At 42.5% G+C, this 72,089-nt stretch overlaps 5 protein-coding genes and 1 long non-coding RNA gene across 6 annotated transcripts in view; 3 read left to right on the top strand and 3 right to left on the bottom strand.

The window, feature by feature from the left end:
- The first annotated feature begins 25,228 nt into the window (after positions 1 to 25,228).
- On the top strand, positions 25,229 to 27,942 carry LOC134461544 (butyrophilin subfamily 3 member A2-like). Its single transcript, XM_063214436.1, has 3 exons — positions 25,229 to 25,284; positions 27,262 to 27,588; positions 27,880 to 27,942. Exons 1-3 carry the CDS (start codon positions 25,251 to 25,253, stop codon positions 27,912 to 27,914), a joined length of 396 nt encoding a protein of 131 aa, XP_063070506.1. The 5' UTR covers positions 25,229 to 25,250; the 3' UTR covers positions 27,915 to 27,942.
- A 2,134-nt stretch (positions 27,943 to 30,076) lies between these two features.
- Positions 30,077 to 32,798, top strand: LOC134460454 (uncharacterized). Its single transcript, XM_063212844.1, has 5 exons — positions 30,077 to 30,133; positions 30,932 to 31,279; positions 31,500 to 31,547; positions 31,750 to 31,779; positions 32,776 to 32,798. The coding sequence occupies exons 1-5, from the start codon at positions 30,109 to 30,111 to the stop codon at positions 32,796 to 32,798; spliced, it is 474 nt and encodes a 157-aa protein (XP_063068914.1). The 5' UTR covers positions 30,077 to 30,108.
- Positions 32,674 to 34,606, top strand: LOC134461546 (GTPase IMAP family member 4-like). The gene is made up of 2 exons (XM_063214437.1): positions 32,674 to 32,851; positions 33,009 to 34,606. Exons 1-2 carry the CDS (start codon positions 32,833 to 32,835, stop codon positions 34,268 to 34,270), a joined length of 1,281 nt encoding a protein of 426 aa, XP_063070507.1. The 5' UTR covers positions 32,674 to 32,832; the 3' UTR covers positions 34,271 to 34,606.
- A 3,633-nt stretch (positions 34,607 to 38,239) lies between these two features.
- LOC134461547 (uncharacterized) lies at positions 38,240 to 39,303 on the bottom strand. Its single transcript, XR_010037329.1, has 3 exons — positions 39,275 to 39,303; positions 38,937 to 38,981; positions 38,240 to 38,704 (listed from the first exon to the last, which is right to left on the bottom strand). It is a non-coding gene; the product is annotated as an uncharacterized LOC134461547 (long non-coding RNA).
- A 6,950-nt stretch (positions 39,304 to 46,253) lies between these two features.
- LOC134460455 (SLAM family member 8-like) lies at positions 46,254 to 51,783 on the bottom strand. The gene is made up of 5 exons (XM_063212845.1): positions 51,701 to 51,783; positions 49,288 to 49,575; positions 47,802 to 48,038; positions 47,664 to 47,710; positions 46,254 to 46,262 (listed from the first exon to the last, which is right to left on the bottom strand). Exons 1-5 carry the CDS (start codon positions 51,747 to 51,749, stop codon positions 46,254 to 46,256), a joined length of 630 nt encoding a protein of 209 aa, XP_063068915.1. The 5' UTR covers positions 51,750 to 51,783.
- Positions 51,784 to 63,257: 11,474 nt separating this feature from the next.
- Positions 63,258 to 72,089, bottom strand: part of LOC134460671 (hyccin 2-like) — a 114,848-nt gene continuing 106,016 nt past the window's right edge. Inside the window, exons 12-13 of the mRNA XM_063213040.1 lie at positions 64,821 to 65,854; positions 63,258 to 64,340 (exon numbers count right to left, since the gene is read on the bottom strand). Of these exons, the coding sequence (XP_063069110.1) occupies positions 64,278 to 64,340; positions 64,821 to 65,854 (1,097 nt within the window). The 3' untranslated portion in view covers positions 63,258 to 64,277. The remainder of the gene's footprint in view (positions 64,341 to 64,820; positions 65,855 to 72,089) is intronic.

Here is a 72,089-nt window from a genome sequence, read left to right on the forward strand (position 1 = left end):
GAAAAATGGTGCATAAAGTGAAACATAGTAGGGATACAGCTCTTATGAGGAGCTGCATACATGCAGAGCAAAGCAGAGGCCTTTTATCATTGATTAAATCATGAAGTTAAAAATGTATTGCTCTACAAATAGCGAATATGTCACCAGCTCTCATTGATCTTCATTGTTTTTGATTGTGTTGCTTTCCATGATTACAATGACCCTAAACATACACCTAAGGCCACAGTTGATTTTTTTAAAGAGGTGAGAGTGATTCAGTGATTAAGTATGACACCCGATCTGCGTATTTGAAGTGTTTTGAAGTGACTTATCTGCTAATTTTCACATTATGTTCGATAGGCGACAAAACTTTTGTCTTGTGAAAATCTGCCCTGTCTGTGTTCATTAAAGGGTCAATCTTTCTTTGGTGCATGAAATTTATTTTTGTACATATATTTTCATTCGGGAAGGTTGTAGCTTTCATTTGAGTGACTTCTGAAGCCAAGTGATTAATTGAAAGTCAGGTTATTAGCTGTTATTCCAAACAGATGGATAAGCGACAACAATGTTGGAGACGGCTGTAGGTTTGAATCCCACCCCAGACCAGGGTCTCCCTGCACCTTCAACCATAGCAGAAGTGCCCTTGAGCAAGGCACCTAACCCTACATTGCCCCGGTAAGTGTAAGCAGTAGGCTTCCTTTTACCTTTAAGAAGTCTCTGCACAGCAAAAATGCCAGTGTGAAACACCCAGAGGGTTAAATTTCACACTGCTTTGGAGTATATATGTGACAATAATTTTTGGGTGTTAAATTAACACTTTTAAGAGTGTTAAAATATCAACACTCAGTTTTGATTTTACACCATATGTTGTTGTTAGAAAGTTCCTTAATCAAAACTACTCTGACCATGGCACTGTCCCGCCCCCACCATCCACCTCCACAACAGAGATATCTTTGCCCATGGAGTCTTCCCACCCCCTATTCTCCACCATGACTGAGGCAGCTGTAGCATGCTATAAGACCCATGGTAGCCAAGATAATGTCTGCATACCACCAAGAATTTTCTGAAAGGGATCTTTGGGTGCTAACCCGGACTGTATTCGAAAAACATAAAACCACAGCTGTCCAAATCACGGTAGAATTAAATGTGCACCTCAACTCTCTTGTTTCCACTATAACGGTCCATCGAGAGCTCCACAGGGTCAATAGACACGGCCGGTCACCCAAATATCCCTTTCAGACAGCTTCCTCTTTCGTCCACAGTTAATCCTGCTGGATGTGGTTCATCCTTATTTGCGGCATGCAGATATTACCTTAGATACCGTGGCTCTTGATACATCTCTAAGAAGACTTGCTGTCTCGGTCAAAGATGCAACAGTTACACACTCACCAAGAATTTATCATTTTTGAACTCTGATATGTAGTAATAGAGTAGTGTCAGGGACAGGGCATAACGGCATTTTCCCGGTGGGCCCTGCACCCTCGTCGGTCCCTATTCCAGGTACTCAAAAACGACACGGCTTCTGCCCATTGTCAATGAACACAGTGGAAGCTAGACCATTTTAAGCATTCAGAGAAGGCAGGGTTGAAAGGATAAGCTCAGGAAAGGAATTGTTTAAATGAGGAATGTATGCCGAGCACTGGAGAGGTGAAACGGAACTTCCTGCATCCTCATGGACCATCTCCATCCTTCACATATTCCGATAGACATACTGTCATGTGATATTACTATGGTAAGTTATCACCATATTATTACTAGGTGATTTGTATGATGCCATATTTTTGAGTCTCATTGTCTCTGAAATAAATAAAGAACCAAACACCAGCATTTCAGGTGTTGTTCATGACATTGCAGGCTATGTTTAGACAAGGAACTGGCCATTTTAAAATATAAGTTTTTTTGATATTCAATTTTTAATTCTTCAATTTATGATCATTCATATTCTGAGGGTTGTTGTGTTCCATGCTGTTTGTGTGATGTGTAGAGCCAGAAAAGAGCTTTCAAATAACACCACGGACATATTGTTGTTACTTACACTGACTGATATAATCAAGGCTGAATGCATAGTGTCCTACCCTCATATGTAAACCTTCGCTAGTCTGTTAGTCTTTGTCAGTTTCACACAAATGCAGTTCTGGGGTGCTACCTTGCTACTAAACAGGCACAGCAAGTATGATTGAAATCCGTGTCAGTCGGGTCCCAAAGTGTCTGATTTCACGTGAAACGACCCAAAAGGGTAGTTCTACCTTGCATGCACTCTCATCTGGACTAGGATACATCTACTAGCACTAATACATACAATATTAATGCCTGTGTAAGTAACTTGTAAGGCATGTACTAAGCAAAATCAGACAGTTGTTAAGCATGTATTCACAAATGTCTTGTTCATGCACAATTAAGGATGTATTACTATTATAACCTTAGTAAGGACCAGTAAGCCTATGTATAAGCTCCCGACACACTGTGTGAACAAACCCTGAACAGTGTGAAAACAGATGTGGAATAAGGGTCCATATTCTAAAGTGATGCATTGCTCAGCCCAGATGGCTTAGGGCCCCTGCACTACCTAGGTCCCCTTCATCACCTAGGGCCCCCACACCACCCAGGCCCCCACTACCTAGCCCCACTAACCAGCAAAGTGTAAGGGTATATTACATAGTTAATTCATATAATTCTGAGACTATCAATTTTCTCTTGCTCATATCAATGTTAGAAAGGTAACAGGAGCCATTATATAGCACGGATTGAACGTACACTTGTCAATGACAGTGGGTTGGTGAGATGTAATTTTTTTCATGTACCACTGAGTTTTAATTTTTAAAAACCCAAAATGCAGAACATTAGAATAACCGTTTTGAAGCGAAACTAAGCTATTCTTTTCTGATAATTAAGTTAATGTTTGAGAACATAAGCTTGAAGAAGTGCAGTGCATGATGGGTACGCAATCTAGGCCTACAGACAACCTACCCGGCTCTGAGCCTACCTACGTCTTTAGCTCCTCCCCTCACTCTTGCAATTTAGTTGTTATCCAAACAATTTGCCAGGTACGTACCAACAGAAATATTATCATTGCTGCATTGGCCATGCACTGCATTTCTAACTAAGGGCGTACCCATCATGCACTGCACTTCTTGGAGCTAGGTTTCTCAAACATTAAGCTTAACTTATTTATCACAAAGGAATAGCTTAGTTTCGCTTCCAAACTATTACTCATTTTTTATATTCTGCATTTATTGTAGGGTTTTACAATCAAAAATAATTGTATGAAAAAATGACATCTCACCACCCCTCCGTCATTAGGAAGTTTACGTCCAATCCTTGCTATATAATGCTTCCTGTTACCCATTAATACACTGAGTGGAAAAAGCTAGATCTGTATATCTGTTAAAGCTGATGCAGGATCAATAAAGTTCTTACACTTTGCTTCCCAAGGGGGGGTAGAGTAGGGGCCCTAGGTAGTGGGCCCTAGGTAGTGTGGGGGCCCTTAGCCATCTGGGCTGAGCAACGCCTCACTTTAGAATAGGGACCCTTATTCCACATCTGTTTTCGTACTGTTCAGGGTTTGTTCACACAGTGTACCAGGAGCTTATACACATTGTATTCTGGTCCTTACTGCTTACTCATAAATAGAAATCTAGGTCTACTAGATCCTTACTAAGGTTATATTGGTAATCGATCCCTTATTGTGCATGAACAAGACATTTGCGAATAAATGTCTAACAACTGTCTGATTTTGCTTAGTAGCCTACACACCTTACAAGTTACTTACACAGACATTAATATTGTATGTATTAGTGCTAATAGATGTATCCCTAAAATAAAGTGTTACCAAGTTAAGATATTGTTTTTTTTACAGCAGGGTATGAACAGTTAATTTAGTGGTGCTCCCATGAGTTAAAGAAATGAAAGGTGTAGTACCTTGATGGATACATTAGGGTAACCACTTGTGTAACCGTGCGTTTCTGAGCGGTACAACTTCACAATATTAAACCAGGAGTCAGCTACCCCCTTCAAAGTATCCCAGTCCGCAGGTCAAACACACTACGAATCCGGAAGGCCCACCTGTCATAGTTGTGAGACTTATGTAGACCTCCTTGTTGTGAGAGCTATGTAGGCTAAATAAAGAGGTGTAAACTGTAAACATCACCATGAGCTTTTCATTACGCCGCATATCATCTTTGACAGAGACAATTGCATTATATAACTACACTGTCCGACTCAACACTACTTGGTCACAGAATGGTAATTGCTGAGTATTGTGCCCCCAAGTCGCGATTTGAACATTCCAACAGGCGGGTTGCAGTGCATTTCAGTTAGCCTACTAGGTCTGGTCATAGCCACATCCTCTCCCACCGTTGGGGCGCCGTAAGTAGGCCTTGTCGTCGACTCCCTTCCGATTTCCGTCGGCTTCTTTATCACTTTCTGTGATAGGCCTAACAATAGGTTCTTATTTTAACATTATTATATCAGAGGTCAGACAATATTAGAACTAAGGCTTTTTGATAGACTATTAAATATAATAACACCCTAGAGCGATTTTGAACACAACCCAACTTTATGAGGCCTACACGTATAGCCTATTCTGTTGAGTCTAAGCAGCACAAGTAGCTTTCCTTTCCTTACACAATAGCCTATAGTGCAAGGCACATTACTCTTCGAGTTACTCATAAGGTTGTGGCGTGTCGTTTGTGAAAACGCCGGCAGATTAATGCATTCTGGGCCTCCACTTAGCTTCACTCACACTTAGCTTAGGCTACAGGGCGGGGTAGCCTATGCCTACACTCAGAACAACAAAGCGAAGTTGAATCGCACATTATGACCATACATTTTAACAATCCTTACCGGAACACTGAGGAACGTTAATAATATCAGCCAAGAGGTTGACCTTGAAAATCCATTTGGGTCAAAGCTATGAGAAAAGACGTAGACTAGGCTACATGTGAAGAACACAGGCACAGCTTCCTGTGACTGAACCGAAACCGAAACTAAACTTGATCTTCTGCACTGCCCCTTTTTGTTGATCCCCTCTCTCTCTCGTCCTCCCTCCTCACTCGAGTTCACTTCGTGCGCCATCTGGCGGCTGTGCTGAGTAATTTAAAGACAAAGACTGGATTACTGTGCGGGCCTACAGTGTCCAGGCGCAGGGGACCTTGAAGCCCAAGCCACCTCGGTACCAAACACCCCCACGTCATTATTGGTCTATGCGTTCTCATTTCTACTTTGTTTTGGGAACAAACAGGTGGGGTTGTCTTTTCCAAGGCCCAGGAATGACTAGGGCCCAGAACTGGGTCCATGAAGTTGTGATTATTGTTCCATTTCATTTCAAAATAATTTGGTAGGGAGGGAGGAATGTGCTATATTTGCACTCTTTAAATTACATTTAGCAGACACTTTTGAGCAATGCGACTTCCAAAAAGAAAATTCAAGGAAGAACAGAGTGTGCGGTCAGTGCAGAGTACAGTTCATTTTATTTTACATGTAGCCTATTCCTTCAGCAAGAAAGCTTGTGGGAAACATGGGAAAGCTTGTAAAAGATACATTTCAAAGATGATGGGGACAAATGGAAATAATTTTGTTAGTGTTTACAGTTGCTCATAACTGTTATAAAAACAAATAATAAGATAAGAATAAATACGCTTTTTTAACATAATCTGCTTTATGCACATAGCACATTCTGCAGACAAATGTTTCAGAAGATTTGATGGTTTCTTCTGTGAGTTCACCAATGCCCAGATTATTCAGTAATGCTGAAAAGAACTTTCAAAAGGATTTTTTTTTGTCCAGTGGGGCAAAGGGAGTGCTCTAGCTCCCTTTTCCCTACTGGACAAAAATGCCTAGCACCAACTAAAGTCAATCTGCGCATGCCTATCCCAGAGCATCTGGATTTGAGTATCGAAGGGGCAACTCTACTCCCCTTCGCTACAAATGGTGGCAGAAGTGGAACAACCATGCACAGAGATCATCGGAGGCAGCACACTGCTGTGTTAGCCATATGAGGGACCCCAGGATGGATTACCCATATCCACATGTGAGGGACCCCAGCATGGACTGTGGAGCATCCTAGAATGGGGGAATTATGCTGGGTAGGAGGGACACCAAGAGGGTGTGAAGCATACGGGTCTGCTTTCTGAAGGGAAAGGCAGTGTTATAGAGTGGCCATCACTAGGTTGTGGGTGTGCTCTGACTGTCACACTAATGAGCGGTCAGAGCCCCAGTTTAGTACCCCAGAAGGTCCAGCGTTTGAGTCCCGGTGCAACTTTGTGCAGCAAACATCTTAGACATGCCATATCTAGATTATTTCGAGTTTACGTTGGAGTTGTGCGGTAAAGTGCTGGAAAATTGTAACATTTGGCTTGTTAAGGACCTTTCTGGGGGTGGGCATCCTCAAGTGTGCCTGGCATTAACATCATTCGCAAGCGCTACCAGGAGTTGTTTGGGCAGTGCGGGGCTAACTTGTTTAATTCGCCATCTCTTTCAGATGCCCCAGATTCAATATTTCAAGCGTTCCAACAAGGCAAGGTAAGTTTTCTATAGCACATTTCATACGCAGGTGCAGCTCAATGTTCTTCACAAAAAACAATTGCAAAAAGAAAGGAAACAAGAAAGAAAGAAAGAAATTAGAGGCAAAAAAAATAAACATAAGAGAAAACATACAACAGTGTCACCGGGCCATGTTCCAGCCAACCCCTGAGGAGGGCAACACTGTGAGTGTCCAATGGATTGAGACCATGCCGTGTCCCAGGAAGTACAGTGAAAATGGTGACGGCCACCTTTCCTGAACAATATTCTGGCCACACTGTTTGAGTAAATGGGTTATTGTTATCACCAGCTCTGGTGCAGGTATTCAGTGGCTAATAATGTGTATCTCCATTCATGTGAATTTGGCCATAGGAGACTCAGCTCTCCATACTAGGGGTGGCCGATGTGATAACGATTTTTTTTTGTCATCACCCTTGGCCTATACCTGATTTCCGATATTTGGGGCCGATATGGGTTTAAAAAAAGGTTAAAAAATGACAAATATTCCAGGTCTCAAGTTAAAAATAAACATTCCTTAAACATTATCTAGACCTAATTGAGGTAGAACTTGTAACATTTAATTAAAGTAACATTTAAATAAAGTGTCTTGGTGCTTTTAAAAAACCCAGAATGACATAAAATAATAAATATTGCGTATCGGCCAAAACCTCGCGTGTATCGGCCAATACCGATGCAAATATCGGCCAGATATCGAACCGATATATATATCGGTTTATCCTTACTCCGTACGCAATTGTGGTGTGTGGACATGGCCTCAATTGTAAGCCTACCAAATAAAATTGAAACGGAAATTGGTCAATTGCAGCCTCCCCTGTTGGGCCTTCGTCAGCAGGAATGACTATAGATGAAAACTACATCTAAAACAAAATCTACAGTTTCGACCTGTCTGCACTGTGGAATACGGTTTATCCGTACCCTACACAATCTGTTGAGGACTCTGCTGGCTTCTCGGAAATGAGATTGGGCTGCATGCTTAGCCCAGGTGGACTTCCTGTAATTCCTTCTTCGACTTCCTGTTGTCCCAGACCCTGTAGAGAAACGTGTGTGAGACTGTTGCTGTGTTCCATTACCCGTACTTACCGCCCTTTCCGCATTGTGTTTGGGTACGCAGGGTGTTCCATTTCTAATCGCGACGGTAAAGTGTACTGTAAATTACCCGGATAACGCCCCCAAAACGGCCATTTTTCGAAGTGTGGTGTTACTGTACACTTTTCGCACTCAACGGCCGCCATGTTTGTGACGTAGTTGAGTGCCAGATCTGTCAAACGGTTGAATCTCCGTGATAACAGCATAGTTTTGATTCCAAAGACAATCGCCATGTGTATTAGAGGCAGGGGTAACTTTAAAAAGTGTTAGCATAAGGAACAGTGCCTTCCGTGTTGAATTGCATATTGGCGGTTGGTAAACTCGGATGTCACGCGACCAACCGTCATTTCCGTTAAGTGTATCAGGCAGAACGGGAATCGGAATGTACTCGCCTCGTGAATTACGGAGGGTGGAAAGGGTACTTCACTGCACTCAAACAAGGTACACAGTACAGAGGGTGAATAATGGAACACAGCAAGGGTACAAGAGGATAGAACAGGATGAGCGGCATTCAAACCCGCACAGGTTACCCAGACTGAGGGATAATCGATATGTAGACATGCTGACATAATTTTCTAGGTTGTCTTTTTTTTCTTTTCTTCAAAAAATAAGAAAAAGGAGGAAACTGTGGCACTCTGGTTTTGTTGGGTTTTTTACTTTCCTTACTTACTTTTCAAAAGACTGCCCGAAGCGTTTCGACCATGCACGTCTTTGTACAGCAGCATAAATGTAGCATTAATTTTAATGGTTACATCAAAACGTAATCCAGATCACCAAAGAGGAGGTTTATGTAAATAATATGCGTTTATAAAGCACAAATAATAAGACACAATACTGGTGTGGATAACAGATGAATTTAATGTGGAGTTTAAAATAGTAAGCAACAATATTTACAACAGTACAGCAATTACTACTACAAACAAATGTAATTATTGAATATACAATAAAGTAATATAAGCCCTATAGTATAGTATACTGTATATAGTAGGCCTATATACATAGTAAAGCAATCGTGATAATCCCAAAAGGCAAAAGAGTGAATAAATAAATAAATAATGGCCTAAATGATAGCTTTTTGAAAAGAAAAATAATTTTGGTGTCTTCAGCAAGCATAAAATGCCGTTGATTTCTGTGGCTCAAGTATAGCACCAGAACCTGTATAATAGTTTATGACAGGCTTACTTATGAGGAGCCAGATGCATCACTTGAAGGGAAATGCAGGCGCTAGGTAGCAAGACCACACCCTCCTAGTCGATGATAATCAGGATAGGCGCTAGGAACTGCAAATCTGACTTTGCTTTTGGACCTGAAGAGCCTGTGCGGTGAGCACAGGCTAAATAAAAAGACACAATCCATCTATTTTGTAACTTTACCACTCCCACTGAAGTCCAGTGTAAACGTTATTGCTTTACACTTGTGTTATTATAAGCACAATACCAACTGCTACCCCGGTTTGAAGCCGAGCAGGGAAACTCATCCCCCCCTTCTCTTCAACAGTACTTTTATTGCCTTCCATCAAATCTGTTCTAGTTTACAGCATTATGCTTTGACTATCACTGTTCTTCCCATCGTTAAAAGCATGTTAACCCTTTGCGTGGAACTTCTGTTACTACCTTGTTGTCACCAAAATAGTCACCGAAAATGAGTCTTCATCTGTAATTTAAGGCCCCCAGTAACGTCATAGCAATGTTGTAGTTTAGTCAATCCAGCAAAAAGTGAACTGGCCCACCTACAGGCACCCATCTGCGCAAAGAGGTACAGCTCTGAACACTGCCTTTGTCTTGCATGGCAACATAGTTCATGCTGTCTCTTTTAAGGACTTATGTCATGGGAACACAATCATTATTTCTCCAGTTTCCAATGACTTACTGTTACAACATAACGCAGTCAAAGTTTTCTCTTTTTTTCAAAGACTTACAGCATGGTAACAATATTGTTCCTGTTTCCGGCCCTGCCGTGACCAACTGGTAGGGCACTCTTCTGCCATGCGTCCGACCTGGGTTCGGTTCCCGGCCCGGGTCATTTGCCGACCCCTCCCCATATCTCTCCCCATTCGCATCCTGTTTACTTCTCAAACTGGCCTGTCATCAATAAAGTGGTAAAAGACCACAAAAAACATCTTTAAAAATCTGTACCTGTTTCCAAGAAGGAAATAACACAATCAATGATGTTCGCCTTTACAAGGTCCTCTAGCATGTCTTAGCATGACTAAGCTTATACACAATCAATGACAATCTTGTTCATCTTCACAGGAGCTTACAGCATGGTAACACAGTCAGTGTTGTTGCTGGTTCCATGATGTGCCTGTTTTGTAACGTTGTTCCTCTTTCCATGGTTTCTCCATGGTTCTTCTCGCCCTAGACTGTAACACTGTCAGTGTTGTTATTGTTTCCGTAGTCCTCCTGGATTGTACGACAGTTGATATTGTTCTCGAGTCCTTGTCTCTTCTGTTCCAGAGTGATGACGGGTCTTTCTGGTTTCCTGCTTTTCATATGACGCTAATGCACAAGAAAAGTGTGAATGCCTCAGTCAATCTATTTTTTGTTAAAGGTAACTAAAATATTAAGTTATTACTGAACATGATTTACACAATCCCTGTCAAGTCACCCTGAAGAAGATACAAAGACAGTAAAAATAATAACTAAGTAATAATTATTAAAATAATAACTGAGTGATAATGATTGTAATGGTATAGTAACTTTATTTATCCCTGTGGGGAAATTAATATACCTTGTCAATCAAAATAGGCCTATGAAATGTAACAGCCTATAGGCTATAGGCTATATTTCAAACACAATGAAATGTAAACACAAAGACCATTGACCATACCTTCCAGCATGTGTAAACAAGAAGAAATGCGGTCAGCAGTCCCAGTGTGCCAAATGACACTCCAACCATAACGTGTGACCTGGGCCCGGCTTCTATAATAGAAATGAAAGGAAGAAATAAGCTGAAGGCCGTTCCATCACACACACATGCACACACACACAGATGAAGTAAAACGTTTATACAATCATACCACCAATGTTTAAGAACTTCTACATTTGACCACTGTAACAGATAGACAGGGGGAAAGCCGGACTTCACTCACCGTGCACTACAATCTGGTAACTGATTTTGTCCATGTCATTTATCTCCACCTCATACAAGCCACTGCAGTTTTTCTGCAGATCTGATATGGTTAATGACAACGTGATTACATCCAGTGCCAGGTTTGGATAATGATAACTCGGTAGCTCTCCTTGTTTCCAAAGTACGATGACTGTTTTGTTATGAGTCCACTGCACAGAGGACGCATCCGGGTACGGGGCTCCTGTCTGTAGAGTGACAGACTGTCCTCCCAGCACAGTCAGAAGACCTGTAGAATTGGAATAACAGTCAGAAAGTAGAATGGCCAACACATACAAGTCAGTCACTTTGGCAGTCATGGGTGAGTGGTTAGGGCGTTAGACTTGCATCCCAGAGGTTGCCGGTTCGACTCCCGACCCGCCAGGTTGGTGGGGGGAGTAATCAACCAGTGCTCTCCCCCATCCTCCTTCATGACTGAGGTACCCTGAGCATGGTACCGTCCCACCGCACTGCTCCCCATGGGGTGCCACTGAGGGCTGCCCCCTTGCACGGGTGAGGCATAAAATGCAATTTCGTTGTGTGCAGTGTGCAGTGTTCACTTGTGTGCTGTGGAGTGCTGTGTCACAATGACAATGGGAGTTGGAGTTTCCCAATGGCTTTCACTTTCACCCTCAGCCTCCTATGGTATAGGCTACATTCACAATTCACGCAAGAATGCATTAATGCTATAACTAGGCTACCTATGATAGTGTCATGTTTGTCTGAGACAAAACGAGGGGCAGGGTATGGTAGGGTAGGACATGGCAAATCTCAAACAAGATGAATAGAAGACATGGCCAAAGGATAGACCGTGTGCACCCTCGTGTGGTATTTCTGCTAATTACAGCCTAATCGCAGTAGGCCTATCCGTCAGTACATCTCCCCAGGTCATTTCTTCAGGTCTCCACATCATGTGAAAAGATTCTCAACGACAATATAGAATAATACAAAAATGTTGGGAAAAAAATAATACAAAAATGTTACCCTCAGATGCCACGGTAGCCATCAGGAAAAAAAGAATCCCAGCTCCACATGTTAGGAAGTCCATCGCTGGAAATGTGCCGGCACTGCAATAAAAAGTAGAGACGCCGTGAGATAAGAGGTGAATCAGTATAATAGAGACAGGCAAAAAATATGGCATAGGCCTATCCTAGAGTAGAGTAGAATATCATGTATTGATCCCAGGGGAAAGGTGTCAAGTAGCATACATACATAGATACAAAAAGACATTACCCTCGAGAGATTACACACATCCTTACAAATAAATTAGCAGTATATAGCTCACTCTTACATACATTTAGCCAATCTCTCTCTCACTCTCTGTCTCTCTCCCTCACATACACACACACACACACGCACACACACACACACACACACACACACACACACACACACACACACACACACACAGAGAGAGAGACAGAGAGAGAGAGACTTACAGCCTAAGCCTATATAGCCTACTGTACATTATAGTCCTATCACAATGGAAAGTGCAGTTACTGCCGAGATCTCGCAGTCTCACTCTCTTCCAACTTCCGTGCGATTATGGTCTGCCATTTCCAAACTATTCAGTACAATATACTCATGTAGGCCTATTTATTTTAGGCTACGAGCCTACTGTAGATCTACAACCATATCCAAATGTAAGGTTCCTTTTCAAATTATTTGAACCATGGACAGAGATGTAGCCTATGTTTATGACATGAACGCTGCGAAAACCACAGGGTAGCGGTAGCCACTGTAAATCAAATGGGAAAGGACCAAAGGAGATGGCAAGGCTGCACCACGGAAAACGGAAACGAATAAATGAGACTGTAATAGCCTAACGTTGTAGAAAAAGTAGCCAATGCCCTTCATATATTGGCAGCTTTTACACAGATGTGTGTGGATGTCAATAATCAGAGTCAGAGATTATTGACGAATAAAACATCACCACCATAATAGATATTCAACCATATACTGTATAGTAACTTACATTCCAAACTTGGGATTTCGAGTCGCTCTCGGGAGTCGGGACACCGCTCTCGCATGCTGCTTCCGCAGTTGCGTCACATTTTATTAAAGGGATATCAACCTGTGTTGTGTTGTGTAGCTGCCAAAACGTGTAGGCCTAGATGTAGGTGAGATTATGTATGCATTTTTTAAATTCAAATCTTAAAAAAAAAAACTTGTCAGTTTAAAATTTAAAATGTATTCCATTGGTGCACTGTGCGTGTGTGTGTGCGCGCGCCTGTGTGTCTATGCGTGCACATACTCAGCTTGAGAGCAGATGAGCAAAGAGAGAGAGAGGGGGGTGGGGGTGATGTGTATGCCAGCTGTGTTTTATGAGAAAGAGGTAGAACAAGAGCGGTCTCTCAATAACTGTGGGTGTGATGAGAGAGAGATGCCGGAAGAGCGAGTGTGGGGTTATCTGTAGCCCTTGAGTGTGAGATTGTAGGTTGAGAAAGTTTCAGAAAGATGGCTCTCTCTCTTTGTGTGTGTGTGTGTGTGTGTGTGTGTGTGTGTGTGTGTGTGTGTGTGTGTGTGTGTGTGCGTGCGTGCGTGCGTGCGTGTGCGTGTGCGTGCGTGTGTGTGTGCACTTGTGTGTTTGAGTGTTAGTGTGTGTCACTGAGTGAAAGCCCACCAGGGAAACTCCCATTGTCATTGTCACTCCACTCCACACAGCAGTACACTAAACACAAAGAAATTGCATTTATGCCTCATCTATGTCTAACCGAGGTCATTCTGCGCATCCTGCAGCCATCTAAACCTGTCTCGCATCCGGGTCTATGGCACCAGTGTCACTGAGGTCTCTAACTCGCAACCTCCCAGATGGAATGCCCTCCCCATCGAGATTCGATCAGCCAGCTCCGTCGACTCCTTCAAGAAGCAGCTGAAGACCCACCTTTTCACCCTTGCCAACTCCTAGCTGCCAAGGTGTCCCAGCGTCCCAGCTGCCGCAGCGTCCTTACTGTTCACAACCAGCCCTGGCAGGGGGCTGCCCAGGTGGCCGCTGGTCTCTGCCTGAGGTTTTTTCTCAGACCTCATTGAGCCCTGATGCCAGCAGGGGCCACATATGAGTGCCCAAATTCAGTGTGACTATCTATGACTTATACTGGTCCCAGCCACTATGGACCTTACACCTCTAAGAATCCTGGCCCCAACCTACGTGGACCTTATGACTCTACGATCTCTATCTATCTCTTCTTCCTCTGCCTTCCTGCTGTTTCTGCCTCTCCTATCTACCTCTCATTTTAAATCCATCGTTAACAATGATATTTTTTCAATCATTGCTGCTCAGCCCTACTGTATCTGTGTGATGCTTCAGTGGGGAGGTTTACTAATGTCGTACCACCGCCAAACTCTGCTGGTTGGCGTCGATTACATATTAAAAGCTGCACTCCTAATCAGTGCCTCCAGGGTGTGTGTGTGTGTGTGTGTGTGTGTGTGTGTGTGTGTGTGTGTGTGTGTGTGTGTGTGTGTGTGTGTGTGTGTGTGTGTGTGTGTTTGTGTGTGTGTGTGTGTCTTCTGCTAAGAAAACACCACTGCACCTTGTTTAGACACTTAAAATGCCTTGATTTACAAAATGCAAGTTGTTGTACTGATAATGAGTGACATGATTATAATTCACTCATAATTTTACGCGCTATCCTGTGGTGTCACCAGACAGTCCATACATCCACACCAGGCAGCAAGTGAACCCAAGTCCTTACCTGAGTCCTTGTTTACTGAAGGCAGCAGCACTCTGATGCTCAATCACAGAACAGCCTCTTATATCCCTTGGTTCTGGAAATCCCCAGCCCTTGCACAATGTACTTTCCCTATGATGTCATTCCTTTAGCTTCACTGCCATATTTGTACATCCTTCCTGTTTTATGCCTTAATGAGATCACTCTATTTCCTCCAATGACCATATTTGTTCTTCCTTCCTCTTTTCTAAGCCACAATGATATCATGTTGTAATGACGTTCATAGGTGTTCATATGTGTGGGCGCGTGTGTGTGGTTAGTTACCTGCGAATTGTACATTACTTGTATGCTTACTGTTGCACTTTTGTTTCACTTTTGTATTACCTTCTCACAATGTGATAATGTGGAAAGAGGCAAATAAAACCCTTCACAATATACTGTAAACAGAAAATAAAACAGTTTATACATCATCAAAAGCAACCTACATGATAGAATACAACAAGTAGCCTAATTGTAGTGGCAATACTGTTAAAATTGGGATTAGATCAGACAAGAATAATTCAGTAATAGAGCATAACTTTGATCTTTCATGGCCCTTTTGTTCAAGTCACCACAGTTGTGCATATTCATGCTCTATAGAGTTAGAAGTCTTATACCAGCAGATAAAAGAGAAAGTAAGAACAGATATTTGAAAAACAATAGGTGTGTCCCTACATTATTTTGTTCAATGACTGAAGAAGTTGATTGACGGGTTGAAAGTCTCATTCTTTCCATCATCACTGGTACACCAACATGAAACGCTAGAGTTCAGTGCCACAAAAACACCAAGAATGCATTGATTTACGCCACTAGAACCAATTTAGAAATGCAGTAAGATTAAACAAGATGCTCATATAGGCCTACTCATACATTTACATTCTTGAGAAATAAAAATATTTCACTTTAAAAAGTCCTCCACCGAAAAAGGTAGAAAAGGGGTGAAAAGACTCTATTCTAGTGTTTATAAATTACATTACATTACATTACAATAAATTACATTTAGCTGACACTTTTATCCAAAGTGACTTTCATTTACTTACATACAGGAGGTTGGTTTCATTCCCTGAGCAATGTGGGCTAAGTGCCTTCAGCCATGGAAGGAGGGAGAGGTAAGGCTGACATTCAATAGCAACCCTCTAATCTTAAGACCACCTCTCTTACCATTAGGCCATGGCTGCCTTTGTGTTTCCCAATGGGGGCTCCACAGCCTTTAAAGCACACCTTCATGTAAGCAAATATGTACAAACAGCATAAATGAAAAAAACTGTTGTTTATTAATCTTGCTTGATTAATCTTATTGATTATTCCATGCTAATTGAAAAAAACCCTCAATACACTTGCTTCTCAAAATACTCTGAAAATATTATTGGGCGTTCCTTATCCGAAAGGATTGAATTATCCTTTTAAGTGACATGGTATCCTTTCCAAGTTACAGGCCTTTATGTGTCGATTTAATTCAGCCATTGTTTTTCCACAAAGTTCTGAAGGTCATAGGGTAACAGTTGTGCAATACAGAAGGCTTATTGCACATTTTGGTACGCTGGTACTTGTATAGATCAGGGGTGAATTTCTCGAAACCAAAGTTGCTTACTACATTAGTTGCTTTCAATGCATTTTCCCATTGGCAACTACCGAAGTTGCTAACAGGCTAACAACTTCCCTTTTGAGAAACTCACCCCAGGTGTAGTCTGCAGCAAAATGTTCATGTTGACTCTAGGTGTTCCCACATCTCCACAGAAGTCCCTCTAAATGGATGAACAGTTTATTGCAGTGTTGAGGCCTTCAGAAGATATCATTGGATAAATGTAGATGCTGTTGTATCCTCCAGAGGTCACCCACCTTCGTTTTTGTTTTGATGACGTTGAGCCACAAGCTGTTGCACAAACACCATCATGTTGACAAAGCTGCCACATAAGCCCAGTAAACAAACAGACTCATCTCCATTGGTGATGCAGCCAATGATCATGGCCAAAGCAAAGTTGCAATTCTGCTAGACGTCTCTGGTTTTCAGTTACACTTCTTCAAAAAGCTTGGAATATGTCCAGGTGCACCTGAGTTCCTTCTAAACAACCTGTTGAGATGATCGCCTCTGACTTTGTTCATTTTGGGGTCTGAACCCACGTCTGTGAAAATGAAACAGTAATTATTTGATCTGAGTCTTGTTAAGTTACTTAATAATAACCTGCATGGACGTTTAACATGACATTAGGTATTAATTGCATTTGGCTGATCTTGCATATTGTCCATCATGTGTGTAGACTGACATAATTATGGCTGTTAGCCATCATGTTGCACCACTGAGTGACGGTAAAACAGTTAATGCAATATAGACTTTGCATAGAACCACAAAAGAACAATTTGAAACAAGCACTTTTATCCCTGTATTTCGATTCCCTCCTGTTATTGACAAATCCAATAGGCCTATGTTGAGTAAATGACCTGACAAGATGTGAAATGGGTGAGTAGATGAAAAGGTTTCATACCAGAATTAAGGTCCAAATTATGAACAAAGGTCTTCCTTAATGAAATAAAGAACTTGACTAACTGCCTAGATGACTGCCAACATGAAAACAGTGCACTCTTTTCTGTCTTTTGTCCAGATTGCAAATGAGACCATGACCTTTGAACTGTGTTATTACAAAATGTTGAAGCTAAAAATTCTATCATCAATGAGACCTTGCCTCTCATGACGAGGCCACAAGCACTGTGAGGATGGGGGTTAAAATGGGGGATAAAAAATGGGAACATGGCTTCGCTCTGTTACACCAAAGTTAGAAAACTAATTCTGCACACCTTCTTCTTGGGAAACTTTGGTTTGTGTTTCAATAGTTTGCCCTTCATTGATTGGTATGTGTGGCATGTGGTAGCTGGCCTCTGTCTTAGCAGAGAACATGTGGGATGCGATCTGCTCACACCTCCTATGTGTATGGAGGAATTGCAGCTTGGTTTTCTAGTGAAATGGAGGAGTAGAGGAGGGAAGCCATCGCTCTAGACCGAAAGCAGAAGGAATGATTAAATCTCTGTGTTTCTGTGGTATATAGGCCTTTTAATGAATGTTGATGTTAACATCAGACTGTAACACAAGGGAGAGGCAAGGGATTATTTCAAGTGTGTGTGTGTATGTTTGTTTGTTTTACTGACCTTTGAAGACAGCGGAAGTAAAGGCAGCTAATGGAAAGGACAGTGGCACCGACGGACAACCCACCATCAATCACACCAACAAAGGAAGCTAAAAAAAACATTTGGTGGAAGTAAATACAAATGTTGCAGTATTTGTGGTCTGACCTGTATCAGTCCTTTCAGACTCAGCTACAAGAACACATTTTTTTCTGATAAGGAATGCTGAAACATTCAATAATACAGCTGTGTGCATGTGTTGTCTGACCTTGATCTGTCATTTTAGGCTCAGCTACAAAAAAAAAAAGAAAAAAAAAAAAAAACGTTCTGATAAGCAAGGCTCAAAATATTGTGAAAAGTAAATACAACTCTGTGCATATGTATGGTCTGACCTGGAGCAGGCCTCTGGCGCTCAGAAACACTCTGTCTCCTAGAGCTCACTGGATTACTGACTTCACAAGTGTAAGACACTTTTGGGTGTCCACTCTCCACAACCAACACAGGGTCCGTCCTCTCAGTATCTATTCCCATCCAGCTGTATTTCAAGGGGCCATCACCTTTCCCCTCACAGGTAAGGGTGCATAATTTGTCTTCAAAATTGCAGTCTATTCGGAGATCAACATCTTCAACAGCCCCTGCTCCACATAGAGAATGTTGTCCAAAAAAGTAAAGTGAAACAGACATTATGTTCTCATCTCTGTTTCCAGATGACTGCATTTCCCACTAAAAAAATCCTTTACAACGTAACACAGAAACCCACATACAGGTGCACAGTGGCACAGTTTTATATGAGTAATATTACTTGCCTGGCGAAAACACAATATATTCTGAGTTAGACACCAATTGTACAGACTTGTGATTGCTTAACCTGCCAAACAGTTTAATAATAATAATAATAATTGTATTTGTATAGCACTGTGTCATACAAGGCATGTAACTCAAAGTGCTTAACAAATGGGAAAAAACATTGTTAGAGATAGATTTAAAAGGAGAGGTATAGAGGAGAGGCAGAAAAAGCAGGAAGGCAGAGGAAGAAGAGATAGACAGAGAATGTAGAGTCATAAGGTCAACGTAGGTTAGGACCAGGATTCTTAGATAAGTGAGGTCCATAGTGGCTGGGCCTATCATAAGTCATAGATAGTCACACAGAGATTGGGCGCTCAGGTGCGGCCCCTGGTGGCATCAGGGGTGAGGAAAAACTCCCTTTCGCTTGAATCATAGTTTGTGAGGGGGAAAAAAAAGCTCAGTGAGGTCTGAGAAAAAAGACCCCCTGTAGTCAGGAAGAAACCTCAGGCAGAGACCAGCGGCCACCTAGGGGAGCCCCCTGCCAGGGCTGGATTGCGAGTAGTAAGGGCGCTGCGGCGGCTGGGACACTATGACGCCTTGGCAGCTAGGAGTTGGCAAGGATGAAGAGGTGGGTCTTCAGCTGCTTCTTAAAGGAGTCGACGGAGGTGGCTGATCGGATCTCGATGGGGAGGGCGTTCCATCTCTTGGGCGCATAGCAGGCAAACGCGGCGTCGCCGATCTTCTTCTGCGGGGGGGTGGGGGTCCTTAGCAGCTTGGCATCAGTGGACCTGAGAGCTCGAGCAGGGGCATAAAAAGAAAGCATGTCTGAGATATAGCTAGGGGCAAGTCCATTTAATGCTTTAAATACTGTGAGCAGAATCTTAAAGTCGATTCTGTATGAGACAGGTAACCAGTGCAGGTCTGCCAAGACAGGAGAGATGTGCTCTCTCATTCTGGTTCTTGTTAGGATTCTTGCCGCAGAATTTTGAATGAGTTGCAATTTGTCAATTAATTTTTTTGGGAGACCAGAGAAGAGAGCATTGCAGTAGTCTATCCTACTGGTGACAAAGGCATGAATAAGTTTCTCAGCGTCTTGTCGGGGGGCCAAGCCGCGCACTTTGTTGACATTTCTAAGATGGAAAAAAGCAGATTTTGTTATCTTGTTGATGTGAGGCTCAAAGCTCAAATCCGAGTCTATGACCACACCTAGGCTAGTAACCTTATCTTTAATGTGTATGCTTAGGTCACCTAGGCTTGAGTGGAGTTTTGCACGTTTTTTCTTAGGCCCAATGAGCAACACTTCAGTTTTATCTTCATTTAATTTTAGGAAGTTACTGTTCATCCAATCTGTAATGGCAGACATGCATTTAGTCAAGGCATGAATGGCAGTGGTTTGGCTAGGCTCGACAGAGATATATAGTTGAGTGTCATCGGCATAGCTATGAAAATCAACATTGTGCTCTCTGATGATGGAGCCCAGGGGCAACATATAGAGAGAGAAGAGGAGAGGGCCCAAGCAACTACCCTGAGCAACTCCAAAAGGCACATCATACTTGTTGGAGACGTATTCTCCGATGGTGACAAAAAACTGTCTTCCTGTAATATATGTTTTGATATAAATGATAGTTTACTGTGAGCTGACTGAAAGAAAGATAAACTACATCCAAAAAAAGTATTAACCAAAAACTTACCAATTACAGTTAAGGTCACTGTATTAGTTGCATCCCTGTTATTCACTTCAGCTGAATACTGTCCATTAAAATATGACTGCAAATTTGAGATTGTCAGTTCCCATGTGTCCATGTCCAATTTAGATGTGTCATTGAATATCCCGTAGTAAGATGGCTGCTCATCTCCCTCAAACCACTCAGCTGCTTTGTCTTCACCATGCTTCCAGATTATTGAGGTGACTTGTTTTATTTCAGGTGAAAGGTCCACTGATAACTTAGTAGAGCCACCTTTGAGGCCGTATAGAGATTTGTCAACTGGGGAGAGAGGATATTAAGGCTGACGAGTGACCAAGGCATACAGTGTGTACTATGCACTATATAGGCTATGTGTCCTTGGACAATTTGCACTATGTATGTTTGTCTGAAATACACTAGTCAAGACCATCCTTAAATATAGCGAGACAAGCCCATGTTATAAATGTGACCATATGAATTCATTAAACAAAAAATATAGAATTCACCTGAACTTGATGTTATGACAACAGGTAACAGTATACACATTATCAAAATGTGTTCCATGACGATACATTTTACACAGTCCCGTACTGTAAAATGAGCAAAATCATATTTGTCATTGTGGTTAATTATTATTCATCTTTTGGCTAGGCTAGGACTATTTTACTGTAGCATACAATAACTTAACTCAATATCTTTAAAAAGAAAGAAACACTACCACATGTGCACAATTGCTTCAGAAACAAGTTTGACTTACTCTGGGTCAGTCCGAAAAACTCATGTAGGCGTATGATATGGAGTCTTAGCCTACTACTTTGGCCTACTTTGGTTGATTACAATTTAGCCCACGGAAAACAGGTAATACATATCTGTGCCATACCAGAGTCATATCCAGATAAGGTTACGTCAAATGACAAATGTAGACTGCCGATATACCAACTTCTACATAACCGTGAACACTCTCCAACCAAGCTCTGATGGTACAGGCACACTCTTGGTGTTCTGAATATCCGATAGGCCTACTCCTTTGTGCGACTGTACACAATAATGAAAGCTCAAAGGTTGGTTTTATGACTATGCCAGTTGTGTGTGTGTGTGTGTGTGTGTGTGTGTGTGTGTGTGTGTGTGTGTGTGTGTGTGTGTGTGTGTGTGTGTGTGTGTGTGTGTGTGTGTGTGTGTGTGTGTGTGTGTGTGTGTGCGCGCGCGCATGTGATTTAGATTAGATTTTTTATTGTCCCACATGGATATTTGTTTTCTCATCAGACAAGTCAATTTCATCAGGTTCAACATTAGTTAGCCTAGATCTGTTGTGACTCAGTTCAGAGGGCAGTCAGGGCTAGGTGTGTGATGGCTTTGTCATTTGCGTCAGTGAGGCTGGGGGTGGGGAGGTGTATCATCTTCTATCTAATGCTAAGTTGGAGATTTTGATGAGCTTATTCTTGCTGGTGTGTCATTCTTCGTCTATGAGTGATTCTACGATTCAACTGCGCTTTTGGCAAAAGCAAAATGTCAATTATCAGTATTTTTTTCCAACTAAATGACCTAGATGTTTACATAGTGTATATATTTAAGTTTCCAAACAAATTGCCAAGCTTAATCTTAAATCATTTGATAAATACTCTAATGAAAGCGAACATTTGCTTGATTATTTTGTCAACAGTGTTATGGATAAATACTTTGTCATCTCAAACATATATAAAAATACAGAGTTGAAACAGCATACGTTTGAAAGTGCTTATGTCCCTTAACAATAATGTTGTCATTAATCTGTGCAACTGATATAGAAAATGTGATTGTTGAGCTTCATAAGTAGGATTTTATGATTCACTGTGATACAGACTGACACATTTTTAGATGCGTCCAGCATCTCTATAACAGGGTCTGTCTGTCTGTCCGTCCGTCCGTCCGTCTGAAACGCTTTCTTGTCTGAAACGCTTTCTTTAAATTGTTCCCTCCTGTGTCCACAAGGCGGCACTTGCGGCACTTGACTTGGCCTGGAGCACTTGCGCACTTGCGGCACTTCACTTGGCCTGGAGCTAATGCGTGGAAACCAAAACAGCAGTACGACACGGAAAACAAAACAGCAGTACGACACGGAAACCAAAACAGCAGTACGACACGGAAAACAAAACAGCAGTACGACACGACGGGAGCTAATGCGTGGAAACCAAAACAGCAGTACGACACGGAAAACAAAACAGCAGTACGACACGACGGGAGCTAATGCGTGGAAACCAAAACAGCAGTACGACACGACGGGCAGCCATGGAGCCGACTGGCCTCGTTTAAATTTGAAATCGCATGGTAATACGGGCCAGCGAAACACAACCTGGATAGGTGTGACAGAAACAGAAAGGTCTGCTAAACATCATTTCTGCCAGATGACTACCTAGTGTCAAAACGTATACGATATGTTACCAAACCGGCAAGGCTAAGCTGATTGCATTGTGAGACAACTGAGGGGGGCATTCAATTTTCTGCATCGTTTTGCGTTTGGACAGTGGTAGGCAACTTCGTTCCTTCTCCACAGCACACCAACACCACTGTGAGTGTCACTTCATGTTCACAGTCTTGTGATAGGCCTACACTTCGGCTGATAGTGTCGCGTTGTGCTCAGCTATTTCGGTTCATCAGAATGGAAATGAACGATTTTGAAGTCGGCAGGCAGTATTTCACACAGATATTTGTGCTCAGATAGAGGGGCGTTTGCATTGCATAACGCTCCACGACATGGAACCGGAATAAGTTGACAGGCGACCAGCAGCGCTACAGCTCGTCCTCTAAACGTGAGTTTGCAAACATTCTGCCAGTACGTTTCAGTGAGTAGTTAGTGTTCTCGAACTACAAGTAGACAGATGGGCCATTTGCATTTCACATACGCTGTGTTACTGATGTTCTCGGACATATTGCAAGGGAGATACGTTTTCTGCCGGCGGGCGCGTGGACCCCACAGGTGCTTTCCCTTGCGCTCAGAGAGAGCACGGGACAGAACGCGTCTTTTGATTCGTAATTGGTTTGCAGTCGTATGAATTTGGTAAACTCTGCCACTGAAGCTCACTGCTTTGTGCCTTGACGGTGAAAAGCTGGCATTGAAAATGAAGCGCATAATTCATCCAAACCCATGTTTTCATTGAACCCATAAGCGCATGATTTATCCAAACGGTTTTATTTATTTATTAGGCTATTTGGCGATGTTTAGTTTCTTTCCCACATGCACATGATGCTGAAATGGCGTGATAGCCTACTAAAGGTTGATAAATAACCTACTAATAATATCTGGTAATTTGTAATGTAGCCACTTGATCTATGTGAAATTTGAAATTAGATGCTTCTTTTCCAAATCCAAGCATGATGGGCTTATTATAGCCTAAACTGCAAAATATAAAGCCTTGTCTCGTCATTTCGCTGCCTGCCACATTATTTGGAGTTTCCATGGGCAATAGGCTATGACCAATAAACAAAAAGCACATCCTAAGAGGGTGGGGGCGTTGACAGGTTAGGAGGAGGCCAGTGGGGCGTTTTGGGGGGGAAAAAAGGTTGGAACTAGAGGGACGCATCTGTTGTCCGCCTGTCGGCCTTGTTCATTATAAATCCCTGTAACGTCTGATTTGAATTTAGTCACCCTCCTTACACAAGACTTCCTTCTCCAGAGATAATCCCTAGTGTCTGTTCATAGGATTTTTCCAACACATAAGGGATCAATAACACAAAAACACTTTCAAAACAGTCAACCGTGTTACTCAACTGTGTTACGGTCAACAGTGCAGGGGAACAAGTCGGCACTTTTTTAGGAGAAAAAACAGAGCAGACAAACCCATCTCCCTAGAACACAAATTATGTTGTTTGTTTGTCTGTTAATATGGAGATAAATTGACAAAAACAAACTCCTCCTCAACTGTCATAGCTGATGCGTAACACCATTGACGGTAACACGGCTTGACATTTCAGCCATTTTTATGATGTTGTGCTAACTGAGGACCTCAGAAGTTCCACCACAACACCTTAATCAATTCATGTATTTGTATGCATTATCTGTGTTTTTCTACATGTGATTTCTAATTCAGATTCTTATGAATATGTTGATAACACAGTTGACAGGCAATTTTCCCGCTGACATGAAAACATGAAAAAGAATGTATTAAATTATGGAAGGATGGAGCTCAAAACTTACCAAACAGTCTTCCCATATCCTGCCAAAGAGGTTATGACATCACGTGGTGTTATTCGTATGGCCTAAGACCAAACCATTACTGATTTATGGAGGGGGTTTCAGAGACCTTGACACGGTTAACACAGTTTTCGTGGACACACACAAAATGGCAAATTTCATGTATAATGGACAGCACAGTGGTCTTTCTGACAGTTTTATCATATTGTGATGATTACTGTGAATCAACATTTACAATCATCTTGGGCAAAACAAGTTTCTTAACATAATAATATGAAGACTGAATCTGACATTTGGAAAACAGGACGGCATGAAAACACCCAAAACCAGTATTAAATATTCATTCTTGCTGAGGGAAATAATGCCATGTCTACACTTTCTGTATTATATGAATGATAAATGTGTGGTAATCTCCAAAACATCATTGGATGCAGTTAATAGTTAGTGGAATTGGCAAATAAAATCCATGGACTTAAAAGCGCAGGCGAATCGTAGAATCACTCTCTATACATCATTCCACATTTAATTTTACACTATGCTTACTAAGGAGCACAGTTTAGTGAACTGGAAGATCAAAATGGTTAAAGACAAATGAAAAAGTTAAACGTTCAAAGGCAATACTACAGCTTACTAAGCTGTCATGGAGTGTGCGTGCGTGCGTGCATGCAGGCTTGTGTGTGTGTGTGTGTGTGTGTGTGTGTGTGTGTGTGTGTGTGTGTGTGTGTGTGTGTGTGTGTGTGTGTGTGTCTGTGTCTGTGTCTGTGGGTGTGTGTGCTCATGCATGCAGGCACCTGTGTCAGTCTGTGCCATGGCTGTGTTACAGTAAGCTCGTGAAGATGCAGTTTGGTGCAGCAAACTAGCTTAAGACACTGCTGATGAGAAATAAAGTCAGGGTAGCAGGAAGTGAAACTTTCTACCACAACAGCAGCAACGCAGCGGAGTTACTGACAATCTGTGCAGCATAGCGAGCAAGTGTTCATTCCTAGTCCATTCTTAGTCTAAGTGTACTGTTACACAGCTCAGAGCAGGTACATTCACTGCTGGAAAAGCGGGAGCTGACACTCTAGCACAACAATGGAGCCCATGAGCGCTGAAGCAGCACTGACAGGTAAGAGGTCACAGAGGCCAGAAAATTGTTGAATATTGTGAAATTATGAAATATTGTACAGGGACGAGCCCTTGATTTGGTACCCTTCTTCCTTTACTTCACCATGGTCCTTGCGAGGTCTGGGCAATCTCCATGAATCAACACAGAAGTTCATGGAAGTTGCATGGAATGTGCGTGGGAGGCGAGAAAATCACGGGCTCCTACTGCTATATCTGGGCACTTATTGTTTGTCTATCTGCTAGTCTTTATGGTTGTCTATCTGCTGGTGTGTTGATTCCGTGTAGTAACCAGGGATGAACTGGGACCTAAAACATGGACTTTTTTGTTTTGTTTACTGAAACTGGCCCTTCACAGATACAAGCCGTTTTCATACATATTCATGTCCGTCTTAACTCAGTCCACTGCCTATGAAGATGTACCGATGGACCACTCACTCTTAACTGTGGGCCAATCCAAGAAAAACAAACAAACAAACAAACAAACAAAATAAACAACAGTATTGGCCCCTGGACTGTGGATGATGATCCTAGTCTAAGGGTATTGTATTTTCACACCTTCTTTACCTCAGAGAACTGAGTCCTCCCAGTGTTGCCAATTTAGCGACTTTGTCGCTAGATTTAGCGACTTTTGGCCACCCCTGGCGACAAAAAAAATCATCTAGCGACTTAGCGACTTTTCAGGCTCAATCTGGCCGAATCTAGCGACTATTTCGCTTGTCTTGTGAGAGGCAAATCAGTGTCCCTCCCCACGACACCACACAATGCATTTCCAGTGGCGGGTAGAGACAGACACATGATGCACCACGGTGTGGCAACTTTTGTGATACGCACAGGAATTCTCATGCACGTACATCTGCTTGTATGAAACTACGGCAAGCGATATGGGACAAAGATATGGCAGGAACCGAATGTCAACATAAACCGAGATTACACAATCTTCGATATGGTTACCAAATGTTTTGGGACTGTCATTTATGTTATGCCTACACTTTGGAATTAGATCAGAGTCTTGTTGTTACACAGGTATTTTTGATTTACCTAAACTGTACCCTACAAGCATATGACAAATTTAAATGAGCACAGGCTGGCCGCACTGGCCGCAGTGAATCTCGGGCACATGGCGACAAAAAAAACTCATCTAGCGCCTTTAGCGACTTTTTGGTGCATGTGGCGACTTTTTAAAACGTGCACTTTCAGTGACAAATGAATCGTTTTTCCACATAATTCTGACTCTGCGCCGCCGTCAGAAGCGTTTCCCCACGGGGCTGCAGATAAGCTCTGATCTCCAAAAAGTAGCTAGCACCGCCCATTTGTACTGTGGACGAAGGCATGTGGGCACGTTTTCTGTAGATCAGCGCGCCGTGCGTGACATTTTGACGTCATACGTAACGTCATGACGTCATCTAGCGACTTCTAGCGACTTTTCAGCAAGCCCATAGCGACTTTGGCTGATTTTCTTTTGGCAACACTGAGTCCTCCAGTGGACCAAAAAGTGAACCGACATCAAAATGAGTCACAAAGACTTGTTAGTGAGTGTATTACGAAAAGAACCGTCTGCTTTGTCTGGTCCTGTTATACTTTTGTGGTGTGTCAGTCTTCTAGAACTGGGCCTCCACAGCTCTCCTTAAGCGATTACACCTAACCACAAGTGTAACTTGCCAGGTCTCAAAAGCGAACTGTACCACATCAATAAAGGTTTGAGGGGTAATAAAGGGGTTTGAGTACACTTTGGAGCATCCACATATGCTGAGTCACAGGTCTGAGTTCGCTTAAATGGCTGAAAGGGAGCAGGTGTGAAAAGGCCCTAAAATTTCAGTTTTATATTTTAGCCAGCACTCTTAAAAAAAGATTAAAAATTGTCTGGGTGAAGGCTGCACCTACAGTAGTTGCAGTGAACCCGTTTGAGTTTTAAATGCATATTGTACATTCATAATTGTAACATGTTTAAATGTAAATGTTTGTTTGCTCCTTCCCTCAGGGCCAGAGTTGCGCACAGTCCAGCGCATGGAATTTTCAACGGGCGGTGATGTCACACTGCCTTGTCACCTAACTTCTGCAGCCAACGCTGTTGCCATGGAGATCAGGTGGTTCCGAAACACAGACTGTATCTATCTGTTCAAGAATGGCCAGGTGACCGTGAGGGAAGGCTATGAGGACAGAGTCAGTGTAAGCCGAGATAAGCTGACGAGAGGAGATGTGTCTCTGAGACTGAGGGGGAGCACAGACGCCGACACTGGGCGCTACTGCTGTCAGGTCATCAGTGGAGAGCATATTACAGAAACAAGAATTTTTCTGCGCTATGATGGTGAGTTGAAATTGCACCTGTGATGGGTTATACTGTGTTGGTTCGAGTGTGATATAGTCAGTGTATGTGAAATATCGAACAAAATAAATGTAATGAATGACTTGAATGTAATGAATGACAATCAATGAAATCAAATCAATGAAATGAATTAATGAAATAAATGAAAATTTGACTTTTCTGTGTGTGCATGAGTTGGTGAGGGGTAGCTAATGGCTGTATTGGAATTGATCTCCTCCCTGGCTATTTTTCTTTCTCTTCTGATTTTATGTTTTCTATCTTTCCAAATTTCAGGAGAAAGAGGGGTGATCCTTCCTGGCAAGTACTAGACACAACACATCTCACACTTATAGCCTACATGACCCTTCAGATCTGTATGCTTGTGTCACTGTATTGAAAATAGATTAGGGATGCACGATGTGAAAAATTTCGGCCGATACCGATATTGATATTGCGGTTTTGGCCGATAACCGATATTAACCAATACTGATGTTTTTTGTTTTTTTTTGAAAGAGATAACATTTAATACAGACTGACAATGATGCAAACAAACTGAATTTTTCCAAAAAACCTTTTAACTCCCTAGACAAATTAGAAGACAAACAATGAAAGTCACCATCAAGTCCAATCTTTTAAAACCGTAACATATTAAAAAAAAACATCGGCGTTAACATCGGCCCAGACCGATGTCCGATGTGTTGAGAAATGTCAAATATCGGCCGATACCGATACATCTGGCCGATACATCGTGCATCCCTAAAATAGATACATGCATAATTCAACACAATTTGAATTTTTTTTTAACAATTTTCCTCATTACGGCCCCCATGGTTGTGTCACAATGAGCGGCCACAAGGCTACCCGTAAGCGACCGTTGTTGGAAGCTTGGCCCTGCTCGAGATGTTGTGGATTCGATACATCAAGCGACACCCATGATGCTTGCTCTGTGTGTATCGGCATAGCTCACGCCCGAGTCCAGGATGTGCTTCCTCCTTTTCCAGACATTATTATGGAAGAACAGACTTTCCACATGAGTCCCCGTTGGCGGGTATTCTATGTTGAACATGGAGGGCATGGATGAGGACTGGGACCACCCTCCTTCCATGGAGCTCTCCATAGCCAACCATCTCGCACCCTTCACAAGGGCCTCAACATTCGGTTATTGCTTGCCGTCAGCTCGAGAACTGATTCCGAAAATTGTGTGTAAGCAATCGAGAAAAACTGTAATAAGAGTTACAGACGGATGCCTTAGATCACTGTTTCTCAACCTTTTTTAGGCGAGGCACCCTTTCAATTACTGAACATTTTCAAGGCACCCCTAAGCAACAAGCTGTAACATGGCATCGCATCGGATACCACAAAAGTTTAGAAAAGTAACACATTTGGAGACGTCACACAACCTACGTTCGAAGGTTCAGCTTACTGGGGCGACATAAATTTACTTAATTGTGCGTAAATGCCAGATGAAAGACTCCACTGAGCACTGACTAAGCAATACTTTATTAATTTAGACAAATATTTGTTAAATTACACAATTTATTTATCAGCCACGTTTCTGCGGCACCCTGGTTGAGCAACACTGCCTTAGATCACTCTTACCGTGGAAATATCCCAGTATTTCCGACAGCGGTTCCCCCCTGAGAAAAACTGTAAGCCTTAGCAAGTTTCGCAGACTAGCGGTAAAGTAAAGGAGATGAATGTGGTTCTGTCAGTGTTGTCCTGTGCAACCTCTGTGAAGAGAAGTAAAAGTTGCTCCTGACCTTTCATGGTTTCATGCTTGCATAACAGAAGAAACTTTTTATCTATTTTTTTTATCTTAGCTAGCTAGCTAGCTAGCTAGATAGATAGATAGATAGATAGATAGATAGATAGATAGATAGAAAGAAAGAAAGAAAGAAAGAAAGAAAGAAAGAAAGAAAGAAAGAAAGAAAGAAAGAATAGGCTACATATAGATATAGCCTACTGTAACTGTGCACTCAGGGAACGTGAGGACAGCAGACATGAAAAGCAAAAGCTGTACCCAAGCGTTTCGCTCACATGACTAGTAAACCTCAAGAGGAAATGACTCTGGCCTATTCTCTGCCAAAACTTTGTTCTCACACAAATATGTCTAATTGGTTGTCTATCCTAAACACGAGTACCCTCCACTTTGCTCAATCTAAATGGGCCTTTGTAGGTAGAATTTTTGGCATACAGTAGGCCCAAACAGTATACTATACTATTACTATCTCCAATACCTGTATGTGCAATCTGAATGGGGTAAACCTACGTAGGGTATCCACTGACTACAATGTAACTGAGCTGGTACAGCCTTGTTAGATTGCTCTTGAGTCATCGTGTGATATAGATAGAAGACAAACTAGCGGATAACTAATAATAGTGTATAATTAGCTGAAAATTTGACTCGGGCTGTGTTATGTGTGTGTGTATGTGTGTTTGTGAGGGTTTTATTATTATAAAACATAAGTTGTTGTTTTTTTTGTTTTTACAGTGCATTGCGTAAGTGATGTGGTCAGAGAGAAAATGAAAAGCTCAGTTGAATCCCTGGGTGAGTACTACTGCACAGACCTATCACAATAGCAGAACTCAAAAGATAACATGGTGTTTTGCTCCCACTCGTAATTCTACCTCAAAAGACTCGATAGACAAAAATGTAATTAAAGGTATTTATTAATTACACAGGTAAGCAACGATTCTCTTTGGCACAGGCGTGCCAGGGATCCCCAAGCCGGGAACTGCGATTGTTTGGATAATTAAAGCATGAGGATGACAGTAGAATTAGGTACCGTATCGTCTTTCTGGCAGAACTTGGCGCCATAGCTTACATTTCTGTGTTGGACATACCAAAACACTCATTGGTTTGTTACACTACATTTCATTTCAGCTGTCGTATTGTAGTGTCGGCGACTACTGCTGGTGCTGCATCAAACGTTTGGGTTATTTCAAGTGGAATCAGACACTTCGGGGCCTGACCAATGGACTTTAATTAAACTTAAATGTAGTGTGCCTTTTTAGTGGTAAAGCCCCAGAACTGCATTTTTGCATGAATCTGTTAATTTGGGGACACTACATTTAAAGTCTGTGCAAGTAGGGCCCCAAAAGTGTCAGAAAAATGACCCAATAGTTGAATAGTTTGTAAAACAGTCTATAAGAAATCATGTCAATTGATGACACACCTGTCGGGTACTAATTAGAGCAGCTGGAGAAAGTAAGAAGGCTACTATACTTTCCTTCATGTGGCCTAAAACTGTACTCTCTCTCTCTCTCTCTTGGGCTTTAATAAGGGACTGGCTACTGCGTACAGTATATGTTTACTAAGTAGTACATTTCCATTTTTATCCTCCAGTGAAGCGTAGAGCTGAGGAAATGGAAATACGTCTAAACAGCATCAAAAGGAAGGAGAAGAATGTCCAAGAAGAGAGGGACAAACATCAAAATGACGGCGAAGATAAGAAAAGTAATACAAAACTCCTTGAGGAGAAAGTTAAAGAGTTAAGACATGCAGCAACGAAACACCTGAAGAGCAAACATGAGAAGGAGCGTCATCCAGCAGAGGATGGGAGTGGTGGGCCGAGTAGTAGAGAATTGGTGCTCGCACAAAAAGTGCAGGACCTGGAACGACAACTACAGGACAGAGACAGGCAGATGGAGGAGAAAGGCAGACAGTTAGAAGACATGACAGAGCGTCTGATGGGTGAGCTTGAGACCACAGTTTCATACATTACTTTTTATATTCAGATAGACATTTCACTTTGACTTTTTAAAAAAACTTTCACATTGTTTGTGGCCTTTAATTTTTACATTACACATTTTAAATTGGACTTGTTTTCATAAGCACATGGAACTGCCTCTGTACATGAAATTCACTCCAACTAAACTTTCCTTGCCTCTTGGTACTTTGGTGTTTCCTACAGATATTCTCAACGCTAAGAGAGCAGCAAGCATAGAGCGCCTGATACACTGTAAGAACAGACTTAGCTGTTAGTTTTTTAAAGCAGGTTTTATGTGCCATGTTATTAATGTTTCTTTCTAAATTTAGGATGGTTGTAAACATTTCTGTATACATTTATACACATTCACTTTCTCTCTGACGTGCCTGTACTGTTGTTGGGTGCGCTTTTTATGTCTGGTTTCTCTATCTAACACTGTAATATTTGGTTTCAGTCAGAGGAAGCCATCTACTGCCCCCTTCTGGTGAGTATGACATAATGGGTGTTATGCTCTCAGGAAGTGTTCTAAAAAATGAAATGAAATAAAATAAAGTAAAACAAATTAAAATAAAATAAGCAAGCATGTTTGTGGAGGTCCTTATTCATCTAGGCCATTCAATAAAGTTCAGATGTACGTGTAAGCAACTGGATTTGTTTTTGCTTTTTTGATTTTTTTAGCTTGACAATGAACTTGAACAACACCGATATTAAACACTATTCACAGTGCACTGAAGTGAAGACTGTGCAGAGATATGTTTAATTTGAGAAAATTAACAACAACTTTAAAGACACATTGCCCAACTCAGAAGGGCAAATGCATCAGGGCAGTTAACACAGCATTACAAGAGACACTCCTTCAATTAAGTGGACCATTTTGGACAAGAGGGACATGTGGTTTGACAGGGGAGTGGGAGTAGATAATTTGCTCATCTGAAAATACCACTTTGAAAGAAGGAGGAGGGGGGCTACACCATCAGTTCTCTCTTTCCTTGAGGTACCACCTCAGGAGCTCTACATAGTGCGGCCTAATACAATATAACATAATATATCAGTTTCCAGTTATGTAAACTCCTAGAACTAGAACTAAACTCAGAACTACTGAAGAAATGTCTGTGGAAAGACACAATTCTACAAATCCAGAACAGAATATAAACATAAAACAGGTGTCCTTATCTTATTGTTAGCCTACAGTAATACTAGATAAAATATAATATACCCTACCTTGTAGTCTACTGTAGAGAAAATGCCACAGTCATATCCTCTATGCTCATATTGTCTCTCCTCCATGCTACATGTCTTCACACTGAACAGTGACCAGAGGTGTGTGTGTGTGTGTGTGTGTGTGTGTGTGTGTGTGTGTGTGTGTGTGTGTGTGTGTGTGTGTGTGTGTGTGTGTGTGTGTGTGTGTGTGTGTGTGTGAGAGAGTTTGTGTGTGTGTGTGTTCTGTGTCCCAGTGTCTACATGGGCCTCTGATCCACAGTCTCTTTTTTCTGGCAACCGTGACCGTAATCCTCCCAGCGTCATCAAAAGATGGAGCATGGACCTGCCTCTAAGGTGTACGTGAGCATTTAACACAGTTTTACAAAGAAATCTATGCTATTTATTTTCCAATAGCACTACAAGGCAAGCATATCATTTGTTGCTAATTTTTAAACAGTTTTGCAACCACAAATCAAATGTTATGATTGCTAACAATCAGTTGTGCTTTTGTAGTTGGAGGAAGAAGTCCTGCTCCAGCACCCCAAGTGTCTCCTGCAGTGTTTGAGCTGAGGCTGGTGCTACTGGGAGGCAGCACAGCTGGGAAGAGGGCAGCAGCCAACGCCATCCTGGGTACAGAGGAGTGTGGACGGCGTCATAGCACAAACACTGTCACACAAACATCCTCTGAGAGTCAGCATAGCCAGAGCAGACAGGTGGAGGTGGCTGGGAGACGGCTGACTATGGTGCAGACTCCAGACTGGTTCTGCGGTGGACTCTCTGAGACAGACACGAGCGAGGACGTGGGGTTCTGTGTCCGCCTGTCTGCCCCGGGACCTCACGCCTTCCTCCTGGTGGTTCCAGTGGAACCGTCTGAGGGGAAGGAGAGGGTGATGCTGGAGAAGATGGAGGACATTTTTGGCGGAGACTGTTGGAGATACACACTGATCCTCTTTACCCATGCAGGAGGCCTGGGAGAGAGGACTGTTGAGGAGTTGCTTCAGAATAAAGGCAGCCTGGACCTCCAGCAGCTGGTAGAGAAATGTGGTAACAGGTATCACCTTCTCAAGATTAGGGACAGGCCTGTTGAGACTGAGATCTCACAGCTGAGAGAGAAGATAGGGGAGATGGTGTCAGGGAACAGACAGACATTCTACAGCATCGAGACCTACCAGGAGGCAGAAAAGCAGGCAAAAAAGATAAAGAGAAGGATTCAGATAGAACGAGAGAAGGAGGAAATAGAACTGAGGCGCCAACAACAGAGAAGAGGCTCGGAAAGTCAGCGAACTGGGCTAGAGGACAGACACAGAGAGGAGATGGAGGATATGAGAGAGAGCTATCGTAGAGAGGCCAGGGTGGAAGCAGAGGCGAAACTAATGAAGATCATTCTGCCACAGCTACAGACGAACATTGTGGACGTTCAAAAAAAACTGGAAGCACAGTTCCAGAAAGAGATGGCGGCAAAGAACAGACAGTTAGACACACTTCTGGAACTGATCGAGAGGCACATGCTGGCTTCCAGGAGGGGTGACCCGGAGACAGAAATGGAGGCAGGTACTGGAGAGGAAAAGGACCGGACGGAGAGAGTCGTGGAGATAGAGGCCATGATGACACACGGACAAGAATGGAGACAGGCAGACAACGTGCGGCTGAGACAGGAAATGGTGAAGATGAGAAAAGACATGGAGAAACTAAGACAGGATGTCACCAATCTGACCCAAACCCAAGCTCTGCTGGCAAGTGGTTGTGTGAGGGACAGTGAGGGAGTGAACGAGTGAGCATGGGGATATGAGGGTTACTGAATGGTGTGTGTGTGTGTTATGTACTTGTATTGTTTGTTAGTGTATGGTATCGTTATTCACAATTTAATTGCTTTCAAGTACTGGAAAATGTGTGTGACAGTGTGTTTGTGTTTGTGTGTGTGAGAGACACTACTCATACTAGAGAGAGAGAGAGAGAGAGAGAGAGAGAGAGAGAGAGAGAGAGCCTTAATGACAAGCTCAGTGGGTGTAGTTTTTTGTGAAGGCAATTGATTATGAACTATTATATATGACCTACCAATACCGCTCCATGAGTGGGATTAAAATGACTTTTAACAATTTAAAAATGTGTTTAACCTACACAGTGATTTATGTTCCTTCATTCCTCCATGTCTAATTTAGTCGGGCGGGCGGGCAGGTGCAGACACACACACACACACACACACACACACACACACACACACACACACACACACACACACACACACACACACACACACACACTTGTGCGCACACACACACACACACACACAGACACAGACACACACACACACACACACACACACACACACACACACACACACACACACACACACACACACACACACACACACACACACACACACACACACACACACAGCACCTCCTACCCCAACACCATTGTACCACAGTATTAGCCACGTGAGATTCTCACCATTGTGAAATCGCTCAGACATAAGCAGTAGGTAAGCAGTTTTTTTTTTTTAAAGGAAGAAATAAAGAAACCCGTTACATGAGGGGAAAGCTGAGTTGGGCCTAGCTTTCCCCTCCTGTCATGGAATACAGATGCAAATATGAACACCAATCAGATACTGCAGTGTATCTCAATATATCTGTAAATCATCAAATTTCTTTCTTCATGCCCCAAGATCGCCTAAAAGCCTCCGATCGACGGGTTGGTGACCCCTGGTCTAGCCCATGGAAGACAGGATAACAAATTCAGAATTTCTTTTCAACCTGTTGCGTTAGCATGAAAACTTAACTAGGCCTATATTAGAACTATCATGTTTCCATAGTACAGCTGTGAAATGATATCTAAATTAATTTAACAAACAAGGAATCATTGATGTTTCTACCTGAGATGGCTGTGGTGACCAACATGAGAGGGATGAACAAAATCATTGTGGCACTTTCCAAGCTCGGGTTTGCTCGAACAGAAAAACTGCCATGAAATACAAAAAACATATATGAAAAAATTGAGTAAAATTCCCAAAAGTTCATTACATTTCCATTGTGCTGAGTTATTTTCAAAAGTCACATTTATTCGCTGAGTGGTAAAATGCTGTAGATGGTCCTCATTTTCTAAGGTTTGAAGAAAACATCCCCACTTTGGTCGGCAGTCGTAAGTAGCCTTCCTGTGGGTCTAACTCTCAGACTATTAGGCCTACTTACTGTTTAGCCAATCCAATATGTGACTATTATACAATGTTCACCACATCGCTAAATATTACCAATGGTAGCCAATGGTCTAGGCTAGGGACTAGCATCAGTCACTTTCTGGTGTATGCCCAATCCCCTATTATCTGTTTTCACAAGGAGCGCAACGAGCGCAACACTGTTTTTTCACGGTTCACCACTTTCTAGAAAAATAAAAAGTGGTGAACCGTGAAGAGGCAGTGTCGCGCTCTTCCTTGTGAAAACTGATGACTGAAGTACCCTGAAAAGCTGTACCTGCTGAAAAAGAAGCCTTCGAGGTGTGCGGGCTCTCACAGAACTTTGTCAAAATAAGTATCCTCTATTGTAACAGTCACAATTAAGAGTAAAAACTACAAAAATACGCGCACTTCCGGGTTTAGAATGCCCGAATTACTGTTACCTGTCGCTAGCCTATTTGATTCTCACAGGAACCACAAGAGCGTGAAGTTGAACAATATTGCCCATTCTATTAGGACATTAGATAAGGACATATTTACCCTACCTGAACACAGTGGTATACTAGTAGGCTATACTAGCTAACAAGATGTCCTTAAATATCCATTTGAGCCCACCACATTAAAGATAAAATGCGTAGGCTACCTGTGAAAGCCACGGGCTGGCACTTCCTCTGAAGGCAGCACCAACTGAAAACCAAAGTCCGAAACTCAACAGAAATGTCAGTTGTTTAACCACAAGTCGACCTCAAATGGATTACGACAAATAACGTCATCTCATTGGACTGTGCCAGTCTGCCGAATGTAGGCCTAGTGTAATATAATAGGACCAAAAGATAAAATGCTTTGTAAGCCCTGTCACAGCTATTTGAATTTGAAAATAATGCTAGGCCTACTCCTGCACTTGCTGCATTTTGACACATCGGGCTTGCAGACTGGTATCATCAGTTGATGTTCACTTGTTCTTTTCTGTCTGTTTTTATTTGTTTTATTCTCATCTTATTCATAATAATAATAATAATACACAAGTTTTATATAGCGCTTGTGTATAAGTCGCTTTTGTATTGGTTCCTCTCTATACAGTGCTGCTTGAAAATAGCCCACTATAGGCCTACATGAACCATCCAGACATGGTCAATGGTTAAAAAAAATAAAAATAAAAAAAACATTGAAAGAAACTTATTTAACAGACATACACTATTAAATGAAAAAGCTAGGCCTATAGTAGTAGTATTTGTTGCTGTCATTTTTGCCTATTGACATTCACATAGCATATCCACATTTATAAAGAGATAAGTGAATCACTTCAAATTAAAACAAAAAATCATATCTGTCTTTATTTGCCTTCCACATGTCACAGCTCATGTTAACAACTGACCTCCTTCTTTGTCCATTAGATCTGTAAAAGTGTAAAGCCAAAGGAAACGATGGAACAGAGAAGCACAGCAAGAAAATGGTGCTAGGCCTACTGTAAACAAGGTCTTTCTGCACAGCCCGCCCGCATCCTTACAGAAAAACCTGTCTCAAACCCACAACCTCACTCACCAAGTGAGCTAAGAAATAAAAAGTCAATAGCATATCTGTATGAAGTTTTAAATGGGATGTTCACTGATCTCCCATGTTGAATTCTGCTAGCTGTTAATCCATACTGTTAACTCAAATCTGAATTACAATGTGACATTTTACAGTGGGCCAGAGCAACTCAGGGCGTGTGCTTCCAGACCTTCATAACTGACGCCCCAGCCAGGTCTCCTGCGTGGCAGTGACAGCTATATCCGGATAGCTACTAAGAAATGTATTCTTCTGAGAGATAGAGAGAGAGAGACAGAGAGAGTCATTTGTATTTGAGTTTTATTGTGAAAAAGCAAATTATTAGAAAATCCAAAAAATAACAAAAACAGTGAAAATCCTTAACGCACATGGCCCGACGCACAAGCAGCTATACTTTACTAATACACATCACAATTAAAACATTTCAATACAAACACAATGCAATCCAATGTTGTAAATGTCACAGAAAAATATGCATAGAGAAAATAGTACTAGAGATTCAGACACATTATTCCAAAAAACATTTTGAATTATAAACAATATGTTCTAATTATACTGAATATTACTGATAGTATGTACAACATTATCATGCATTAACAGGACTCTCAAGCAACAGCACAGCGCACCTGAAGGCTGCCTGCTCCCCATGAAGGCCTTGCTTGCCCATATTGTCTACAACGTCTACTGGCTGGACAGGGATGATCATGGTTAGCTAAAGGTTCAATGTTCAATATCTTATTTCGCTCAATAAAAAATATGACGTGAGTCCTCAAATGACAGGAGTCCACCACTATGGTGCCTTCACCACAGCAGACTTCTCTTGACAGGTGTGATGATGGTGACTCCACTCTCTTTCAAACTGGGATGTGCAGTATGGTGTTTGTACAGATGGGCCCGCCGACAGAGCCGTTCACTCTTTGCTGAAATGTCTGAATGACATAATAAATACAGGGCTATGACCTTACCAAGATCACAACGTATCAGATTTAGAATTGGTCATTGCAATTTTGGTGACAATTGGGTTATAACAAAGGCTCTGTACAGAGTCGTTAATAAATCTTCACGTCTTGACGTGCAACTTCTTTGTCGAGTCGAGAATTCTTTGGACTACTGGGCATGTCCAGTAACATCAATCAGACTACTGAAGTTAGCAACTTCTTGAATGAGAAACAAAAATTCTATCAAGCTCTAAAATAAGTTATCTATTGTGTGTAAACTTGCTGGATAACTGTATTGATCTTCACATACTAGAGCCTAGACTAGCCTAGACCCAGAGTTTTGGTAGGCTACATGTTCTCTGCAGTGGCAAAATGTCTATCAAGCTCCAGAATAAGTTTTCTATTGTACGTATGTAAACTCTTTGGATAACTGGATGAATCTTGACACTAGCACCAAGACTACTCAGAGTTCTGGTAGATGTTCTCTGCAGTGGCGACGTCCTCAGCTGCGTGACCTCCCCTCTTTAGTTTGCTCTTTGTCCCTTCTCCTTTGCCTAGAAAATAAAAGACACACACACACACACACACACACACACACACACACACACACACACACACACACACACACACACACACACACACACACACACACACACACACACGTGCGCACATTACTACACACATTACTATAATGTGGCAATAGCAAAGTTTAGAGATTAAAAATGCAGGTTGAAGTTTATGCATTTCTGTTTTGATATAGTAGATCAGGTGGCTGAGGCTTTTTACCGTCTCCACAGGGTGATTCATCACTGTTATCCTGGAGTTGCCCAACTGGAAAGATGTACAAGCAAAGCAAATATGTTTTACATTTGTGCAACTACATGAATGTATAAACGCTAACCGCTCCAATTGTGAAAAGAGAAACTAGAATGATGTTGAATGGGCCTTCCAAGCACCCCCTATTTCTGTAACATCCAAAAGAAGACAACTCTAAAAAAAACCAAAATTTGACAAGAAAATTTAAAGATTGCAATCTATTGCATCAATCTATTAACATCATATACATACAGTATAGGCTACCGTAGTAGAGACCTGTATAACATGACAAACAGCATTGGCCTTACCTTCAGCATAAATGTGTGTTACTCTCCCTGAAAGCACAGTTTAATCACAATACTGTATCAGATGTTACAGTAATAGTGGGCAAATATTACATTTTAAGTATCCTGTCTAAGTATAATTATCATAAAAAAAAAATAATAATAGTGCATGTGGTGTGTGGCTGAAGGTGCACAAACATGATAATATGATGATAATTATGACAGAGTCAGCAACAGAACAGAGAGACAGTATCAAAGTGGATGAGGTACTATGAAGAGTCTATTGGAGACAGGGTACATGTTTAAGGTCAAGATTAATTCCCCCCACCCCCAGATACTGGGATTGTACATGTATAAGGTCAAGATTAATTCCCCCACCCCCAGATACTGAGATTATAGTATTTTACTATGTAAACGCTCCCTTGGTAGTGCACTTGACTCCCTGCATCCCGGAGATACTGTGAGATCGAAACTGCCTCTGGACAGTGTGGGAAGATTAAGCCTTAGCTGAAGCAGTCTTCACAGTCCGATTTGAAGATTTTGTGTTTATTTTCTACACTATTTAAACACGTCATACATAGCTGGGGTTTGATTGGATTATTCAGATGACAAATCAGATGGCTCCTTACCCTCTTCACTGGGCGGTTGATCACTGGTAACAGTTTGACCAACTGGAAAGTACAAAGAATACATTTTAAACTCATGCAACTACATAAATGTGTGAAACGCTGAAATGAACAACAATAAAACAACAGTACATATTTCCTAAATTGTTGTTCTCAAAACCTTGTGAATTTTCATTCTCAAGTTTATGTCACTCTTGTATGAATTAACCCATTGATGCCTAAGGCACTTGCTAAAAAGGGTGCTGAATGCCTGAGCCCTTTTTAAGAAAAGCTGCCCTGTAACGCCGCATTATGTAATAACGGTGCAATATGTAATAATGTAACAAATTATTACATAATGCGGTGACAATTGCCGCATTGTGTAATAATTTACGCATTTCGTAATAAATTTCTTGAACGCATTTCGTAATAACTTTTTTCTCATCTTGTAATAAATTATTACAAAATGCGAAATTTATTACGGAATGCGGCCGCAACTTTTTTTTTTGATGGAAATGTAATAACATGGTGCATTATGTAATAATCTATATAGATACCTGTATGTTTTTTCTGCACTTGGATTCAGTAGGCACCGCACACACATAGTCTCAGTGACATGGTAGTCACTCTCTCATTCTTCTCAGTTCTCAAACTGCTCGAGAGTCGTGAATGATGCGGTTAAAACCGTTAAGAAATCATTTCACAAGTTGTTGCGTGCAACGAGACTTTCTGCTACATTACACCAATTTACAGCGAGATTAAATAGGCAAGGTCTAAACACTTCACGAGGTGGTGAAAACTTGTCTTGCACGTGGGTCTGTCTCAGGGCGCGGATCTCGTAAGCGCAGGAGAAACCTGTGCAGTTGTGGTCCTCGGTGCGAGTGGGCTATCCACTACTACACAGTAACCACATAATGATGAGAGAGAGAGAGAGAGAGAGAGAGAGAGAGAGAGAGAGAGAGAGAGAGAGAGTGTGTCCGCTGACGCACGGAGACAAACCTGGCCCATATTGATCTTTAAGGGTAACGTTTAGGTGAAATTTATAACTAAATATATACTGGATGTTGTCAGGAGAGGTGTTTTGAAACATATATGTGAAATTCACAGTCTACAGACTTCACAGACTACTATGGGAACTGTAGAGTGTTCAAGCAAAATTCTAGAAGATCCTGGGGAAAGTCCTTACTCCTCAAAGGGTTAAGCACTGCAGAGAATAGGCCAGATTCTAATATTGTAACACCTTTCCAGACCTATAGGCTAAATTTCAACAAGTTAAATGGCCTTAAACAGTGGCAGTATCCACCAGATACCGTCTGAACCGTTTTATTATTTAAAATAATAATCATATTTTTTGTAGGTTTCCTCCATGTCAATGCGCCATGAGGGTGTGCCAGACCGTTATTATGTGGCACTTCATTAGGTTTCAAAATAACATTGTTAACCTAATAGAATGTCTGATTGATATAAACTCTATTTGTGCATATAGCATATTTAATTTTATGTTTTCGATGTGTTTCCCTCATTGTGGAGATTCTCGGTTGGATCCAGAGTCCTGAGTTGGGTAGGCTAGGTGTAGCCAAAAGAATCCCCCTCCCCATCACAGAGCTATCGCGCACTACCACCACCACCACCACCGACTGTTTTTATTGCCCCAATCCCCCACACTTCGTTTGCACAGTAAGATTGTCATTATTAGGGTATGTCACATGACTTTTTTGGAGTTTATTAACGCTGCTGTACTGGCCTATAGCCTAGAAACTTGACTGTGACTTTATGGCGCTTCGTTTTTGTCGGAAAAAAAACCCCGATATGCTTCCGAAGCATAACCTGACACGGTGGTTTTGAACTGCTGGAGAGAGTGAACCTCTTTCTCCAGGCCCACATAGTATCCACATTTCCATCTTTTTTTCTGAAGTTGAGGACTGCTTCGTACCTCTGTCAGTAACCGAATCCCTTCCGACGTTGTGTCTTTTGCGCATGGAGTGGGCAGTGTGCCAAATTGGTAGCAATGTTTTAACTAACCTATATGCAGTAGCCTACACTCACGAGGGATGACCAGGATTTGAAACAAACAGGGCCTCGTTTCCCGATAACGATGGTTCTTAGCCTTACGTGTGTCGTTAACCAGTGATCCTACGAATGTTCTTAGATTTCCTACGACTGTTTCCCAAAGACACTCGTACATGAACGCGCGTGCACAGCCTCTAAGATCATTCGTAGCGTCGCTCTTAAGGATCGCTGTCCACATATGTGGTGCTGAAGTGTACTCGGAGTGAACTGCGCCGTCATCTGCTGCTAAACCATTTACAAAATGTAAGGCGTGTGTCAGTATCAAAAGTTGTTTTCTATAAGGGTGGGACTACATTTGTAGCAGTTGCAACTATCGACAGGAGTTATTGTTGGCAAATGAAATAAAATGCACACACACAATGAAATCATGCAAAACTCCCAACTGACGGTAATAATGAGCTACGCCGTTAAGACCCAGATAAAGCGCGTGCACTTGGCTACTGCAGCTTAATATTTAAGAAGACAAGTAGGCCTAGGCCTAGTTGGAGTTCCAAATTGGGATGCGCAAAGTTACAAACTCAAGGCGTAACTGTCGGGAGCACGTCAGCATGCTGTTATGAAAAACAATGTCCATCAAAATTGACACATCCCTCGCTTGCCTTTTGTTATTGCTTAGCCTACTAGAGTCGGAATAGGGAGAGGAGCTTGGCACATGTGGTGAGCGGTGCGCAAAGTACCGCACGCTCAAGACTTTCACAACTGTGAGGACATTTTTGCACGGCAGTCTGCTGTTATTAAAACAAAAAAATCTACACGAATCCCCATCGCTGCCTTTTTTGCCATATATTACCCTTCGCCTACAACTATCATGTATTTTCGGCGTCGCCTTCCCTTTCTTAGGCTACTTGAAAATGAAAGAGGGTGCAACAACTCGCTGACCATTTTTCTTCAAAAAATATAAAATAAATAAAGTTTCGGAAGTGGCCCTCCCACATCAACACTCTTGTCTCTGGTTGCCGAAGCCCCTTATTCATTTTGCCTTGTTCTTGTTCATGAAGCACCCACACAAATTATGACTGATCACAGTTTAATTATGCCCAGGTTTATCAAACACAGTCGAACTATTTTACTACCTGTAAAATATTTCCAAACACATTACTTTTATTTTATAGGCCTACACATCCACAATTAATGTTACCTTCTTATTTTCGTTGCAGTGTCAACTGTGCTGTCATGATATTTAGGCTACACTCCCGTCTTAAAACATCAACTTGAAGCGCAAGTTTCCTCTTTTCCTATGGGTGTCTCCACTGTGCCATGCCTCTCGCGTCTTAAAACAGCAATCTTATGCGCAGGTTTCTTCTTTTCCCTTCATATCCTGTGGGTGTCTCCACTGTGCCATGCCGCTACGATCAATCTTAGCGCGTTAAGACTACTCTAGACCACTCGTGTATTGCTCTTAAAGTTACGTGTCAACCTGCGATGGTTCTTTGCTAAGTTGGCTTTGGGAAACGCTCCGTGAGCTCTACGATGGTGTTACGTGTGAACTTAAGTAGCACGTAGCGTTAAGTAGTACTTAAGGCCCTTTCGGAAACGAGGCCCAGGTTTGATTCTTGCGGTGATTGCTGTTAGCCAGCTGGTCCAGCGGTGGATTGCGTGTCGTAACCCTAGCCTACACAAAACCAGGCGAGACTCGCTCTTGCAGACAACATTGCTCTGCGAGAAAGATCATCCCTGTCTTCCTGGCGATTCATCCCCTTTGTCATCGTCCCTCTTTTCCTGTTAGTAATTTGGACCTGGCATGTTTATCCCCGTAATTTGTAAAACCGGCAATCAAACGTGCGCGCAGCACTTTACAAAGACGCAGGTATCCTCTCTATCAAAGGAACGCTTTCTCCGCGTGTGGTGTGCTAGATTTTCCGTATCCTCATGGATTGGCAAGACATGTTGGGAGACTTCAATTCAATTCATTTTGTAGAGATATTATGCTATTCAGCAAAATGTCAGGACCACGTCAACGTTAGTTTGGCAAATAGCCTAACGTTGGCATGCTGATGCAAGACGCATGCAAATAATAATCGATCTACTTCCCCAAGCATAGCCTACTGAAAATGTCCAGCATGTCCAACGTGTTTTACACATTCAAATAGGCCTACTCCCACTAAAGACATCTCCCAAACTCAACGACGAGTGCTGCCAGTGCACATTTCGCCCCTAGCACCACACACGTGGACAGCTCACAATGCAAAAATAGGTAGGCTATATAGCCTAGGTAATATTTGTGCTGGCATTTTTGTTTCAGTTTTGTAACGAGGATTATAGCAGCTGAAGACTTGATTTCTTCTAGCCTACGGGAATACTTTTTTAGTTTGGTATAATTACGGACAATGCAAATAACTGTTTTTTGTGACATGCGGACATTTTTGAAGGGAATATAATCGAAAGTGCCGCCACCTGGTTTATTGTTTTGTGACGTGCATGTGGATGAGCTTAATTGAAGTTTCATGTAATAGGCCTACTGAGCAGTGAACTGAAATTGAAAATAGGCTATATGCCATTTTTACAACATGGCATTTTTCTCGGGTGCTATGAGTTATTGTTTTGCACCGAGTAGGAAACGTTTGACGCCATGCCACTCACAGTGAGTGACCATATTATTTCTCATCATTGTCGGCAAAGGGTAGGGCCTTCAACCATAGCCTATTATATAGTTTAGTCTTTTTGTTAGGTTTCAGCACCATGGACAGAGGACGCAAGTCCATGTAGGCGGCAGGCATATAGGCCTACTCCACGGCAAATGCCGTTTTTGGGAAAAAATATTAAAGTAGTCGCTATTTCTAAGTAGCCTATGTAATGGTCTACTTTGAGACTGTTTTAGATTTGCCTATGAAATGCATCTCTCATGTGAAAGCAAAGGAGAGATAGGCCTAGATATCGCCCCCTGTTTATAATCGCAAATTACGCATGGCCACAGACAGCGCGGAGACCCAGAACAGTTTCATATTCTAGATAAACCGATAGACCCGCTGATCTGTCTTTTTTAATACACAATGCACAAACACAGTAATAGACCATTTTCAATAGCCCACATACAATATAACTGTCCACTTTTCCCAGCCTCTCTACTACAACCAAAATGGTTGGTAAGCCTACATCCACAAGCGAGAGCTGAGCCAGAACTTTAGTTGGACTCCCTCTATCTACGTCATAGAGGCTCTGCCAGCGAGGAGCCCAATACTTCAGAAGTAGCTGTAAAATGATAGGCCTACATTTTCATAAACAAAATTGCAGTTTGGCTTTGTTATAGACTGTGAATTTCACATATATGTTTCAAAACACCTCTCCTGACAACATCCAGTATATATTTAGTTATAAATTTCACCTAAACGTTACCCTTAAAGATCAATATGGGCCAGGTTTGTCTCCGTGCGTCAGCGGACACACACACACACCCTCTCTCTCTCTCTCTCTCTCTCTCTCTCTCTCTCTCTCTCTCTCTCTCTCTCTCTCTCTCTCTCTCTCTCTCATCATTATGTGGTTACTGTGTAGTAGTGGATAGCCCACTCGCACCGAGGACCACAACTGCACAGGTTTCTCCTGCGCTTACGAGATCCGCGCCCTGAGACAGACCCACGTGCAAGACAAGTTTTCACCACCTCGTGAAGTGTTTAGACCTGGCCTATTTAATCTCGCTGTAAATTGGTGTAATGTAGCAGAAAGTCTCGTTGCACGCAACAACTTGTGAAATGATTTCTTAACGGTTTTAACCGCATCATTCACGACTCTCGAGCAGTTTGAGAACTGAGAAGAATGAGAGAGAGACTACCATGTCACTGAGACTATGTGTGTGCGGTGCCTACTGAATCCAAGTGCAGAAAAAACATATCTATATAGATTATTACATAATGCACCATGTTATTACATTTCCATCAAAAAAAAAAGTTGCGGCCGCATTCCGTAATAAATTTCGCATTTTGTAATAATTTATTACAAGATGAGAAAAACGTTATTACGAAATGCGTTCAAGAAATGTATTACGAAATGCGTAAATTATTACACAATGCGGCAATTGTCACCACATTATGTAATAATTTGTTACATTATTACATATTGCACCGTTATTACATAATGCGGCGTTACAGCCCTCAGCCTATAAAAACCTAAATATATCAGCTTCTGAAGCACATATAAATATGCACTTAAGTTGCATTTAAACGCTAAGACCCTCATCTTTCATTAGAATGTGTTCATTCATCTCAAACAAACAGACATTTTAATAAAGTTGTCTCAAATCTCATGAGCATGGATGTTGCGTAATGCAACTCCAGGCGCCAGGGCCAATGTTGCGCAACGCAACATCAGGCATCAATGGGTTAATAACCCTTCTACTACAAAAACTGCAGGATGGCATGACACAGGTGCAGTGTGGTGTGCCATGACCAGAGACAAAATTTAGCAAGAGCACATACCGTAGCCGTGGTATTTAGGCAAACATAATTTGATGGGTCAAGACCACATTTAAATCCAGTTTTAGCCTACTTGTACTGCATCACTTCTGGAAATAAGCTAATTGTACACCTCCCCTTGAGCTAAATAAGTGAGTTGTAAGTTTCTCCTGTCCTTCCGGCCATTCTCATATTCTGGTGATGCTAATTCAAATTCCAGCTAGCAATTATCATGAATCCTATGGTACCAGCTGGCTGCCATCATACGATTCCATTATATACTGTACTAGCTTTGAGGTAAGATTTGCATGGCTCAGGGAACGGCTGTAAGTAGGCTACAGGACAAAGATAAAACAATGGGAGGTGGAAAATTAGTTTATTTAAAGTAATTGTGCGGTATCACTTTAAGGCCTTACTTCAGACAGGATTAGGATACCTCTCTTAAAAGTAGACTACACTGCCATTCAAAAGTTGACAACTGTACAACACAAAAATATATAAATTAAAATTAAAAGATTTCAAGAAACAACAATCTATGAAACATATTTGTAGCAGAGACTTAGTCGTAGCCTTACCTCCTGCATAAATGTTTGTTATTTTCCCTGAAAGCAAAGTCAAAATACTGTATCAGACTTAAATGGTAGGCACACATTATGATTCATATGTATTGTATTCTGTATAATTATCATAAAAACACTGAAGCAGTTTTTACTGTCTGATGCGTGTTTCTCTGCTGCGTACAGTATGCAATTTAAATAGGGCTAGCTAGGGTTTGATCACGTTAGTGAATCAGTTGGCCTCTTACCCTCTCCACTAGGAGAATGATCACTGGTAACCATGATTTGTCCACCTGGAAAGATTTATAAACAATATTAAGCATTTCATTTCGAGCTGCATCTATAAATTGCAAAAGGATGTTTACAAAATTCAATTATCACCCGGTGAACACAAAGAACGTCTTCTGATTGCCTGAGCAGGTGTCCGTTATTCCCGAATAATGGGACACCATGCGTGGGTGCGTGCGTCTAACTTAGTCGTGCATAGAATATTTGTTTTGGAATGCTGACAATATTTAAGTGAAAACCCTGTAGAAATCATGAGCATGTATTATTTTAATGAGCATCTATATTGCATCTATTATTCAGTCAGGGTGACAGCATTCCCACTAAGCACACCATAGTCTCAATATGACTGTTAGCTAACACATAGATAATACAAATCATCTTTGTACATTTCTTCATACATAGGCCTACATTTCTGTGAAAGCTTATGAGAGTTTACAGAATGCCCACCTTTCATCTTACACCACAAAAAAGCACAGATAGCTGCTGCAATAAGTAGGCCTAGGCCTACCAGCGGCACAAGAATAGCAGCAGCAACAGGACCTGGGTCTTGGGAACCTACAGGGTGAACAAAAGGGCTACTTACTTAAAAACAAGACTAAAACCATATACTACACTTGAACATATGTAGTGTACTCCTATTTCTTACCTTTCACTCGCATAGTATATTTTCCCTCCTGTGAGCTCACAGGATTGCTGACCTCACATGCGTATTCAGTGTCTTTTTCTCCCTTTGGCACCATCACCACACTGGCACTCGACAGACTCGGGGTCCATTTATACTTCAAAGGGCCATCACCTGTTCCTTTACAGGTTAAGGTGCAGTTGTCTGATTCATCATCATCACAGTCACGGTCCAGGGAAATAGTCACAGTTGAAACAGGATCTAGTTGAGAAATAGGGTTCACAGTCCATCATACACATCATTCACAGTCCATCATACATTAAGAAACAAACAAACATGAGTAATCTGAAATATATTGTATTGGAGACTGGAGACCATTGTGAAGTTGTAGATCAGTTTCGCCCACATTGTTAGTGAGAGTCTGTGATTGGTGAATCTTGATTTCCCTCCTCCCAGCTCACTGGATTGCTAACATTACAAGATTTACATAATTGTTCTGTGAACGGTAGTGTTGTGACGTTCGCGAAAAAGACGATCCTTTTGAACGGCACCCAGAAGTGAACAATGGGAACCGCGTCACAGCTGGGGGAGCCACTCAACCGCTTTTTTGTTCATTTTGAGCACGTGCCCTTGATTTTAATTTGGGAAAAAACACAATTGTCTGCCTTAAAGGAACAGACCACCCTTTTTTGATTTTCACATATTTGCAGTATCTCCAACCATTATTCATGAATTCATCATTTTAGTCCATGTGTTTGCATTGCCTCATTTAACAGTAAAGCCAAATTAGGCATAGTAATGCAAGTCTATGGTACAAAATAAAACATCATCAAATGTATTTATAAACCACTTTAAAAGGAATGTGAAATTCACCAGAGTGTAAAACAGCAATTTAATTCCGTCCAGTGATCACTTGTGGCTTGATGCTAAAAGATACCAGTTACTTCCAGTGTTTATGCTAAGCTATGCTAATAATTCTGATCTTATGAATCTAAATACTGAAAACACTGAGAAGAAAATGATACGCACATTCATGAATAATACTGGGAAATACTGCAAATATGTGAAAATCAAAAAAGGGTGGTCTGTTCCTTTAAAGAGGGGCAGAAACATTTAGAAGCAGGAGGATAATCAGTTGCTGTTGAAAAAATGAAGAGGTGGAGTCAAAATATTAAATTTTAAACACTGAATAAATAGCCTAATTCAAAAAAGAGCCAAAGGCGAAGGAGCCAGTTTTTTGAACAGCTCTTCGAAACGAACAAGGCACTATGATCCGGATCCCATCAAAGAGCCATCAATCCCATCTCTGGTAAACGAGAGCTTACTGCCCATGTGACAAGCAGTTGTAGGTCTACCGGCTTTGACACACCGTTGTGCGTCCATATCACTAGATGTATGATGTGAATGAACACCGCCATTTCCTCTAGCAAGGATGAAGTATCTCTTCTTTACTATTAATAATATGTGCTGCACACAGTGTGCAGAACAAATGTTACAAAGATGAACTTACCAAGGACTTCTAATTTCTCACTTTTCGTAGGATTCAGGCCATTAATCTCAGCTGTGTATGCCCCATTAAAACGTTTGTCCAAGTTATTAATGGTGAGGGAACAGGTGCTCCTATTTAGCACCGAACCTCCATTAAATATCCTGTAGTAGGATACGTCAGGGTCTCCTTCATACCACTCTGCCGCTCTATCCTCTCCATGCTTCCAGACGATTGAATTGAGTGTGTCAGGTTTATTGCCTGGTTCCAACACAACAAAGTCGCCCATCTTCTTCTTTGTAACAGTTTGAGCTGAGGAGAAATGGGTAGTGGAGTAAATTATTATACGAAAAAATAAATACTTGGTGCTCAGTTTTATTTCAGGTTTCTTTTCTGCGAGCAACTCAATGGATTGGCCGGTCTTCTTATATGTAACACCTTGGGCTGAGGAGAAATGGGTATTTGAGTTAATTGTGTCCGCACATCACAGGGTGCTAATGTTAGGCCACCTTGGGGCAAATATAAAACCTCCACATAAACAAAAGGGGAAAGAATTGTAGTCTACTTGGGTTTGTGTTAACCTAGGTTATACAACTATAGTTGACGCCTAAAACCAACTGCCTCTATGGAGAAAGTGTCAATTAAGTAATATAATGTAATGTTAATATGTTAGGCAACACAAACAGCTCCTCGCATTAAAACAACACTGGGTAGCTTTCACCTTTGGCCACCCTACGAGTACCTCTCTCATAGAGAGCAATAGAGCTATTTCCTTAACCCATAGATGAAGAACCCTTTTCATTTGAGGGGCCACTTCAAATTGTATAAAGTCCTCCAAGGGCCGTACGTACCATGAACACAAACCCGGATTTCTCCCTGCACTTTAGGCCTATATTGCAATGCAGGTGGCCACCTTTACAACAGACCCCGCATTCACTAATGGTTCGGGAGATGGGACAAATGCCCTCTGTGTGAAAAGGAGAAAGCAGGCCTACAACACATCCTAGCATCATGCAGAGTGCCACTATCACAGGGATGGCTCAGATGGTGGACAACCAAGTGCTGAGGTTGGCGGAGCACAGGGGAGGTGAGGAGAACCACTGCGAACTCATCAGCAGGCAGCCAAACACAGAGCATCTCCTTTGTCCAACCAGGAAAGACCCAGCAAATCCCACAAAGCAATCAGATAAGATCTTTGCTAACCCCTGGAAAGGCGTGGGAGATGACAGGATAGCAAATTCAGAAGCATCGTTCTACCTGTTAAAGTGACAGATTCTGTAGGAAACTTCCATTGATTCAAGATTAAAAATTCAAGATACTGTATATTTGCTACATCTCATTATAGGTGTATAAGGTGAGAAAGAGAGAGTGTGTGAATGTGAGTAAAAGTAAAGAAAACAAGTACGACAGGCGGACAAAGATGCGTCCATCTGTGCACTGCCGCCTTGTAGACACAGAAGGGAATTACAATTGAAAGAAAGCGTTTCAGACCGACCCACAGACAGACAGATGGATGGATGGACAGATATACCCTAGAGATGCTAGGACGCATCTAAAAAGGGAGAATACAGTGGCCTGGCTGTCTTCAACATGTGTTCAACTGTCTAATCGCCTGGTGGAAGAAACTGCTTTGAAGTCTGGTGCTGCAAACGTTCAATTTTCTATACCGTTTTCCAGATGGTAATAGCTCAAATACTGTGGTTCATGATTTGGGTGGCTAGGATCTTTCAAGGTCTTTTTGGCCTTCCTAATGCATCTTGGTTCATTTAACTCCATTATACAGGGTATAGTCACACCCACAAATGTTCTGTGCTGTACACACCACTGTCATCATAACATAGCACTCTCCTGCAGAGTGAACACAACAAAATGGCATTCATGCCTCACCCGTGCAATGGGGCAGCCCAACTGTCTTGGTGGCCCAAGGGAGCAGTGCAGTGGTACATTACCATGCTCAGGGTACCTCAGTTATGGAGGAAGATGGGAGAGAGCGCTGGTTATTCACTCTCCCCACCCAACTGGCAGTGTTGAGAATTGAACCTGCAACCTTAAGGCTACAAGCTTGAGGCCCTTAACCGGAAGGTTTACCTATGACTATAATGTAATAAGTTGATGAACCACTGAAATGGCTTTGGAAACATAACAGTATTGCTAAAACAGAGCAGGAAACGTTCACAATGATCTAAAGGGTGTCCCATTTAGAGTTACTACAAAGACTATAAAGTATGTAGCCTATGTGACTCATTATGACAACATTTTATATGCTAGTACAACTTTGAAGTTGGCAAACTAATGCAGTATCTCTCATTGTATTTTGTAGCCTGTAGATTACCACTAGGCCTATATTAGAACATGTTTCCATACTTCCAACTGCAGTCTAAGCCGTGCAATGCACACATCTTTGAATTTAAGAAATAAGGAATCATTGCCATTTTACCTGAAGAGATGGCTGAGATGACCAGTATGAGAGGGATGAACAAAGTCATCGTGACACTTTCCAAGCTCAGGTTCACGAGACCAGGAAAACTGCCATGAAATCAACATATAAAAACAGATTTGACCAAGTCCCTCATAACAGTTAATTAATCTTCTTGTGCTGAGCTATTTTCACAAGTCACATTTATATTTGCTGAGTGATGAAATGCTTTAGATGGTTCTTCTTTTCTAAAAAAAGGCTTAAAGAACATCTCCTGTAGGTCGACAGTCTTAATAGCTTTCACAGAGAAACCACAAGAACGTGATGTTGAAGAATATCGCACATTCTATTAAAGATAATCGATATGACCATATTTCACCTACCTGTACACAGTGGTTTAGTTATTCTAGTCATTTTTTAAACAAGATGTCCTTCAATATCCATTTGAGGCCACTGACGAAATGCATACCTGAAAGCCATGGCAACTTTGTCATGCAGCACCAGTCAAACTGAAACCAAGGCCCGGAACTAAACAGAGGTGTGAGGTTGACCACAGGAAGCCACTCTCAATATGACTGTGACAAACATCACTCCTATAATGAGTTTTAACTTTTGCCTTCAGGTCTCTAACTAGCACCAAAATATAAAAATATAGTAATTGGATTATTATGGGGTTGCTCAAAATTTTGACAAAAAAGGCTTCATGCATTCATTGCAAATACCGGGACTGTTATGGGAGTGTGCAATACTGTATTTATACTGATGAATGTATACAGTGACAATAATAAACTTAAAAAACACACATACATGCATGAAGGGCAAGCACACAAACTGGGCTGCATTGTACACAGAGGCTAATAAACAACATCAACCAGCCAAATGGTAGAAAGTGTCTTGTAGGTTTCTTATACAAGATTATCAGTTGATTATTAAAAATAAAGAGTGGCATCAAATTAGCAGTGGTTAGTAAAGATTCACATTCCCCACCAGGTGGAGCCATTTCCCCATGCTATCTGTGTCACATAAAGGCCTATTCATACAGTTGGTCAATTACAGTGCATCCACCTTTCTGTTCATAGAGTCTATCCATTAATACCGTCATCATTTTTTTTCATGTGGGGTGTGTTTTATTCCTGGTTGTATTACTCAGCTTTGATCTGTATCATCCATAACCATACGACATCCATGAATAGATTGTTAAACTCCATCCATATACCCTATATCTCACATGTAGGGAATGAAACTGTACTGTGTTTAAGTCAGTGATTGTATATCTCATCATGTAAAATCAAATATGTAAAAATACTGTAAACTCAAGGCTGGTGAATTACCGTATTGGCCCGAATATAAGATGATCCTGAATATAAGACGACTCCCCCTTTTCAGGCTTGTGTTTTGGGGAAAAAAGTTTTTTGAAGACTAAATTTTCTTTCACATTGGAAACTTCTTTCAAAATGCAGTTTTTAATTTGATGCCCTGATTAAGACAATGGGTCGAAACACGTAGGCATGTAGCCAGTATTTAATAAAGGCTTTTGGTGACACTTTATTTTAGGGATACATCTATTAGCACTAATACATACAATGTCCCTAAATAAGTAACTTGTAAGGCATGTAGCGTTAGCGTTTGCTTAGTGCATGGCTTAGTTACTTATGCAGGCATTAACATTGTATGTATTAGTGCTAATAGATGTAGGCTTTTTAACTTTAGTAAGCAGTGCCTCAAATAGTGTTCTTTTATCTTTTCATGGCAGTTTTTAATTTGTTGGAAAAGCTGAGGCTTTTTGCATAGAACAAATTTCACAATATAATTTTCATGATAAGAGACTCATACCCTTTTCCTTTCTTTGCTCACTCCAGTGGTTACTGACAAGCGCCAATAGGCACCTACAGCAGCTGTGTTGTTGCAGAGACGGCACATGCAAAACTATTCAATAAAACATTCAAATCATTGTTTGTTGACAAGGTACAGCGTACTTACTTTACATTTATGACAATGCACCTGAACTGTTGATACCAGTAAAAAGAAAATGAAAGGTCAAAGTACACAGAACCATCTTCCATAAAACTCTACAGTATTTTAAAGAAAGTTGCAAAGCTCAAAGCTATCACATTGTCAGGGTAACAATGATGGGGAAAAAAGCAAAGTTATTTAAAACAACATTTTGACGCATCAATTACTGAAATGTTCCTTCTGACACAGTCAGACATGCCATGGAGAGAGACAGACACTAACACAGGGGTGTGGAACCTTCTTCTTTCAAGGGACCACTTCAAATTCCTCCAAGGGTCTTAAAAGTCCTCAGAGGGCCGCGCTATGAACACAAACCAGGATTTCCCCCAGCACTTTAGGTTTATATTGAAGGCAGCCACCTTTAAAATAGACCCCACCTTCTCTAGGTCCCCCGAATATAACTTAATGGTATAGAAATGTATTTTCTAAGATTCCTTTACAAAATATTTCATATATGTGGAGTTGCATAACATTAAAATCATATCGGGGGCCAGATAAAACGGCCTCAAGGGCCCTAAACGACCCTCGAGACATACTAGGTTCTCCACCCCTGCACTAATAAAACATGAATGCTCACCTGTAAACAGTCCACTGGGAGACGTCTTGAAACCCCTTGTCCTAATAAAATGCCCCCCTTCTTCTGTGTTCCTATCCCTCCATACCTGCCACTGACGACTGAGGAATGTATGGATATCTGCATTTAGACATAACTGCCATGGGTGAAATATACTATCGGTTAACAACAGCAAACCACTTTTACTGAACTGATAGTGAGCAAACCATTCACTTTATGTTGGAATGCGGAGACATTTAGTCAGTCACTCATTCATTTGATTAACTTAGATTCACTTAGGCATGACAGAAAACTAAGGGGGCACACATAAATAACAAGGACTGACAACATGCAAAAAGAGTGAAAAGTGCATGTGTTGTACAGAATGACTGGAGTGAGGGAATAGTTGGAATTAACATGTGACACTGTTCTATGACTTCTCAGTGCAGGTCGGCAAACGCTGAAGGTATATGTAGGCTATGTTGCTGAACAATAAATAGGCCTATTAGAACTGATAATTAATTATTTCTTTCCAACACTGGATGCAGACTATAGCTGTACAGTACATATAATAACTGATAATTCATTCATTTTATTCAATACTGGAATGTAGACTATAGCTGTACAATACATGTGATAACACTGATCATTGACTAATTCTTTCTCAAAACTGGAATGCAGACTATAGCATTTGTGGCATTTCCAATGGGCACCTGTCACTATCCGCAGGCATGGCTGGGTTGGCCATATGGCATACAGGGACTGTTGATTTTGGCTTGACCCTCCCCTCAATGGTATCAGTCTTCAAGCCGCCACAGCTTCTTTGAGATAGTCAGATATAAATATTTTGGCTGCTAGGGCCAAAGTAGCTCTAGCACTAGATGACTACATTTTGGCCTTTTGATGACTAAGTGACTATTTTGGCTGAATATGACTTTTGGCCTTTTGATGACTACATGACTATATTGTCTCTCTCAATGCCTGGTGGATCTATCTTGGCTGAAAATACCCGGACGGATTGTTGTGTCCCAGTCCAGCCCTGTCCACAGGTCAAGGAGCACCATGTGATCAGCAGCTCAGGTCAACACTGCGTGCATTCCAATTTGCACACTCCCGTCCTCTTTGTGCTTGTGGCCTGGCCCCGCCTCTGTGGAGAAAACAATAAAGTTTCCCAGCTGTCAGCCTAGCCACAACAACTTTTGGGGGACTGTTTTTCATTCACCATCCCAATTGCAAATGAGAAAAGGACATTAGAATTGTTCTTTTGCAAGATATTGAATTAATTTTCTGTCGTCAGTCAGTGACATCATCATAAGGTCACAAGCAGGCAAGTGAGCAAGGGAGGACAGAAGTCTGCATATTGGAATCGACCCCATTACTCCCGTCCTCCCTAGCCTGTGTGTCCCCCCGTGATGACGTCACTGACGACAGAAATGTATTTCAATACCTCACAAAAGCAGAATTATAATGTCAGTTTCTCATTTGCAATCGTAATGGTGAATGAAGTAGTCCCCCAAAAGTTGTTATGAACTTGTGGCTAGCCTGACAGTGAGGAACTTTTGTTCACAGAGGTGGGCCGTCAGTGAAACGAGAGGCCACAAGCACAGGCCAAGGACGGAAGTCTGCATATTGGAAAGAACATACTGAGGAATGTTTAAGAGATGAAATGGCTGTGAAATAAACACTTGTGGTGTCAACAGGTCAATGCAACGCAAATTTGTCTGTCAGGTGATTGCTATAATCCTTTCCTGTAAACTGCATCCATAAACCTTCTATAATAGACAATAGCTTCATGAACGTATGAAAGGGCAGCGGTAGGCCTACTGTAAACCATCTATAAGGAAGTGTCTTTTGTTTTGTGGCTGTATACTACTCACATTCTTGACTTTTAGGACTTTTGAAGGCATTTACAACAGACTTTTTTTCCCTTTCTGAATGGCGAGTCTGAATTGACTCATCGTGTCCATTTCATTATCCAAGCTCCCGTCCTCACCTTGTGCTTGTGACGTCGTGCTTCAGACACACCCCGCCTGAGTGGAAAAAATAACAACTTTCCCGTCACAATATTTTGGAGAACTTTTCCCCACTCATCATCCTGATTGCAAATGACAAAATATTGAATAAAACTTATATTGTGATGTCTTGCCTTGCTTTGCAAGGCCACGAGCCTCCACAAGGAGAGGACAGGAGGTGAGATATTGAAGTGGACCCATTGTAGCTGTATTGCATTGTGCATCAACAAGCACTAGAGGGCAGACTTATTTCAGATTAATTTGTGCCTCTGCAAGGCTGGTTGAAACTGGTTATTGAACAACCCTGTGGTGTAATGCAGCATCATATTCCACATGCAAGACCATTGATTAACACTTTGCAGTTAATCATATAGACGACATTTAACATCCATATATATGAGCTACAGTAAATCCATGTGTATGTACATATGGTGAATTCAGATAAATTGGGCCACCTTTTTTTTTTTTTTTTGCACATAAGCGAATGGCCCAAACTGGCCCAATTTATCTGAATTCATCATATATCCTTCCTACTGGAGCAATACAGTTGCTCTACCCTATTAGGAGGAAAGTAGGCCTATAATGGGAAAAAAACCGTTGAGTTTTTTAGTATTTTATTAGAGCAGGGAGTTATCTGCCATACCTTTGAGATATAAGTGTATAGAGTCAAAATATCACAAAGAGTCAGGTATCATTTACAGCACAAGATTTATTCACCAATATACATATTCATTTCGCTCTGCATTGCTCTGCAGACTGATCCGTATAGTCGCACCCTCTTTTGTACATGTTTATTTACACAGATTTAAAATAGTCTTTTTTCATCTTTTCATGTCCCATTTACAACATCAATAGTACAGTGTTTCACATCTTACAGTTGCTCTGTTTACAGTCTTACGATTGGACCTATGAAATAAAAACAAAACAAAAAAGCAAAAATGGACCCATGAGGCAAGACCCTACCGCAACAAAATGTGGCGACACAGAAACCAGAACATTGTCCATGAGACACACACACACACACACCTAGTCCAGAAGCACTTCTCTCCACTGCACCTTTAGCAGGTAGGGAACAATCCATAGGCACGTGTCCTGTATACGTATAATACACATACGTATAACGCCAATCAGAGGTGTCAATTCCAGGTTCAGAAAGTTAAAATCCTGCCACAAACTTCAATTCTTTCATACAGCTTTTGTTTCAGACATGTGAAAGTTGATCTTTTCTACGGTGAGACTTCCGTCTTCATCAGAGGGTCACATGGATGTTGATGTGCGATGATGCGCTTTAAAATAGCTGTTGTTGTGGAGGTGTGACCTTCCTGTCAATATCGACCCTCTGATGAAGACGAAAGTCTCACCGTCAGAAAGATAAAACTTTTACATGTCTGACTCTGAAACAAAAGAAACTGTAAGAATTGATGTACTGTAACTCTTAGACATAATGAACGTCATACATCTGCCACAAACGTCATCCAAGCAGCTTTTTGAATCGGCTGATGGCAGTGACTTCTCCAGACAGGTAGACCTGTTCCTCAGGGAAGTACCCTGTGTTGGAAGGAAACTGTGGCATGGGGTGCATTCCAATATGTGCACTCCCGTCCTCCACTTGTGCCTGTGGCCTCGTGTTTTGCTGACTACCCCGCCTCTGTGGAGAAAACAATTTAGTTTCCCCACTGTCAGCCTAGCTACAACAATTTTTGGGGGACTGTTCTTCATTCACCATCCCGATTGCAAATGAGAAAATGACATTGGAATTGTGCTTTTGCAAGATGTTGAATTAATTTTCTGTTGTCAGTAAAGTCATCATGAGGTCACAAGCAGGCAAGTGAGCAAGGGAGGACAGAAATCCAGATATTGGGATGCAGCCAGGGTTTAGGCTTTCTGAATTGGCTTTAGTGACACCTCTGATGTCTACGGAACAGGCCATCCATCAATCCATGAGAGTGAGGCAACATCTTATTCCTTGGAAACCTCATCCCCTCGTTCCATCCAGGAGCAGCAACTGGGAAGGTTTTGTTTTCGTTTAAGTTTTCCAACGGTTTACTGTACATGCCTGGGATGGCATATTTATTTGCCGAATGGTCACTCACAAACATTTCTCTTGGAATTCTCAGAGTTGCGTTCTTTTAAATCCACACAAGACATACGTACAGGCAAAGTAAAGTGGAAACATTGCATAGAAATCACCTGTTTATGTTGGGGGAGGGTCAACATACATACACATTTATATATATTTTAATATATATTCACTTCTTTCTGTCAGTTTGAAATTACTGCAAGTTTAACTCACGGTTACACTCCTGAGATGGTCCAACGCGTGGATATTTGGTTTGAAATGAAGAAGACAGTGAACTTACAACAGCCAACATATTTACTGTCCTGCAATTCCAGCTTTAAGCACATCAGTCGGACAGCACATCATCAAGTAAACAAACAAACAAACAAACAGAGAGAAACACCCTGAAAGTGTGCATGTGTGCATGTCTAATATGTGTTTGAATCAGCATGTCAATCATGGTCACATGACAACAGAGAGGGCTAAAGATTGGATAAAGTGCATTATATGGAGATGATGACACTCTCAAACACCAACATACGACACAAGTCAGAGAAAAACAGACAGACAGACACACAACAGAGCGAAACCACACACACACTTGAGCAGACACAGACACACAGACACACAGACACACACACAGATTAACAGACACACACACTTGAGCAGACAGACACACACGCATGCGCACGCACGCACGCGCACGCGCACACGCACACACACCTCTAGTTTGGTCTGACAGTGTTATCATCTGGCCTCTTCCTTCAGTAACATAAAGATGACAGAATTACACACATAGATTTACACCAGTGACACCGCCATGCAGTTGGGGTGGGAAGATTTACAGTACGTCACCATCTCCTCGTAAAAGACAAGACCGGCCAGGTCCCACCTCACAACCCAAGCACATCTACTGTGCAATAGAGGCAGCCATTAGACATTACAGCACCAGGGCCCTGAATTAACTTTTTTTCCCCATCACCAGCCAAAATGGCTGCTAAATGTTGATTTCACTAGCCAAACACACACTGTGTGTGCATCCCAATATGTGACCTTGCCTCCTCCACTTGCCTCCTCCACTTGCTTCTCGTCATGATGACATCACTGACAACAGCATTATATTTAAATATCTTGCAAAAGCTCAATTGTAGAGTCTTTTTCTCATTTGCAATTGGGATGGTGAATGAAAAACAGTCCCTCAAAAGTTGTTGTGGCGAGGCTGACAGCTGGGAAACTTTATTGTTTTCTCCACGGAGGAGGGGCCAGGAGGCGGGACGAGGAGACAAGCACAAGTGGAGGAGGCAAGGTCACATATTGGGATGCACCCTGGGTCAAAGTGGCTAGTAAGGTGGTCTTTTCTACCAATGAAACCATTTCACCAGCATTTGGCCGGTTGGCTGGTGTTAATTTAGAGCCCTGGACATTATTATGAAGCCTGGCTCAAACTACATGACTATCGGCTTGATTCTCGACTGAAAAGCCCCTTACGACAATCGGTGGACCGTTACCCCCCAGGGCCATCGCAAGCGATTGTTGGTCAGGATTTCCTTGTCGTGTGCGACGTTCTAAGACAGAACTTTGGCAGCTCAAAGAGTCACCGATCGCAAATCGTAGAAATCAAACAGTGTTTAATATTTGCGACTGGAAATGTAACGTCGGGCATCGTCTCGGTGGTTGCGAGCAAGGATTAGATTGACAGTTGCGATTCTCTTCTAGTGTGCGGTGCACCCCGACGTCAAAATCGGACACACAATCGGGAGTCGTGTAGTTTGAGCCTGGCTTAAGTGGACAGCAGATAGACTAGTAGTATTCAGCAGGCGATAACTTAATAGTCCAAACGCAGAGGTGTGCATTAACGTAGGTGCATTGCTTAGGGGGTCATAAGCAGAAGTTGTAGTCCTACCCTATAATGGAAATGTAGTATAACCACCCATAAACCCATGTTTTATCTTGGTGAAATGAAATGCTAAATGGAAATGTACATTTCTGGCCAACAAGTTTAAGGGGAAATGTTTTGACAGCATGAAATGACTTGTATATCTGAAATCTGTGAAGTAAATTAATGAGATGTCTACATGTACATTGACCATTATAGCGCTCTCTGCCATTAACAGCTATTTCCGCCATCTCTTTATGAGAGCACAGCAAAAATGACAGAGAGAAAAACAAACAAAACAAAACAAAAACATCAGAAATGACAGCATACAACTACAGCTAGAGATACACGTTACACTTTCAGTTTGACACAGAAATATTTCAGTCACATGAAGGCTTGTGTTAGTTCGGGATACACGGACACATCACAAACATGCTTGTGCTCTCTTCCTCTCTCTGTCTCAATTTCAGTCACGCACGCACACACGCGCGCGCGCACACACACACACACACCAAGTGAATTTACCCATGACGTCATGAAATGACTGGACCATGCGGATTTGGAATGATTCCCAGACAAAGGCATCTGATCTCAGACTAACTAATGCACTTCACTTAACAAACTCCGCTCACCTCACTGCAATAAGACCTCCATCTCAACTCTACTCTGGACACTTAAGACTAGGAGTCCCTTTCAATACCTAACCTCCCATCCTCTCCGTTTGCTTGTGCTTGTGCATCCTAACTAGTGATGTGGGGCATGATGCCATTGCCAATGAAAGCTTTATTAACCCATTGGTCCTGGATGTTGCATAGGACATTTTTTAATTAAAAATGTTTGTATGTTAAAACTGAATTAACATGTTCTGATCAAAGAGGGGGGTCTTCGCTTTTAAATACAATTAGAATCTTGTTTTTAGATATTGAGATATTTAGGTTTTTATAGGCTGACAGTACCTTTTACCAAAAACGGCTTAGGCAATTAGCAGCCGTTCTTGCAGGTTTTTCAGGCATCAATGGGTTAAATATCGCGCAAAACACAATTCAAAAGTAAATTTTCACATTTCCGATCAGGATGCAGAATGTTGTTGTTCTTAGGTTGACAGCAGGAAAACGTTCTCCACAGACGCGGTGCATCAGCGAAACACAAGGTCACAAGTAAAAGGAGAGGACACAAGGGTAGACATTGAGGACGCTCACTGACCTTCTAACTAAGCTTAATATTATGAGACATGAACATGGCCAAAGCCATTCTCTCTCTCTCTCCAACAGGGGGCGTTGACTTCTACTTTGGCACATAAGGCAATAAAGCAAAGTAACTTAAAAGGCAAACACAGCAAAAACAGGCACTCAAGAACACAACATTACTTTGAGTCCAAAGAGAGCTCAACACAGAGTCCAATCAAAACACCTTTCCACATTCTGTAAAGTCACCTATTCCGTTCTGAGCAACCATTCCGCGCTATACACTGTTTCTTGAAAGCACCATTGCTAACCAATTAGCTGCTTACTTGGTTGGCAATTGGAAATCGCAATGCAATCAAGCAACTTGCTAAATTAGTTAGCAACGACCTCGTTGCGAAACAGAACAATTTAGCAACAATACAGCAACATGAACATCCATTCGCCACGTCTGTGGAGGACATCTCACAAACTAAATGACAAACCACAAGAATAGATTTAGATGTCATTTCAGCAACAAACAACTTCCCAAAACATGTAAAAAAAAAAAAAAAAAACCCGTAACTATCAACTACACAAATAAAACCAAACCTTGGCCAAATAAAAATCCTCTATTTTGGACGATATTAAAACAATCCTTTCAAATCGTTCTCAGCCTCCATGAGAAGCCCAAGAAGGGTTTGCACCTGAAACGTCTCGAAAAAACAAAAAAAAAACAAAAACAAAAAAACATCTTTTTATCTAGTTATTTCTTTGTCCTGCTCCCAGATCAGACGTTTGGATGTGCAAGCTTTTACCTACTACTTGAGCACACGCACGCCTATGCCATGGTCCTGTATGCTGCTTCTATTCCACGCTGTTCACTGACCAACCCTTACCGCAGAGATACACCAGCGGCGATCTGAGCGAGTCGAGCGACGGAAGTAATTGACTTTGTATTGAATCGAGAGACAAAAGCGATTCTGGAGACTAGAGCGATTTGCGCGACGAGCGCGACAATTTGAAGTTGAAATCTTTTCAACTTTCTATGACGCGGTTCGGCGACAAGCCGCGACAGCCAATGACTGTATAGAGGTCAGTGACCACAGCCAATGGGAATGCTTGAATGCTTTGCCTTCTGCCTGTACGGACATACTCTTGTCTCCTCAATCGCTCGTATCGCTTGCTGCTACACTCTGTTGCTTGAATCGCGTCACCGCTGGTGTATCTCTGCGGTTACCCTGCATTCACACTGGCACCGGCCGTCAACCGCAATAATTGACTTGGGCGAAGAAAAGCACTGTAGGGACCAATTGGCTCCATTGCCACAGCCAAAAAAAAATTCAGAACGTTCAACTTTGATGTTTGCGGCAGCCAATCGCGTCTATAGATGTAAGCCCATTCTGTCAGATACTCCTTCTGGCAACAGCAATGGAGGGTGCCTGCCAGTCTGAACGAAGAGTAAGGTCCCTTGTTTTCTATGCCTGCACTACGGCAGGTTTCCCTTGATGCCAGCACATTCGACTCTCCATCTTGCACTACTTTCGAAGACTGAGACTGACTCACTAGCCCTGCCGTGGCCAAACGGTAGGGCACTCGTCTACCATGCGGCTGACCAAGGGTTCGATTCCCGGCCCGGGTCCTTTGCCGGCCCTTCCCCGTCTCTCCTTCCCCACTCGCTTCCTGTCACCACCTTCACTGTCCTGTCATAAGTAAAGTTAAAAAGACCAAAAAATATATCCTTAAAAAAGAAAAAGAGACTGACTCACTGACTGCCTGACCGGCCTAATCTGACTGACCAACTGAGCACGTCTAGCTGCTGGGGGAGTCCGTGTTGTGATTCCAGTGTGGAGTGGCAGACAGTTAAAGTGATGAGGTAGAACAAACACATGCTTCAGAGTCAGCTGGTGAAGATGGTCACCAAACACTGGATGATTGCTTTATCTGACAGAAGAGGACGAGTTCATTCGCGCCACAACAATAACAACGATCACGTGCTCGCACACACAGAGGCAAGTATTCAGTTCACACATGCATACACACATACACGTAGGCACACAGTCAACTCTGACAGAACCAAGAAGCACAAGACAGGCCGTGTTAGCATATTGTTTTCATGACGACAGCATAACATAGAGTATGTCTTAGGGTTACTTCAGTCCAGTCAAGTAATAGTGCCACGGAAGTTCTTTCTCTGAGGGTCAGAGACACAGCTGCAGCATGGCTGCCATTTCGAGCTGCTCCAAGTCACTCCAGTGTTCCATTACACCAGCACGCTAGCTATTGCTAGCGACACAGAACTTAACATAAAAATCATTGGCTTCTTATTTCGCGTTTCGCAATTACAGATACTCTTGCACAGGGACCAGAAATCAAGGAATTCCAGTTGTGACTATACAGGATATTAAAGACTGTGAAATCAATAAAAAAATTATAATTCGGAAGTGAAAAAAGACACTTTTATAAATTACTTAAAACTGAATCAAAATTTCAGATCTGATTCGTCGGTTTCCGACTGCAAGCTAATTTCAAAGACGAAAAAAAAAATATCCAAATAGTCTGAAGCTGTTGTCAAGGATCTGACATGTACTACGTAGTCCAGCTGTTAATGGTGAAACAAAAAACAATTATTGAAAACAATAAACAAACAAAGAAACAAAAAATAGCGGTTGATAGATTGCACGTCACCCAAGGATCAACAGGTAGACATGACACACTACAGTGATTCGTTATCTCAGATGAACAAACGCTTAACTCTTATTGCTGATTTGCTTACAAAATATAGACTATACGAGAGACTGAACAGTAACTGAATTCTTTCGGAAAATATTAAATCCAATATTGCCCACAGCATTTGTTTTCTCTCCAATGGCTGGGCACATTTTCAACTCAAAGCGTCTCTCTCTCTCGATCTGTCTCTTTCCCTCACTCTCTCTTCCTCACACTGGACACATGGAATGCTGAATTGGGTCTGCAGAAGGTTTCGTCCTGCAGACGAGAGACAAGGTAAGAGTTAGGTAGACTAAGGGGGCGCCACAGCGCCAACAAGGATGGCTTTCCTCCGTGTTGTGTTGTGTTATACCACATATACCACAGACCAGGACAGCGAGGTCTTCTGCCGTCCTCGTCCTTGAGTCATTGGTGGTGGGTTCAGATGTTCTGAAACAACATGCATAACCTGAGGCCCCACCACTGAGGCTGCAGCCTCCACCACCCCCATCCAACTCCACCTGGTCAGCCTTCCACTTACTAACACCCCCCCCTGTGTGTGCCCACCAGCAGAGAAGGGGCACCCTGTCACGGGGAGCCAAAGATGACGACATGGCTGCTGAGGAACAGCAGGTGGAAAAGTAGACAGTCTTGGTACTAGTACTGTAGGTTCGAGTCTGTCTGCCTATATACATATTGTAAAGACTGAATGACTGTGTGGGTGTGTTGTGGTGGAGGGGTGGGCGCACTACACTACACCTGCGATACGAGCTGCATGTTGAAGCTCGGCGAGCGTGACGACTTGGTGAGTGGCGCTCCAGGCGGAGGCAGCAGCTCCAGGCTCCCTCCCGCACCTCCTCCTGGCCGGCTCGCCAAGTGCTCCTCCTGCAGGCTTGTGGTGGAGTGACGATGGCTACCTCCAGGAGCCAGCCCATCTTCATCCCTGCCCACGCCTGCCAATTCCAAGCCTAGGGAGCCCCCGATACCCCCGCCAACTCCCCCCACCCCGGCCCCAACCCCGACGCTGCTCCCGTTCAGGCTGGTGTCCGTGGGGTCCAGAGAGTGACTGGAAGAGGTGCTGGCCGTGCGGTTGCGGGTCTGGTCCAGGTCCAGGTCTGGGCCGGTAGCGGTAGTGGGTAGGCTCGGGGCCCGCTGCATAGGAATCAGCTCGATGTCGTCCAGCTCGATCACATCGTCCAGGACCAACGGGGATGGGGAAGGTGGGGGTGGAGGGGAGGGCTTGGCAGGGGGAGAGGCACGGGCAGGGGGAGAGGCACGGGCAGGGCGCTGGGGCACAGGCATGGGTGGGGAAGGCGATGGAGGGGGAGTCTGCTGCTGGATGTGGTGGTGGTGTTGGTGCTGTTGTTGTTGTTGTTGTTGGTGGTGGTGGTGCCTGCGTGGGGGTGGGGTGGGCTCGGGTGTCACCGATACAGACACTCGTGGTGGCTCTTTGTGTTTCTCCAGCGGTGGCAGCAGTGGTGGGGGCATGTCGCGCTCTTTATCCTTATCCTTGTCCTTTTCCCTCTCCTTGTCTTTGTCTTTGTCTTTCTCCTTGTCCCGGGACAGTCGGCTCATCACGCTCTTCTTCACACTGGAGCTGCCCCCGCCGCCGCCGCCGCTGCTCTTCTGGCTGCCGCTGCTGGCCCGGGTGATGCCGCCCCGACTGCTGCCGCTGGCGCTGGGCTTTGGGGCGGCGCTGCTGGGCTGGCTGCTGTTCGACGCGCCCGAAGAGAAGCCCTCGTCCGGATCGTTCAGGTTGAAGGACTCCTCTCCTCCGCTAATGCCGTCCACATCTGTGGCGCCGCCGGAGAAGAAGAGAGAAGCACAGAAGACACAAAAGGGGAGGAGGAAAAGACAGAGAGATTGTGGAGGGGGGAGAGGGAGAGAAAAAGACAGGGAGCAACAAAAGAATGTTATGTAGAGAGACGTGAGGTAACGGTTTGGGCTGTTTCATAGGAATGTGGCCTAATGTTCACATCTTCCAAACTTTGAAGGAGAAAAAGGGGAGAAAATAATTTTGAATGCCATTTTAATCTTGAAATGGATTGCCTATAGAAAAATGCCCTTTTACACTGACTATGAACGCTAGTCATGTTGAGCAGCCTATTTAAAAACGTTTTAAAAACTTCCAAATTGTATTTTGACACAAACACTTCCAACACGTAATTCTGAACGCCCTATTTCCTTTGCACAGACCAAATGACAAAACAATCAGTCAGAAGAGGATGAAAACCAGATTGAAGTTATCTACATGTAAGCCCAGCCTAAAAAATAATTATATATATATAAAAAAACAGCAATGGACTATGTAATGGCCACGCAGCAATCAGGCTACCCCATCAGCACAGCTCTCTAATGCAATTATCCTCTCTGACAAATAATGCTCGACCTTGTGAGCCGGCGCTGACGCCGCTGTCTGTGTCCAGGGACGACACAGAGGCCGCCGCTAGTTAGGCCTCAATCTCAACACAATTTACTCCTCAGCTGGTGCTGATGAATTTCTTATCCCTTGTCTGAATGGTAAGCAGCCGGGATGGGCACATTTTTTACTGCAGTCGATGCTACTGTCGTCGCAGAGTAAATAAATAAATAAACAAATAAATAAACAAATAAATGTGCTTAATGTTGACTGGCAATCAAAGCGTTTCGAAATGGGGTGAACTCTCCATGAGGGAGGTGAGCGATGCGCTTGCTCCCTGCTGGCATTTGGGGACGTTTTACTCAAATCTGGCCACAATTTAAATTGGACGATTTATCTAAGGCAGTGTTTCCCAACCTTTTTTGTAATGCGTACCCCCTAAGCATCTTAGTTGTGCCATGAGTACCCCCTAATTAATTTTCTATATAATTTTCTCAGTCCTGATGTGGCTGCTCCATACATTTGTTATAATAATAACACTTTTCCAAGTACCCCCTGCAGTGTGCTCGCGTACCCCTAGTGGTACACGTACCCCTGGTTGGGAAACACTGATCTAAGGGGATGTGAGCTGCCAATAGCTACAAAAACAGAGAAGTGAAAAATGACTAATACAGCCAATGATTTTGAAATAAACACATTTTGTCATCCAATGACAACTGGAAATAACTAAACTCTAGCTAACCAGACATTCAATTATTCCATTTAATAATTAATAATTAATAATAATTTAATAATTAGAGTGGCAAAGCATATTTAGAACAAACAAAAGACATTAAGAAAACATTAAAATCCAAATACAGTCTTCCCGTGCCGCAAGCTGAAAAAAGGGGAAACAGAGAAAAGACAAAGTTGAGTCAAAACAGAAAACGAAAGAGCGAGACAGAAACTTTGGACAAAACTTTGGACGTCAAGCGAACAAACAAACAAAGGCCGGTTCTTCACGCTAGTCATGCAGTTTTTAAAAGCAAGCAAAGGATATAAAAGCAGGTCACTGGATCACAGTCTTCCAAGGGAAACAAGGAATACTTTGAAAAAAAGGAAATGAAAGAGAAAGAAAATTTAGGTAAGGGAGAAAAAAACAGGAAGAGTGCAAAACAGAGGAAGAGGACATGCACATGGTAGGTAAACATCAGCACTCATGCCCTCCTGTCAGTTCCTCACTGACTGACAGACTGACTGACTGACTGACTGCACGTCCGCCAATTAGGCCGAGAGAGGAACAAGAGAAAAGAACGAAACAAAAAGCCTTCTTCTGGACAGCTGTCAGCCAGGCCCGTCTTCTCAGACATCAGACAGACAATCTCTCTCAAGCACACACACAGCCCAGACTGCCGGTGTTGTGTTGATATGAGCTACCTGTCGACTGGAGCTACCAAGTAATTGCAACACACTACAAGAGCTCCTCTATGGGTCAGAGTTTGGGTTTGGGTTTGAGTTATGTTAACGGTAGCTCACCTCGACAAAGCTGATCATCTCAACAGAACACCGTCTCACAATAGAACAGGCAACAGAGGTGAGGTGGGGTGAGGTTGATCTCGTAACAAGTTCTTGTCTGGTTTTAACACAGCTGAGATGGCGAGATGGAGTCGCAGTACTGAGAGAGATAAAGTGAGATGCACCAATTTCTCCCTTCCTCATATTTACAGCAGCTAATAAGGGAGACGAGCTGGTTGTAGATCACTAGCATTTGTCCATTGAGATACATAATACTGACGAAAACAGTGCCAGAAAGTAACTAGGCAACAACGCTGGCCTGATGGAAAAAAGACAAATGTTCGCATTGTTCCGTTTTTCAATTTTAAAAGATGAAAAATATCTTGTGGTTATTCCTGCAGATTAAAAGTCCAGTCATTAAGAAAAGCCTTGAGATCAGAGGTAAGAGGAGGCAGGAGAGGTGGAAAGCCCTCCCCTACCCCTGACTACTCTACTCCCAACATAAATGCCCAGCTGCAGACCAGAGACTAAACAGGATACCCTGAGTTTATTGCTTCAGGCAGAGTCTTAATGGAGTGGACCTCTCCCCCACACACCCAAAATGTCCACATGGGGTCTGAGAGGAGAGGCCACCACAACCCTGCAGACCGCAGATACTGTAGGCCAGGAAGATCAAAAGTACTGGCGCAGAGGTGGGTTGAGATCAGGAGTCTTTGAGAGAGAAAAAAAAACAAAAAACAAAAAACAATTAGGAGCAAAAAAAATTGACATCCTGTTGGTCTTGCTTCTTTGCCGTTTTTTCCCCCCGCGCTTGTTCTGATTTGTTTCATCCTCTGGAGAGGTTGTACACTGTATGTGTGAAACTGGAGCTTGTGTCTGCATGCACATGCGTCGAGACAGGGCTGCCTCACATGGCGGCAGTGGGGGTTGAGGGGGACAGCTAGATCTCACTCACTGAGCATGCTCCCAAAAAAAAAAAGAAAGTAAAGTGAAAACAAAAACAGGAAGGGAGAGAGATTGTTGGAACAGGCCAATGTGTGAAGGCCACTAGTGGAGATCAGAAGGGCCTATGTTCCCCAGGGGGGTGTGTCTGTTTATCACATGGCACCGTGATGGCCACACACACATACAGTATACACTGTAAGCTATGCCCTTGCTCATCGGTAGCAATTCCAGGCAACACCACCAGAGGTGCTAGCAGTGCTCAAGTCCTTTGTGGGTGGGGGCGAGTGTGTCTCTACGTAGTCTTCTAGAGAAACTACCTTCACACTTGCCATCTACTTGTCACTTAGCAGACAGACATCTAATTTGTCCATTAGAGCCTCCAGGGTGATGAAGGGCAACCGGACGCCATTCTGCTCTTTGCACGGACACGATACGGCTGCTGTGATGAAGCGTCAGTCAGGCCAGGAGAGCCTGGGGGAGATCCTCTTATTGGGCATGCTCAGTTAGTGACACTAGGGTATCGCTCTTGAAGCAGATGACGTCACAAGGCAAGACAGGCCTGAGGCTGAGAGATGGCGACATGGAAGGAGGTTGAGGGTGTTTGGGGGTAGTGGAGGGGGGTGTTTCATGCAGAGGGGTGGTTATCTGGCCTACATCTCGCCCCAAACCCAGAAATAAAACCAGCTTGTCGATTGGCACAGGAGAGTGTGTCGTTTTTCTCTCTTTTTTCCCCCCCAAAGGAGGTGGCTCTAGTCTAGTACACGGCCAAGCTTCGAGAAAGGAAATTGGGTCATGGGATTGGGGGAGTTGCATTGTCAGCACAGCAGCCTGACGTGGAGGAGCCAGATGAGTTAGTGGAGCCCAGGAACAGCGAGCACAGGTAAGAAGCCCCCCTACCCAGCCCCTCCCCCCCCACCAACATAAATAAAGCAGGGTACAAGTGCAGAGGGAGGGGTCCGAGACCCCTCCCTGTTCTCTATGGTCAGCGCTACCCTCACCCCCAACCATCACCACCCTGCCAACCCTATGGTACCGCCCGTCCGCCTACCCTCGTGAGTGACCGCGAGAATGTCGACGTGACACCGCCCTCCTCGCTCCTGATTGGTCAGCTTGTCCTGGTGGGCGGTGGCGGTGTTGTGTCGGCGGGTATTGACGGTGAGGCAAAGCTCTTCCTCGGTGGAGTAGTCAAAACAGGCTGGGTAGTCAACGACAAACAAACAACAACAACAAGAGGGGACGAGACACGGGGTGGGCCTTAGTGATGGGAGACTCGGCAAAGAGGCTGGGAAGGATCTCATGAATGATAAAACAACATCAAATCAATCGAGTCAAGGCACAGTAATGCTCACTCACACAGTATTGCATAATACACAGATCCACACACATACACACACACACATACACACGCACCGGAAAATACTGCAAAAGAAGCAGTGAGCCGGAAAACAAAAATGAACACTTCAAAAGGCACACAGACAAAAGAGAAATACAGATAACAGGAGACAGTGAATAGCCGGCAACAGAACAGCAGCAAAAAGATAAACACCATTACAAGATGCATAACGAAAACATAAGCATCTCGTAATGACAGCACGAAATATAAGACGGCACACACACACATCAAAAACTGATGGAAATGCAGCTTATTCTGGCATAGAGGGAGAGAGGGGGAGCGACAGCGAGCAAGAGAGCAAGAGAGAGAGAGAGAGAGAGAGAGAGAGAGAGAGAGAGAGAGAGAGAGAGAGAGAGAGAGAGAATGAAAGAGAACAAGAGGAAGATGAGAGAATAAGAAAGATTCCCCAGGGGTGTACAAAAAATTACAAAAGAGAAATAAAATCAGTGTTTGAGTTGAAACTTTGATGTGTGCTTTTGGTGACACTCAATTCTTGCATCAACATGGTGAGCGGCATTTTGGATTTTGTTTTGTTTTGTTTTAAAGGCCTGTGCCTCCCTCATTGTTTGTAGATCCAGAGTTAGAATGTCACGTCCCTCTACTCTCCCCACCTCCAAACTCGTGCAACCATGACGCCTAATTTCATGATCTCTCGCATCACCAGATACACAGCTGCCTCACAGCCCTCTTAGCAAACTTAACACACACACATACAAAAATAATAAAATAAAAGGGTTTTAGACATTTTGGCTCCAGTCACCAGACACCCTCAGGGCCACTGGAGATGATTTGGAACTGAAGAGCCATCAAATGAAGCTTTTTGGAAAATGCTTTGCAGATTACACTTCTGGCATAATATGACTGACAGATGAGGTCATGATGTTTTTTTTTTTCCTTTTTCTTTTTTTTTTTATAAAGCTGGCAGCGGCTGTGCCTTCGGAGTGATTTGTGAGGGATAAAAAAATATGGAGCAATAGGGCCAATTTTGCCATTAGGGAATTTGGAATGAATTTGCTGAAATGTCTTTTGAGCCAGACACTTAAAAAAAGTAAGCTTATCAGCTTATGTCTGGTGTGTCCATGTCGTGTGTGTGTGTGTGTGTGTGTGTGTGTGTGTGTGTGTGTGTGTGTGTGTGTGTGTGTGTGTGTGTGTGTGTGTGTGTGTGTGTGTGTGTGTGTGTGTGTGTGTGTGTGTGTGTGTGTGTGTGTGTCTGAGAATGTCCTCTTCCAGCAGTGTTCTGTAAGTCTGTGTGTATTGCTAGTATACATCAATGTTGAATGTGTTTGTTTGTACATGTTCACCTGCGTGCTTCCAGCATTTTCTCTGTCTTTTGTATTAACTCATTGGCTGCCAGCCATTTTCATAAAAGAGTACCTCGGAGTGCCAGCCATTTTTCAGCATTTTGGGTGTTTTTTGGAGGCTCACAGAAAATTGAGTTCTGTGTCTATGTCAACACCATACCTATCAAAACACAGATTAGACGCTCATCTGTCATCAGAAAAAAACGGTGTCTCTCTACCCCTTTCCGTTCTTTCATAATCATCTGTTGAAATTAAGTGGAATTCGCCAAAATGCTGCTTTCTAGCCAAAAAGCTGAGAAAACGCCATTTGAAGTAGAACTATAACTGCAAACGTTTTTGCCCGTAATGGCATCGTCCTAACAACTCCAAACCTATCAGCTGCTATTACACAGTCTTCTGTCATCTGTAGCCTGAACAAAAAGATCATTTGTATGACCTTTTCAACCTAATATACTGAAATATAACGGGGGGACTCGAAAACAAGGGTGTTTTGGTTTAGTTGCTGGCGCGCAGCATGGATCATGACAGCAGTTGCC

The sequence above is a fragment of the Engraulis encrasicolus genome, chromosome 13 (genome assembly GCF_034702125.1).
Source record: "Engraulis encrasicolus isolate BLACKSEA-1 chromosome 13, IST_EnEncr_1.0, whole genome shotgun sequence".
NCBI classification, from domain to species: domain Eukaryota; kingdom Metazoa; phylum Chordata; class Actinopteri; order Clupeiformes; family Engraulidae; genus Engraulis; species Engraulis encrasicolus.

Excerpts from the sequence above, each read along its gene's own strand:
- LOC134461544 (XM_063214436.1), top strand. The coding sequence starts at position 25,251 with ATGGAGCCCATGAGCGCTGAAGCAGCACTGACAG. Across the intron at positions 25,285-27,261 it reads CGCTGAAGCAGCACTGACAG|GGCCAGAGTTGCGCACAGTC; the intron begins GTAAGAGGTCAC and ends TCCTTCCCTCAG. Across the intron at positions 27,589-27,879 it reads AATTTTTCTGCGCTATGATG|GAGAAAGAGGGGTGATCCTT; the intron begins GTGAGTTGAAAT and ends TCCAAATTTCAG.
- LOC134460455 (XM_063212845.1), bottom strand. The coding sequence starts at position 51,749 with ATGACTTTGTTCATCCCTCTCATACTGGTCATCTCAGCCATCTCTTCA. Across the intron at positions 48,039-49,287 it reads TGAGAAATTAGAAGTCCTTG|ATCCTGTTTCAACTGTGACT; the intron begins GTAAGTTCATCT and ends TTTCTCAACTAG. Across the intron at positions 47,711-47,801 it reads ATATACTATGCGAGTGAAAG|GTTCCCAAGACCCAGGTCCT; the intron begins GTAAGAAATAGG and ends TTCACCCTGTAG.
- LOC134460454 (XM_063212844.1), top strand. The coding sequence starts at position 30,109 with ATGAAAAGCTCAGTTGAATCCCTGG. Across the intron at positions 30,134-30,931 it reads AAGCTCAGTTGAATCCCTGG|TGAAGCGTAGAGCTGAGGAA; the intron begins GTGAGTACTACT and ends TTTATCCTCCAG. Across the intron at positions 31,780-32,775 it reads CCATCTACTGCCCCCTTCTG|TCTCTTTTTTCTGGCAACCG; the intron begins GTGAGTATGACA and ends TCTGATCCACAG.